The sequence below is a fragment of the Strix uralensis genome, chromosome 5 (genome assembly GCF_047716275.1).
Source record: "Strix uralensis isolate ZFMK-TIS-50842 chromosome 5, bStrUra1, whole genome shotgun sequence".
Taxonomy (NCBI): Eukaryota; Metazoa; Chordata; class Aves; order Strigiformes; family Strigidae; genus Strix; species Strix uralensis.
This window is the reverse complement of record NC_133976.1, coordinates 83,381,618-83,453,706: the sequence shown is the minus strand read 5'-3', so window position 1 is coordinate 83,453,706 and position 72,089 is coordinate 83,381,618. Positions and strand designations below refer to the sequence as shown.

Here is a 72,089-nt window from a genome sequence, read left to right as displayed (position 1 = left end):
TATTTTCTGTCATTCTGCATAAAATTTCTTTCATTCTGTGTGTCATCTACATTACTGGTGTATCTTTTACTAGTATCTCCTCTCACTAATATCTCCTTTTCCTTTCCCCACTTTGCTCTCTTCCTTCTAGCCAATTTGCAAACCTAATGCCATGGCAGAACCCATGAGTCTCTCAGTTTAGACATGACAGACACACAGGTACAGTCAGACAGAAGCCATAAAAGAAATGCTGGTTGTCTTTAGACAGAGGTGAACAACTTTGTATCCTCTTTCAGCTCTTCTAAGTAGCTTTAATCCTCTGCTGCAATTCACCACCTTTATTACAGCTCAAAACCTCTGCCCTCACTTGAAGGGGTCAGGAAGGCAGCATCCTGCTTTGCAAATGAGGTCATTACAGGCAAAGCTGGAAATTTAACCCTGTCACTGATACGACTGAGCTGACTCTTATCTGTGTTGTTTCTCAGGATACACCAAGTCTGTGTTTAGATGTTCTGTCTGCAACCACAGCTTTGACCCTTAAGCCGTGCTCTCCTTCCAGGCACAGATATGAAATCCAGGAGATAAAAAGTGGGATCCCCTCCCTGCGCCTTCCCCAGTGAAGGATGACATTTCTGTTCCCTGCAGAAGGTTTAAGCAGAGGATGGTTAGCTCATGGGTGTTGCTTGCTGTTCATTTAGCTGTTAGAAAACACATCTATGACAAAAAGAAACCTTTCATGGGAATGTTTTCATTCAATGAAAGCTCTGGAGAGACAGAACTCTTGGATACAGGAGGAAAACCCTGGTAAAAAGGGGTGTGAAAGAGCGTATTTTCCTTGACCAACCACATACATAACAAGTGGTTTATTTCTCAACACCTGCATTAGGCTGGGAAACTTCGGCCTGAGTCTCCCATCCCTCTTGTGTGTGAGCAAAGACCCTCTCCCCATCCAAAGGGTACTTTCTACCCCAGGGCAGGTCTTTCACAGTTTTCCCTGCTAGAGCATATCTAACCTGCATAAATACTTAAACACTTGCTGAGAGAGGAGAGTGTTTTGCAAGAGATTGATTTGACAGTGCTGTTGTTCAGGCGTTCACACAGGATGTGGGAAACTGAGGTTCAGGTCCCTGCCTCAATGAATATTTAATTATTTATGGAAAGTAGAGCAGCTGCAGTAGGAAGGAGTGAGAGACAGTAATGGCTCTGGGGTTGGGGCACTTACAGAGGATGCTGGAGAAGGCAGAGCAAGACCTCATCCCCAGGTCTTCCACATCCATGGTAACTGTCCCAGCCACTGCTGGCTCAATTGCTCTGGTACTTCAGGGGAAATCTTCAGAGCTTACTTCTGTCCCACTGCAAAGGTTTTGAACCCTCTGTGTAGCACAAATTACTTCAGTTCCAGCATTTGTCAACTTTTCAGACCTGTGTTTTTCAGTGGTAATATTCTTTAAAGTCTTACACTGTAAAAATGTTAAAAACACATAATAAAAGATCTGTCTTCCCTGTGACCTGTCAAGGAAGCAATCTGAATAATTTGCTGTATTTTCAGCCTGAATTCCAGGGCTTACTATCTGGGCTGAGTGCTTTTGTGGCTGAGAGAAAATAATAACAAAAAAAAAAAATTAATGGGTTTTATATTTGGTTCGGACAGTCATAAGGCTTGAGGTCAGGCTTGCAGGAGCAATTTCCGCAGACTAACACTCGCAAGCTGTGTCTTATAATGCCTTTAAGGATCACGAAAGGAGGTTGTAAAAATAAAATACCCACTGTGAAGAAACATGAATGTATATTCTCAGGCCTCACCACAGAGATGCAGGCTTTACACCTATAGGCACTATTCACAGAGTTCAGGAGGCCAGGCTCAGTATTCAACAACAAGTCTACATGCAGGTGAAGGAGTGGAGCATTGTGTGGCAAGGGGGATGAAACTTTACATTTCATGTCATCTCTGGACATCCATCCTAACCTTTTCACTCTCCCTCAAATTTAGTCACCCACTTTCTATACTTGTTTACATTACGTCAGAGAATTCCTTCCATTTATAGTGTCTCAAGACATGAAATCCAAAAGCTTCATCCTTACATATATTCACCCAACAATTCCAGGTCTTTTTTGCCTGGTCACTGTAGTCCTCCGTGTGGAATTTAAGCCTGCTAGATCTAATTTTGCTGTTCACATACTCACTCACCTCGAATATAGGTGTCTTTGTCTGCCTCACTTCAGTAAACATTGTTTTTCTTCAAAGCTTCCACCAGCAAAATGCCTTCAAACCATAAAATTGTCCTTAGAGCAAATAGATTGTACAAGCTCCCCCAGCTTCCCGCACTAACTTGGAGCTCACATTCATCTCTGTGATCCATCACCTCGCCGTCATCTTTCTCTCTGAACTCTCTCTTTAAACCCACTTGTTTTGTCTCTAGATCTCCTTGTCACCATCATCACAACAATATATCCACGTGCCCTGCTGTCTTATCTTCCTAGTTGCTGAAATCCCCTTTAACTACCTGGTAAAGAGTGTAAAACTGAATGTGTTGCATATCCATCAGGGACACTTGGGAGACAGGACTAATTACACTTTGAGTTAGGGAAGTGACATGAGTCAGGTATGAAGACCCATCACCCATGTAGTTCCCATCTGACCAGTGACTGTAGCAGAAGGGCAGCTCTGGCTCAAAGTATCTTCCCAGTGCTAAAGAAGGGCCAAGATCAGGTAGACTACTTGCTGGTAGAGTAGGTAGCAATGGCTCAGCTTTACTCATGCCCAGTCCACCCAGACAGCATGAAAGAGTGAGTGTAGACCTTCATCTGGATGTTCTCCTCCTCCAGCAAGCTAAGGCACCTGCATTATAAAACATACAGTTTTAAAATGGCAGAGGTTGAACAGAGGATATTGAACAAAACCCTTCCACAATTTCAGAGCTGAACCTTGTGGGTGGGTGAGGTACAGGAGATTCTGACTGTTTTGCTACACTTTCGTCTGCAGATAATTTGGTTACACCCAACCAGTAGCGTTCTTGGGCACAGATGCCAACTGAAATAGGAGGACCTACACCAGCACTTGTAAACGATCACATCCATCAACATGAGATGGCTGCATGCAAACCAGAGTGCTAGTTAGGACAGGTCAAGTTCACGTCTGGGCTCTTGCAGGGGTTTACTAGTGCAGGCGGTCACTTACCAGTGCCCAGGAATGCTCCCAGACACACGCGGGTTTTGTCAAATCCAGGAGGATCAAGGACATCGTTTGTCATCTTGCCTCAACTGAAAAAAGCTCTATCATGTGTGGAAGGGTAAGATATGCCCTCTTTTGCTGTTTTGTGAAAGGCCATTTAGAAATAAACATGTAGCAGAGGAGGTAAAATTTGATGCACAATCCATCACCCTGACCTTTGCAGGAAATAAAGCTCTGCTTCAGAGCTCATCAGCCATAACAACTCATGGCTTGATTTACTGCTGGGGTACCCTAATACTATGCTAATGTAACTCCATTGATTTCTGTAGATTTACAGTAATATTACATTAGAGTAACATGATAATAAACATAGCACTCAGTTTGATGAAGGGACTGTGTGACAGAAAGCTTGCCTGTGTTTTCCAGTTTTATCAGCTGCCCTAATAAAAGCTACTACTTTTCCATGCAGTCCTTGATGTCATCAGTCCAAGCATGGTGCTAGCTAAAAAAAATGTTAAATGACCTCTCTTACTGGCCTCTGAATCGAAAGGTATTTGTGAGTTACTGCTGGTACGTATTTTAAGGGAAAAATTAATAAGAAATTAAAATCAATTCAACAAATCCCCCTAAACAGCATAAGTGAAGGAAGATTTGTAAATGACCAGCCCAGTCCTCGGTGTATCTGCACCACTAGGGATGCTCTGCATGACAATGTTTGCCTGTATTTTTCCAGCTGGTTTGTAACTGCCCTGGAGAACAGTGGAAGCTGGCTGAAATTCTTGCACTGCCACTTATTTCTCTATTTGTTGGGCTTTTTTGTTTTGTTTTGTTTATGTACTGAACATAAAGGTTCTCCTTTGAGCTTCTCATTCTCTGACTTCTGTTAAATGCTGCAGAAGGGAAAACATTAACCCCTTGACAGCTGCTATACCGGCTTATCATAGAGCTACTTAAAACACATTAGAGTGAAAGACAGGCTATTGTGTAAAAAGCAGACACAGGACAGCTTGGAGTGAAAAAATGTAGTAACAACACCTTTGCAAAGCAGAGTTTAGTGTGAAACAGAAAAACACACACACAAGAATTTGACCGTATGACTGAGAATAAGAAGCACAAAGATTCATCCTGCTGGGAAAATAATAAATCCATGGGATATCCTCAGCTGGAAGAGCATATTCATTAAATTTCTGGCAGTGGACTCTCAGTGGGATAAAGAAATGGGTCTCATTTCTGACAGGACAAACGACAGTGCTGAGTGGCATAAATGCATAATTTCAAAGGGAAGAGGACTATAACTCTTTAATTGCTGACAACACAAGCAGAAAAATTTCCAGCAGGGGAAACCGCTGGCATCATTGGCAAGGGGGTACCTCGCAGTCTGGAGCTGAGCTACTTGCTCAATATACTCTCAAATTCTGACAAAATACATAAATAGCTGATTCTCAAAGTAATGTGAATTGTCCTGATTCCTGCAGCTTGCACTGCTGTCTGATTCTCAAATGGAAGGAAAGCACATCTAGCTGGTTCTTTATAGCTTACCATTTTTCCAGAAGCCTATTTGGGTCTGAACGTCTGGCATCTGAGACCTTCACTGATTAATTTCCACCACAAGGTCCTGTGTAAACCTTCTTTTGGAATGACACCTGTCAAAACAAAGCCATGAATTCAACCACTATCAAAAGAAGCTCATAACATACGGTTGTGCTGCAAATGCAGTCACATCAGCTGCTTGCAGGCAAAATGGGGGGTGGGGTGGGGGGTGTAGGGGGGGGGGTGTGGTGTGTATATATATTCACCCGTACATATGTACACACACATATATCTCCATTTCAAACTGACTTGATGCATGCAAAGACCATTGTAATCACAATCTGCTGTATTGTTTCTGTGGGCATGTCCCAGCATTTAAACTGGTCATCTATCTTTGCAACAAATCCCAGGATGAGTTAGTGGCTGTACTACGCACTGTGTATGGAGCACCATCTGGCTGGGCTACCCCCCCCAGCAGTGGAGGAGGGAAGAGGAAGACCCTGTCAGCTGCCAACATTAAATAACACCCTTCCTCACCTCCCTCACTCCATGGTATTATCCCTAATGCAATCTAGAGATGAAAGCTGTGCATTTTTTCAAAGGGAGTTTCAGGATTTTGGCAAAACTGGAATAGGACTAGGGCAAAATGGTTCCCCACAGAGCAGAAGAGCAGCTAATTTAATACTATGGGGCTAGAATAACAGTACCACCAAATTTCTAGGGAATATTGGGTAATTAGCAACACCATTTCCATGCAAGCTCAGAAGACCAAACAGGAAAATTATCTTCTAGAATTACTGAATGTCACTAAACAAGGCCAAAATTTGAGACTCCAGCAAGGGGACAGCTGTGGTTAGTGCAGCATAGTGAGGGCTGGAACCCTTCTGATATCCTTCTGGTACCAGAAACTGTTCCAATTCAGCTAATACGCTCACAGAAGCTCTGAATTACAGGTTAGATAGTGGTCATAAAATGGATCGAGAATGGACATTAATTCATTATTGAGGAAACAAAGTAGTATTTTCCTAACCCTGTCTCCATCAACTCAGGCTCTAACAGCTGGCAAGACTGGTGAGGTACAGGCAAGGCTACCCAATCCGGAGCAGGGTAGAAGTCAGGGAGCAACACAGGAGGCAGGGGTTCGGTGAGGGACTGTGGAGGTCAAAACGATATAACTTTACAGGAGAAGAGCATTACTTAGGTTCCCATCCTAGCTCCCAGTTAGCCTTAGGACCTGTTGCAAAGGACCTTGCCTCTTGCCTTTCATCAACGGAGATCAGATGCTGCCTGTGGAATATTTAGTTCCAGCAGAAGAAGATGGGTTAGTCCTCTAATACACACATGCACTCTTGCTGCACTCCCAAAGGTTTTTTGGTCTGCCAGACCATGGAGAAGAAGTAAATAACACACAGAGGCTGGCTTCCCATTGCAAGCACCCTCTGCAGAGAGCGTCAGACTCTCAGACCACAACAGCAGAGTGTTGCCAGTCCCTGGCAGACAAACATGATCCCCTCAACCAAGCTGGGTCCATTGCTCGCTGTTCTCCTGGGAGTAGCTCCAGCATTCATTATCAGCCACTCACATCAGCCCCCAAATCTAATCCTTCAAATTCCATACAAGATGTGGCAGAAGAAAGATGAGGAGTTGCCAGCCCGCAAAGTAAAACGAAGCCCATATCTCTGCCTTTGGGGGTCTATGACAAGGGTAGGAGCATGGGAACTGCCAGCAGAGCTACACTCACCCTTTTTTCTCAGGTTGAAAGGAAGGAGCTGCCTAGTGATGAGCATAGCAGAAGGCAATGCTTCCCATTTCTTATTCCTCCTGGGAGGCTGGGAGACAGGCAGGGATGAGTCTCAGGCGTGGGGAAACAGAAGGATTAGGGACAGGAGGCCTTCAGCTTCATAAGTGACTTGGATGACGAGATCAAGTGTACCCTGATGAAATTTCCTGATTATACAAAACTGAGTGAGGAAGTGGGCACTCCAGAAGGGAGAGCCACCTGCAGGAAGATCTGGATAGGCTGGAAGAGTGGGCTAACAAGAACCTTATGAAGTTCAACAAGGACAAGTGTAAGCTTTTGCACCTGGGAAAACATAATCCAGGAGTGCAGCACTGACTGGGACCTACCCAGATGGGGAGCAGCTCTGTGGAAAGAGACCTGGGGACCTGGTGGACAACAAGCTCAATATAAGTGACCAGTGTGCTAAAGCGGCAAAGAAAGCCAACTGCTGGGCTGCACCACCAAGGCATCACAAGCAAAGATAAAGAAGTCATTATCCCACTCTGCTCAGTGTTTGTCAGGCCACACCTGGAATACTGTGTTCTGTTTTGGTCCCAGTTATACAAAAAAAGTGTGGACAGGCTGAAGAGGGTCCACAGGAGGGCCGCAAAGATGATAAAGGGACTGGGCAGCCTGCCATGGGAGGAAAGGCTGAGAGAAGTGGGTTTGTTCAGCCTTGAGAAGAGAAGGCTTAGGGGAGACCTTATCACCATGTTCCAGTATTTAAGGGGTGGCTACAAAGAAGATGGACACTCTCTTTTTACAATGAGTCGTGTGGAAAAGACAAGGAGTAATGGGTACAAGTTACTCCTGGGGAGATTCTGATTGGATACAAGAGGAAAATTTGCCACAATGAGAACAATCAGCCACTGGAATAATCTCCCCAGGGAAGTGGTGGATTCCCCAACATTGAACAATTTTAAGATTCAACTGGACAGGCTGCTGGGCCATTTTGCCTAGATTGTGCTTTTTCCAAAAAAGGTTGGACCAGATGATCTTTGAGGTCCCTTCCACCCTGGTATTCTATGATTCTCTGATTCAGTGTAGGTGTGGGAAGCACAAGTGCTGTACAGCCGTGAATCCAGTGCTGACAGCTAGCACGGCAGGTCTGTCACGTTCATCACCATGCCTTTAATTACCTCACTACCAGCATCTTTTCTACAAAAGCTCTTTCACACCTTCTACAAATGTGTAACAGTAAACAAACTCCCACTATGAACAAGAAAACTCCACCAGTGTAAGAAACCTCAGACAGGTTTCTTAAGCTGAGGAAAAGTGCAAAAAGGTTGTGCTGGCTTGTTAAACTGTATGTGCATAAGGACTCTGTGACCTGCTCCCACCTTTTACTAGACTTATCTTGTCTTCCCATAGGTTTTTCACAAGTATCTTGCTAAGTATCAGTTTTATTCCCTTCAAAGTGAAACTTCTTCAACAGGATTTGCTCTACGATGGGTCAAAGTCATCCTTGTCATCCATGTTCTACTCGTGGTCTCTGCAAAACTGAATGGAAAATTAGATGGATTATGTTTGGGCATATGTTGAGATTTGGTGGGTGCAATAGCATATCCATAGGATGACCCGAATTCTATTGCTCCTTTGATTCATTTCCAGGCACCTAGAGTGAGACAGTTAAACATGTGAAAACAATTGGGATTTTAATCCAAGTTTTACACTGAAAATTTTCATCATTTAAAATTGTATCATTCTGAAAACAATAACATGCAATAAAGTACACAACCTGCCACCTGCCACTGAGCAAAAAACAGTCTACAAAAAACTGTATCTTTCCAGTAACTCAATGGTGGGAGCCCTTGCGCCCAATGCAAGCAGTATGCACTTTGGTTTGTCTCCTGTTCTTCGGGGTATTTCTGTCTTGAGTGTTAATGCTCAGTGGGAATTAGATCATGAAATGATCTGAAAGAAGTGTCAGACCATCGAGGTTGATACAATCACCAAAAAGTTGTATAGAAACTGTTGTCATAAGAAAGTACCTTGCAGCTGGAGTAGAAAACAAGAAAAAAGGTTTCTGAAAACTTCAAGAAAAGTCCTTTACTACATAGACAGCTCAGGCTGATGCTGAGTTGAGGAGGGATAAAGTGCTAGGTGAAGAAATGTACATGGAAACACCACTTGCACCAAAGGTTGTTGTATCACCTCTGCTCTGCACTGCAGAGAATATCTGCACTGGAGGCAGGACCACCATGGCAGGTCCACACACATCGCTCCTACCAGTTGTCTTTGTACTGGTAAATGAAGGTCTTTGGGGCTGTCTACATGAGCATCTCAGATCTACATAGCAGCAGAAGTCTCATGAGAAAGAAATAGTCATTGCTTTGTGAAAGCTGGTTGCAAATATAGTTTGCTAGTGCCTGGCACAATGGGTGCTGACAGAGGTACTCTTTGGAGCCAGTGCCTTGCTTTCTCCAACAAACTGTCAAGCTAAGGGCAAGATACATAAAATTGCTGCTTCTAAAAGGAGGATGTAAGCCTCCAGAAACAGAAAGCAGGGCCACCTTCCTGAAGATTTTGGCAATCCTCTCTGGGAGCAATCCTGATATAAAACCACTCACCAGTACAAAGAAAAAGAACTGCTTGTTTTACATTTGAAAAGACACCTTCATTTGTCAGAGGGAAGCAGAAAGGGTAGAAACTGTTGGAGAAAACATCTTTACTGCATTTAAGGACATTGAGAAAGACTGGAGCTTTGGCATCATTTTAGGTCTTGAAAAGCAGGTGTAAGGGAAAAAGGAGAGAACATTTGTTTCAGCTAGACATGGAGTGCAGAATAATTATCTATTTTTCAAGGACTAAAAAGAATCATTAAAAACAAGCAGAAAAAGGTAAAGAACAAAGACTTCTTTGACAGGCCCAAATACACAAGAAAATGGAGATAATAATGGATGGGTCATGAGGAGAGGAAAAGGAACTAACAAGCCTTATCTGGGTAGGGGCTAAGTCTGAGATGCTTCTGACAGCAACAACTCGATGACCTAACAGACACTCACCATCAAGTCAGGGAAGAGCTTGTTACCCAAAAGTGGATTTGTGCCCGGCGTCCAGTAAACCAGTCTTAACATGCTTAGGAGAGATATTATATTTATTCAGGCCTGGGTGCTTGGTGGACTTTTCCACAAACCAAGCACACTAACAGTAGGTTTTCATGCTCTTTTTATACATAAAAAACAGAGATTAGTACTTTTCCATAACATGCCTATTAGATACTGATTGATTAGTGATTAACATACAATTATAATACAGCTCACCTAATGCTCCTACTACTATACATGCTCTGAGGAAGGGTCTTAACCTGGGCAGGGGTCTTTTCGACCTGTGGGTGTGTTTTTAGTATTATAATGAAGGTAGTTCACTTTCGGGACACTCAAAAGTTAGTTTCATTGCCAAGTAAGTGAATAGTCACTTTGCCAAGTTGTCAAATAACTCATCCTCAGAACAATCCCAGACATTGTCTTTATGGTCCAGGACATTCTACCTATTTTCTAGGGTTTGGATATTGAAGCTTGTTTTTCTTGCTTGACCTCGTAATTGTTCCCATATGGTAACTATAGCTACTAGCATAATCATGAACCACGGCTACTAGCAGATGTGAAGTATACTATATCAATTTGGTGACTTCACTGTCCCTGTGCCTTCCCATGCCACACAGATGCAGGACAGGGTCAGGGAGTGGGAAGAGTTTTGCTCAGGGAACTGTCAGATGTCACCATGCTTGCCTCAGAGTAGATGTCTGCGGATGTTTTAGATCTGTCCCTGTCTGAGATGGATAAATAATGCTGTGTTTCAACTGGTTTAAGAGCAGGCAAGTCTCAGAACTCCTACCTAGCAAACAAAGATATGAGACCAAACTGAAAAAGTTCCTGTACAGCTAACCTATTGGGCATCATGCATGCACTTCTTTACAGTCCTCTCTGTCACTGCAGACTTGAAAAAAAAAGCAGGTAGATGACATGTAGCTTCATCTGGAGATACAACAGTATCTCCATGTATCATGGTCCTTTCCATCCTGTACCTTAAGTTTCATTGTGAAACCATTAGAGGATCACGTTAGCTTTTGCTAGGAAAACTGCAGCATTAGCATGCTACCTGATGAAGATACCTTCACTGAAACAATTATAATCATCACTTTTGTAACTGTAGAGAGGGACAAGCCATGTTTAATATGTCACCTGGCTGTGATTAAGTCCATGGGGACTGTAGTGTTTAACTGAGCCCTGTAACTGATGGCCTTGTCATCGTCTGTGGCACGGTTTAATCCTCTGGTGATTGCGTACTTGATTACAACAGCTGACCGTGACTCATTCCTGCCTTCAACACCTAAGGAAAAAAAAAATCTTGTTTTTGTTTTAACTAATGGTTCTTCCTTAGGCAGAGTCTAGCATAGACCAACAGGATGCACAAAACTTTTCACAGTGAAACTTACAGCAGGTTACCGAACAGAATGAGTCTTCTACTTCCATTTATTGCTTCATTCCCTTGATCTCTCTAGCACTAAATGGTCACAACTATGTCATGCAGGTCCAGATTAGAGCAGCCTTCCTGGGGAAGAAAAAGATAATGTCGGAATAGTGAGAAGACTTTGGTTTCTCAGAAGACTACGACGAGCTAAATGGGGGCAGCATTCCAGTTTGTACACACTGACGGGGGGATGGTGCCACTGCGATGCAGATGGTGAGCTGTGTAAACAAGAAGTTCCTGTTCTGCATCAGCCTGCTGATGTGCCACTTGTGAAAGGGCATCTGCAGGCTAATCATTACCAGTTTACCGACCATCCGGCTGTTTCCACCATTCTGTCAGCGCTGCTTGTATAACCAGGGAAAAGGCACCGCACCCCGCCAGCCTCCTCTGCTCCTTCAGACTCAGGGAAGCAGGAAACCTACATATTTATCACTCAGAAAGGCACTTTGGCAAGAGGGGAAAATATTACACATAGCCATAAAAATAATCATATCTCCTACCCAACAACAGCATTATTTCAATGTGTTGGATGGCTTAAACCAAATAAAGTTATGTTCAGGGATGAACCTCAACCTTCAGGGCTCTTTATTAGATATGTAAAGCTTGATCCAACAGGGCTCTCAAGCAGCTGTTTAAACATGCACGCAGTCTTAATGAAGACAACGATGCTCCTGATGTGCTTCAAGTGCTCTTTGCTGGATCCATACCTATACAACAACTTGGCTATATTGCCCTTAACCATGGAGGTATTTAATGGGCCACCTGCAGACACAGGTGCCGCACAGTGGAGGTTATCGCCAGTTCTGTCACCCACAGGAAGATGGGTGTGTGCTGTGGACCAGGTTCAAATAGCACTGGATTTTCATCAGCTTCAGTGGAACTAGTTCTACTCCCAGTATTAAGACCGGTGTCACAGAGTTGTCTCTCTTCCCAGAAGTTAAAATGAGCTTAGTTATTGTTCATAGATTATTCACATATTCAGCAGACAAAAATAACCCAGCAGGGAAAACCAGTGTAGTCCTCAAAATGGCCTACTTTACTACCATCACTAGTAGTAGACTTATGCTGTGCATATGGTAGCAATATACTTTTTGCTAGGTTATCATTCTCAGTGTAAAACCACAAACAGCCAACAGACATTCACAATGCAGAGTATATTTTTGCCCTAGTCTTTAAAGATGACTGCTATGGCTGGTTTTATTATATTACATGAAATTCCAGGTGCACATCTGACCAAAGTACCAACTAGTATTTTTTATGGGATGCCCAGCAGTGATGTTCCAAAACATCTTCCCCAGACTGCTACCAGTCTACGCAGCTCATTCTTCCTTCTCATTCTTCCTTCTCTTACCAATGAGAACAGGACCAGGCTTATATTTGCACAACCTCATTTGCAATCTCTGTTGAGAGGCTGAGCTCAAGATGAAGACCATGCCTGTGCCAGTGGCTATAATGCTTTAAGCTTGATCTGCAATCAGAGGAAATCCAGGCAGTGCAGGCTCCTGGAAGCTAGTGACCCAGCTGACCACCAGCCAAAGCCTGCTTCAGACAAGAAGCTCTCTCTTGACTCTACTGGCTATCAACAGCATCTCCATGGCTCAGTTTGGTTGCTTAATCATGGACATCTGATGCCATCTGAAATGGCTGAGGATGTGCCTGCTTTGGCTTTCAGCTACTGTTTCAGGAGAGTGCCATGTGCCATGCCTGTAAGTCTCCAGGCATGTCTGGGATACCCTAGGAAGTTCACTCCTTATTTATTTCAAACCTTCCTGCTCTAGAAGAGATGCTGTGTGTCAAGGATCAGAGGATTTCCTATGTCCTCACAAGAGAAAGGTACCCAGTGTGACACGTTTACCACTGATATTAACACAAGTAAGAGTGGCATTTGCTTTGAAAACAAAAATCCTATACCAAAGAGCCTCATTGCTTCTGAGAGGTATTAGCCAAGCTCTGGTTTTAAACCTTGTGAATTAACTAATTTCTTAAAAAAGAAGTCTAGTGGTCAGACAGTTCAAAAAGCAGTACATTCAAAGTGATTCATTCACAATATCCAAAGGAAGTCCATTTTAAATGTATTGATGAGACTATATCTTCCAGACCAGCAAGAGTCTGAGACATTCAGCAATCCAGAAACAGAACAGACTATGCAATTTATATATCTGATCTATGCAAGCTAACGTAACTAGGATTTTAAATAGCAATTTATTGATAATCACCTATTTGTGAGCACCGTAGAATCCCTTGAGGTTGTGGCACACTTCTTCAGGCACAAGCGGTCAGACAGTTAAGACAATCTGAGAGTAGAGAGGATGCAAACACAAGTATTCTTTCACATTATTTTTGCAAAGCAATATAAAAGACACTGAATTAACACTAAGAGCTTCACTTCGTTACACGTCGCAGTCATGTCCAATGTTCTGTTCCTGGATATACGCCTGAAAAAAAGCATTTTGATTTGCCGTACCTCGGTTTCTCCACTGGAAAATGGCCACTTTGATGCTACAAACAAGAAGAACTATGTGAATTAAGCTAATAATTTATTATCTCTAATTCTGCTTGCAGCCGGTGAGGTTTGTTGGCACGGCAGACTTGTGTGGGTCAGGCAGGCATTCTGTTTTCCTGCACAGTCCTGGAATGATAGTTTGCAGAGGTGGGTGCGTGGGTTTGCAATTATGGTGCTGTTGACTCTAATCCATCCAAAAGAAGACGGCATGATTTGTACATAGCTCTGAAAAGAGTCCTTGTCAGGCTTGCTACCATCTGGGCGGACAGTCATTCCTTGAACAGAGCCGACCACGTCAGCTGCAGGGAACACTAACCAGAATAAGCAAATTTTATGAGAATGAAGCACAAATGGGTGAGTTACTAGTTTCAGGACAAGGAGGTTGGCTATGTAACCTGAAAAGCTGCTGATGACATGCAAGGAGATAGCTGGACGTTCCACTGCCTGGTCAAGGTGAAGTCAGGTAGGAAGGTGGGCACCTTCTTACGTGAAACTAAAACCCAGGCAAAACTGATCTCTGCTTAGATTTGATTACAAGCATGAATCTCAGGTTAGGTTCATCAAAGTTCCCGGACATGAGCCGAGTATTGAATGAAATGACCGCTCAGATTTCCAGCAGTTCCAAGTTACGTTTAGAGTCAACCTAGGCTCTAAGGCTGAGTATCTGTGGTTGCAGAAAGGCAGGTTATGAACCTAAGTGGTTTTAATCAGAAACCAGTCCAAACTCAGGTCTGGAAAAGTGCTGCTTTCTGTTCTCTGTTTGGTTATATGAAGAACAAAATGGTGTCAAAATGAAAGAGGTTTTCAGTAGAACTGCTTAAAAGTGGAGACCTGCATGATTTTATTCTGCTTTTACACAGATTTTGGATAGGTGTTCAAGCTTTTGTTAGCATACACTGAAAACTGGAGGGGAATTCTGACTTCTTTTGCTTTGTAGTTAATTGTTATGTTGGCATTTGTTTAGCTGGTATCTACTTTCCAAATGTGGAAATGACATCAACATTTGCATTTTTTGTGCTTCTTTTAAGTCATTCTGCTTTTAAAGTCAGGCTCGCCTTCAAGACTAGAGCTTGAGATCCCTAATCCCATATGTATTTCAAATCTTTTTTTTTTTTTCTTTGATGGAGAAGATTTTACTTTTTATTTTCTCTGATTACAAGAAGAAAGACAGAATATACGTCATTTTAACAGACTCTTCCTAACCACATGTGCCTAGGCAGAGAAGGGCCTAGAAGGGACCACGTGCATCTAGCTCCATCAGGACTGAAGACACCATGAGTGCACGCATGGGAGGCAGTCTGCCAGGCATGCTTCATGCTGTGGCTTACCTGTTTATAGGTATGTAACAGATCTTATGTTGACATCTGTCTTTATGTTGACATCTATGACTCTAGTAACTGAATAAACAAATTGAGTCAGCAGTGGCCCCCTACAGAGATCAGCATGAATCCCACCTCTTCACTGTATCCTGCTGCATGACATGGCATTATCAGTGCAAGAGGGGGATGCTGACTGTGTCAGGGTACTACTGCTCTCTTTTCCTCTAATACCCATGCTCCAAGGCTCTTCCACCTTACACTGCTGAAGCTCCTCACACCTCCTCAGCATCCTGTAAGAGGAGGCATGGTGGCAGTGCCATTCCCGTCAGGGTGGCATGAAAATGGGGCTAATGTCTTTCCCCCTTGCTGCTGCAATGTCTACCCAGAGTTCTACAGACAATACGCTGTGCACGTGCTAAGCAGCTATGCAAGAGCCAAACCAGCACTGCAACTGATGGGCTTCAGAAAGCCCTTCTAAGCTCTGAAAGGCAGCCTCTAGGCTGATATAGTATCGTCAGAGGGAAATGCAATAGGATATTAATCAAATCCTTCTACACCTGCAACCTCAGAAGGCTTTTGGGGGAATGTATAAAACCCAATGCCAGCTGCTCATGGGTAGAGCTTGTCACCTTTCATGTAGATTGCAACAGAAGGTTTTACATTTGCTGCCCACATCTGGGGAACACAAGAACTCTGCACATCCTGCAGCGGTGCAGATTTCATGGGGCTCAACTGAATGAACTCAGCTGAGCTGTTCACATGTCTGATGTCAAACCATTCTTCTGCACGTCACTAGACTTGGCCTTCAGGAAACTGCTGTCTACTCAATCGAGATATACCTCATCAACATGGGCTGCTTCTCTGCTTTTCCTGACTGAACTGTGTAGAGCATCTGCTGCAGTGTGACATGGTCATTTGGCTGGAATACCACTTATTTATGCTTTTAGATCACTAGATGGCACTCGGGTCAATCTCTACAGCCAACCTCACCAGGACAAAGGCTTTAAAACATCACTACAAACTCTAAAGGGCTGGTTTTGATGTGAAGGATACAGGATGCTTCTGCTCTGGACCTCATCTGGACCTCCACCAACAAGCCAATCCTCAGATTGTTCTTGCTGTCCTTCCCATCTTGTTTAGTAGAAAAACACCTTCTCTTACCCCAGAGCTGTAGGAGTGAATATTGCCTGGCTCCACTCACCTCCTGGCTTGCATTTGAACAGAAATCCATTTGGTCCTTCCAAACAAGACAGCATGCATTTTTCTGAACTGTGGGAATGGCTCCAGCATCCTGTGCACCTCCCCAGAGAAGAGCAGCTCTCTGTAGGGTTGCTTTGTGGTTTCATACCACAGCTACTCTCCAAGTCAGGAGACTTACTGCAAAGTCAGAATGGGCAGGTAAAGAGAAAGAGTCCAGCTCAGGTTGTGCCATGTCCCAGCTCACCCTCTGCTCACCCGTGTGCTGCCCGTGCTGTAAAGCAGGACAACTGGGCAGGCAGCCCAGCATGTTGTGCCCACTCAGCCTCGCAATGTCATGCTTCATCCAGCTCTCAGTGGCAGTGATAATGCAGCCTGCAGCTTTTGGGCTATGACTAACTGTTCTTAAAGAATAGTCCTGCCCTGGCCTCTGCCCAGCCACATTCCAGCCCCCTGGCTGGCTGGTGTACCTGCTGGTGTACTAGCTCCATGTTGTCCATGCCTGCAATCCCATTTCCATACACACAGGATCAAGAAAGTCCTCCAGTGCCAGACCTGAGTGGACAGAGCCTCCCCATCAGCACCACTTCCACCTCCTCTGCAGATTTTTGCTGCTTCTTCCTGTCAGCAGAAGGTAAACTGTAGCACTGGAGTACAGTGGTGTCAATGGCAGGACAGGACAGAAGGCAAGGACATAAATTCCCCCCTAATGACCACAGCAGTCTGCAGCAGCCCAATTGCCTCCAGTATTTGAGGTCTTTGCCTCCTGGAAATAGTTGATAAAGAAGCATCGCTCGCTAGGCAAAACCTCTGACCATATAGGGACCTCTATTTTAGTTTCCATCATTTGTGAGGACAGCAGTACTGCTCTGGAAGGCAGTCTGCAGAAGGCTGTGTCCTGCACAACGGAGTCGACCCAGTGAGACCAACACCAGCTAGCCAGTCCTTTATCCTCAGCTAGCATCCCTTTGCTGTGCAGCCTGAGAGCCCTAGTAACCTAGGGGCTTTTCTTTCATGCCCACAAAGCCAGGGTTGGTTGTAATTCATGCAGTGCTCTTCCAGTTTCTTTCTCTGATTCCTGTTTTCTCTAGTGGCCTCTCTCTATCTCTAGGTTTGCTTTAGTAATGATAGAATAAGGTGTAAATTTTCTACCTTCTTTCAGAGCCATTCCTGACTTTCCATACTTTTTAATGCTTTTCTGGCCTTTCTGCTCTTACCCATACCCCTTCAACTCTAAATTATTTCCCCTTTTCTTATGGCTGCCTTTCTCAATTTTTTGTCTTTTCTAATTAATCTCCCTTGAACGCTGAGATACTAGTAAAATCAGAGGGAAAAAGGATTTTATGGGACCCACAAATTGCTTGAAAGCTAACAACCTTGTTAAAGCCGATTTAAGAGATGTTAGGTACGGACTTGCTCTGTGTGCAAACCTTGACTCAGCACATGTGCAAACAGGCTCCAAAAATAGATTGCACTTTCCCAATTCACATGTGATGCATGTGCCGTATTTCTGTGCTGTGCTTTCCAAAAATAGCATTCACACACGATTGGTTGGTCTAAATCTGTGAGTATTTAGCTGCACGCTTTTTCAACGCAGGCATCAAAGCACCAGGCTCCACAGCCTTTTCATAGAGGGATTTTTCTCATGGGCACCTCCCCCTCTATTCACAAAAATAAGGGTTATGTCCCCTTCCCCTGTGCAATTGCTTAACATCCCTGTGGCAAGTGCACAAACCCCTCACGTGGAGAGGTGACATTAGGTATCGGCTGAAGTGTATTTTTAGCTTCTTTCCGTGCTCTCTAGCAGCTGGAAGCAAAGAGGTAACCCATTACCTAGAAGCTAACCAATTCCCCTGAAACACCAGCAAGGGCTCTGCAGAGCAGTAACCCAGAAACTGCAGTCTGACAAGCAGAGGTTGTTTGCACAAAGATCTGAACAAAGAGCTTGGTTAGAAACTGAATTAAAGGCTTCTCTCCTGTACTTCAGGGGAGCAAGTGAATTTCTGGGTTATGTGCAGACATCTGCCAAAGAGAGACTGGAAACCAGGATTGAACGGGCAGAGCGCTGGGGTGGTCACAGGGATCATTTCTTTGTGGAATAAAGCAACTAGGGAGGTCTGGAGCAACAGCTATGCCAGTGCCACCTCTTAAAGATGGCCCTAAATCCATGCCCCAGTGCTAGAATGTTTGCATGGTCCAGCAGGAGACTGCCAATCTCCAGGGCATAACAGATCAAGGGATACCTCACAGGTTTCCACCCATGCTTCAAATCTATCCCTGATACACACCCACTATACTACAGACACAAGAATAGTACATAAGAAGAGTATAGACTCTGTGTAGAGACACGGCAAACTTGGTTTTAAGAGTCCTGGTGCTAAAGAAAAATGGCACAACCACATAGCAGCTTATAAAGTCACTATGCCCCTTTGAATGCACCCCAAAGTGTACAAGATTAATTTTGTCCCATGGAGCAATATGTCAGAGCAGGTGCTATCCTTCCTGTAACTATCATGTGCATTATCAGTAGTTCAGCAGGAACATGATAAACATCCATACCTTGTTTCAAACCCAGCTGGTTCTGCTGGATGATCCAGTACTGAGCGATCCCATATCAGCAGTCATTAATTGTGCAACCACAGCCTGAGGTGAAAAGGACAAACAGAGGTGATACATGGGTCATACCACTTAGCAGATACGGTCTTCAAATGCTGTAGTGATAAGAACAGATCAGCAGCAAAGTACCTTCATTATCTAAATCTGCCTCGAATGGGGAAGATAGCACTGATATGTCCTCCAAGTCTGAGGAAAGGAATTTAACTTGCAGGAAATCCAGTGGCTTAAAAACAGCCTGGGCCAACCTCATTTGGGGCCAATACTGCAAGGTGCCAAGTACTTACTGACAGCATACCACACCTCCCTTTCCCTTATCTAAATAGCCTGCTACTACTACTACTTCACTTATCAAGTGCTGCTTTATACTCATTGAACTCCAACAGATTTACTCCTAAGTACACCAGCATACAAATACACTGGCATGACTCAGAGCTGGTACCATTGGTGGGTTTTTTTCATGTAGCAGGAATGTTTAAAGATAAAAATTAGTGCACCTTTCTCTAGGGGCAGAGAAAGGAGTCAAGGAGCTGGCAGCTCAAATCCCATGACCTGCTGGTTTCTTTGCTGAGTCATCACAGGATCTGACCAAGGGTCCTTGACATCTGCTTCAGCACATGGTGGAGATGCTTAGCTCTTAAAAATAGACACTTTAGAGAAAGATTCTTGAGAGTTTACACCCTTCTCAGCCACCTTCACTGCAACGCCAACATCTAACACCTCCCATCCCAGCCCTTTGACTCCCATCAGACTTTGAGCCTCCTACAAACCACTGCTTCAGGAAAGCAGTGCTACAAACTGCTGATACTGATTCATGGAAACAGACCCTACAGCTCAGAGAGAGTTATACAGCAGGTATGTTTACTCCAGCGCTGGGATGCAAGGGGATTTCTCCACAAAGCTTGCACACCAACAGCACATTTTACCAGAAACTTACAGGGTGTGGATATGCATATTCGCTGGATTACATAACACAACATACATATGCATGAGTAAGGCTGGGTTAGTTCTGGAGGCTGGTGTCAGCAGTTTACGTTCTCTTTGCACCTGCGCATGGCCTCCTGGTGGTTGTCTTCAGGGGTCTGTTGGAGGAAGGCTCACAGTCTTTCTCACCTTGTACCTTTCCTCGGAGCATGTGCAAATTCTCTTAGCCAATTTCTTGAATAACAAGAGTTGTTCCAGCTGGTTTACCATCTCTATCTTATCTAAAAGCACCAGTATATTGGTTTCTACCATCCATATATAGCTATCTATTCACTACAAAGACTAAACTAGTTAGAACCCACCTGCTTTTGAAGGACATGTCTCTTATTTTTGCCGAACATAGCAATTCTTGGTAAGTTTCCACAGAAAACTGCTTTGTTTTGATGAACACAGTAGCCCTTGATAAGCCTCCACAGAACAGTCAGGGCAAGCAGGATTATTAAGCAATATTCAGAAATTGTTCTAAGTTGCTATAAGTAAATAAGGTGTAAAGCAGGTGATCATTTTCTTGTATCAATACCCAGTTTGCAATGGAAGTACAACAGCGACCTAGGACTGCTGACTGGGCATGGATCATGAAGGGTATTTAAAAGAATATGCCCAAAATGGAGGCTCTGCACCATTTCAGCCCTATTGCCCTATGAACAGAGCAGGTACATCTATTCATGAAACACCTCCTCTGTTCAGCAGTGCAGATAAAGCCAACAGCCCTGCTGAGCTGGCACAGACTGTGGAGTAAAGCAGCGCAGAAGAGTTGGTGTGTGACAGACAGGCTGTCTCCTCCGCTCCTCGGTCACCATGTAGCACTGGGATGTTTAGTATGCAGATGTGGGTGGGCATGTGAGCATGCTCTTGATTGCCATCCCCTCCAAGGAAAAACAGCCTAGTTTATGCATAGCTCTGAATAAATTCCCTGCTAACCTCACAGCCATCTGCTATGGCAGTTTTATCTTCAAAACCAGCCAACATGCTCGAACCAGAACCAGTGGCTTCTCAGAGTTCAGGGTATGGTGCAGAGGGATGGTGCCAAAATAATGAGCTCAGTTTTCTTTGGGTCTCCCAAATTGTTCTTTGCCCAGTGGGATTATAAGAAGAGTGTAAGGCATCTGCAATGAAATGCAAACCTAGGCAAAACTCTTCTGATTTGGTTACAAACACAAGTCTCGGGTTAGGTTCACAAAAGTTCACAGGTCTCCTGATAAATTTGAGATGGGCCTTTCATGAACCGAAACTGAATGCCAGGCAATTTAGAGCCTTCAAGCAATCCAGTGAAATCAAGTTATGAGTGAGGAGGGGGAAGGTTCAAACAAGAGCAGGTGAGTCTCCACATGGGAGAGCTGAGTTGTGGGACTCCTTGCTGTTGGGTGTTGTGAATGTTAATTTACAAGAGCTCAGCAGGCAGCTGGACAAATTCATGAAAGAGAAATCCCTTGAAGGCTTATAACTCAAATGAATACCATCAGCTTGTGAAGCTCCTGGGTGTTTCATAGTTCAGGGAAAGGATCAGAGCAAGGACTTTGCAAATAAGAAAGCCATTCTTATGTACTGTGCATTATTTCCTTTCCCAGCACCCATAGTGCATACCAGGGTTCAAATGTGCAAAAGTATTTATGATCTCAAATTCTACTGAAACGAGGAAGTTTAAGTTCCTAAATGTCCTTGCAATTCTGGAGAAGGGTGGCTCACCACCTCCCATGGAGACATTCTCCCAGTCTGCCCATGGTATTCACACAAGAATTTGATGGAGGAGGTGTTCTGCATGTGTCCATGGCCTGCAAAGTCGGTGCTCAAAGGCACAGCTCAAGGAACAACTGCACATGGGTTGAAGAGCAGATTTGTCCTCTTGGGCAATGTTGTCTGCAGCAGGCGGTATAGAGGAGACGTTGGCTTAGGCATCCTTTAAAGAGATTTAATATAGACACTGTCCCTCACATTTGTGAGGGGATCAGAGTATGACATGGGGAAATACTGTGTTAAACTGATGTGTGGGGGCTTATGAAGCCACCATAGCTCACTGGTAAATCTGAGACTAGCTTCCCTTGCAGACAAATGTTCCCCCACATCAACTAGTTTGACTGACATCGGTGGAGCAGTGCCAGCTTACACCAGCAGTACATCTGCTCCCACATCTTTACATAACTGTTCCTGACTTTTTCCTTTTTTTTTTTTTTCCCTCCCCACAGGTGAAAAGAAGCTGTGATTATCTCAGATTCATCTGCAAAATGCCACCAAAACTGATGATATCATGATGATTACTACCAATATTTGCTACTGTTCATATTTTAAGTCCTTCAAACTCTTCCTTACATTGCTTTCAGAGCTGGGCTGTTAACTCATTCCCAATATAAAAGGCAATAAAAAGCTTTATAAAAACATTAAACATGCTGCAAGACTTGGACCAAACCTGATTTACAGTCACTCTAGATGATCTAATAATGTACAGATCAGGTTCATGCAGCAGTGAGCAATTTGATGGTCAGACCAACGGTGTTTCAAAAAAGGGGAAAGTCATGAGGCAAGCAAAAGGATGCTCTGTAGAAATAAAGCACTTCACAGTGGGGCTGTATTTGCAAAAGCATTTTTCACATATAACAGTAATGTTTTTCTGCTTTAAAACAATACCTATTGCAAATGCTGGACACGTTTACTATAGGCATCATGCTAACACCACCCTTGAGAAAATAACAATGGTTTGGCAGCCTGTGAAGGCTTTTAAAAATAGACTGTGAAGCCCCTGAGAAAACAGCAAGATCTAAAAATAGGACTGGAGCTGAGGGAGGGAAAAAAAAAAAAGCTGAAAAAAGAAAGCATTCCTGATGCTAAAGCTCAGGGTCAGCTACAAAACATGGGGTTCCTTCAAGGACATGCAATGAATTCATTGCAGTGCTCTGCAGTGAATAAAAGCTTCCTCTCTGATTCCCTGCTGTGCTGCACTGGTCCCTCAGTAAGGGGAAAAGAGAGAAAAACAGACAGAATTTTAACAAATTCAAGCAGATGCAATCTGGGGATTCTCTCCCTTCCTACCCCTGCCCAGCCCTTGATAAAAGCATCTCACAGAACTGGCATGAATCTATCTTTGCTTCTCCCACGGTCCTCTCCCTCCACACACCCCCCGCCTCTGATCTCCAGTGCCAATGCTCCTTCACACAAAAAAGGATTTTATGAGCACATCCTTGCTGCACTGGCACAGACACAGACCTCAGGAGGCTGAGAAAATCATTGTAATAACCCAAATGATTTTAATCAAATGTCCCAGATTCTTGATTGTTTGTGATGCAGGGAGCTGGACATCCCATTTTCAATTTGCATGCCCAAGCATTAGGATAAGGAATGAGGCTTCTGCAGGATTTTATACGCCCCTTCTGGCCCACTACAATGGTAATTTTTGGTATCATTCTTTCATATTTGTGAAATGAAACTGGAGCCCTCCGGTGGCCAAAACCGCACAGTAGCCTCACTGGAGGCTGACCAGAGATGATCTCCCAAGTTAGCTGACCTACTTTACCTTGGCACCGGCCAACAAACAGTATGAGAAGAGCTTGACAGGTGAAGTTGGTGGGATATATTGGAGCAGGGAGCAGTCAGCACAGACAGATGTGCAGACTGTGGACTCCCACAGGTTAAAATCCTGGCACATCTGTCAAATCTGCAGTTTACCCACAGATTACCCCTGGCCAGATTTCATTCTCTTCACTAGTTGAGAACACCAAGGGAAAGGGGGAGCCATTTGAAATGGCCATGGCCACTTGTTAGAAATAACCTGATCCATCTCTCACTTAGAGAGGAGGGTAGGAGAACCTAACCTGACTTCTTGGCAACAGAAAGGCAAGCCACTGGTACAGGAGAGGTTAGACACCCCCCCGAAAAGCCACCCTGTCACCTCAGAGAGTAGTTGTGGGCCTCCAGGGAACTGACTTCCTTTAAAGTAGCCACAAAATTCAGCCAAATGAGGTTGTTGCTTTTGGCTTTTGGCAGCTGCTTTACAAACTCCTGCTCACTGAGGATGTTCTGTTTACTTGAGCACTTACCTAAATGTACTTGTCCTTTCTCAAATACAGTGCAATATTTACCAAGGCATGGACTCAGCAGAAGCTGAGCCTCACTTCTGTGCCACTCCGAGTCATGGTGTCTCCTAATGGTGTCTCCTGAAGGTGTGACAGCAGTTCCTTTATGGGATTATGTTATTCCTGTGACCCTCCTTGCCAGATGCTGTCCAATGCAAAAGAAAGCAGGTTTGATTGTCTAGGGTTTCCTTCCTTTTTGAGGAATTCCCTCAAGATTCCTGAATTTTGATTGCCATAGTTTTGATTTTTTTGCCCAGCACTGCAAGAAAACCGAGTTACCTCTGGAGCCATGGAAGGGAAGTGCCACGCAGTCTCCCGACCTCCCATGATCATCAGTGTCCTCCTCACAGGGTGTGCAGACTCTGAGCAGCAGATCCAGGCTGCTCTGGGGTTCTCCAGCTGAAGGATGTCACGGCAGAGTCCTCCCTCACAGACTGCTCCTCTGCAGGGCTACATAAACCTCGACCCTGCCCCAGCTCTCATTGCTCCTGGGAGAAGCACTGCAGAGGAACGGGAAGCTTCACCAAATCCGGAGCAAGTGTTCTCATAGGAAACACCAGTTCTTTTCTTCCTCTGTACTACCTAACCCTGCAGACTGTGGGCAAGGACTGGGTGACTTCACCTCCCGGGCCCATTGAGTGCCATTTACCTTCCTCTCCTCTTAAGACTTATTGCCTCCAACATAACTTCATTTCAGCAAAAATATCCCAAACTCTTAAAGCTGAAAACCAGTTAGGCATTTCACTGGTCACTCGTTTCACCTTGCAGCAGAGTGATCCTTCTTCAGCAGATCCACAGGCACCTGCGATTCCCCATAGAGATCCAGTCCCCCATTTCCCTGCCCATTAATAGGTGCCGAGAGTGAAGGATCGTTCCATTCTGCAGAGCTTCCAGCCACGAGGTTGATATTCTCAGCAAGCACAGTGGACTGTCACCCTTGGACACCAGAGAGAAGATGAACCTTTCAGCCCACGTTAGGCCTTCTCTCATGGGTCTTTAAAATCAAGGTGAATGCATAGATGCAGAAAACGAACATAAAACATGTGAGCTGAATTATTTCTCAGAAACCTCACTATACTTAAAAATGGCATGTAATCCGGGGAAAACAATGGAAAATAATGAAAAAAACCTATAGAAATGCAGTTTTGCTGAGTTATGAAGCCTGGTATGTTTTTTTGCAGATGAAATCCCAAGCCATAAGAAGGTTGGTAAGAAGAGTCACTTGTCCATACTTCGCTTCTCTCCCACCACAGGTATCACAGTCCTCAGATATTTTCCTCATGCTGCAAAAACTGAGTGCTAATGTTAGGTGCCCTGCAAAAGTCCACAGCCCTAAGGACTCTAGAAACAGTGAGTAAAAGAAAGGGTTTTTTCCCCACAACAGCCATAGTCACAAATGGCATTACAGTTATCCCTTCTACTCTGGGAGGGCTAACTTACCACAAAGACTCCTGGACGAAGAAAATAAATGATCATTCGCTCTGTCACAAGAAATCAGCAGAATGAAAGGGGAGTCCGCATTTAGAAGAACTCAAGGAAGCATTTGGCAAAGTTTTTAAGACAAAAGAGATCAAACAGGTGGGGAAGAAGAGAAAAAGGTGGAAGAAATTTTGAAGATTACAAAGGTATAGCTGGAGAAACTTCTGGTGGCTGAAAAAGCACCACAATTGGTTAGAAAAAAATGTTCAGATGTGCTATATCCTTCTTTGAGCTCAAGAAGGCAGTGAGGAGAAATTAACATAATTTAACCAAAAAAGCAATTAAAGTGTCTTCATATACCTTAAAACAAACTGTCTCACTGCAAACTGGAGTTACGCCTGTAGGGCAGTATTTACTACAATCTAAGACAATAAATCACTGTTTTAAAAAGAACAGCTTGTTCACCATGCGTGGAGCCAAAGTCAGTCCAGTTTAATGACTTGCAGTACACGAGCTCTAGAGACTTCTGGCTGCATTATTCAACATTGATATACAGCCCTTGGAAGAGCAGAAACAAGTCCTCATGCCAGCAGCATACAGATGATATTCAAGTGGGCAGGTGTGATGACACTGAGAAACAGATAAATAATCACTCAGGAAATCCATGTGAGCAGGACCAAGGGAAAAGGAGTGTCTGCCTGACCTTGGTTGGGAAGGAAGGTCATGTTAACTTATTATCCATCCCAAAGCACAGCCTTTTGGTGTGGAATCCTTAAGCTGCAGCCCTGACCAGCCCCTGTGAAAGAAGTTATCTCCAGTCTCTAGAGGAAATTGTTTGGAGACTTTTTTTCTGGTGCACGTCCCGTTCACACCACTGCAGTCTTTAAAGGGAAGGCACTGACTGAAAAGACAACCCCAGAATGAATCCTGGGCATAAGTCCTGCATGTGTTGGATGAGACCACTGGAGAGTAACTTTACAAAGCCAAAGCTCTGCTATGGGTCTTAAGAGGAGATGTTTCATGTGCCCTTAAAAAAAATCTTTGATTAGTAGCAAAGAACTTCGCATTGCTCTAATTGTCTGATTAACAACCTTTGTCAGCTTATCCACCCCCAAAAGATGCAGTTTAGACAATAACAGGATAACGACCCTCATCACAGTCCTCCTGGTAGAACTGAGACAAACCCAGCAGGGAATGTTACTAGAGGTTAGAGGAATTTGTTTCCCACATCCACCCCAATACAAGGATTTGTGGTGAGACTGCCAGATTCAGCAGCAACATTGCTGGTGCATTTGGTGTAGCCTAGTTAGGCCAAGGTAAGAAAATGCTTTGATCCCTACTTAACATGACTTTTGGAGTAAAATGGTGGCAATTTCTTGTTGATTCTTTGAGAACTTCATCACTTCATTAAACTCTTTTCTGTCTGAAAGGTTTGCTTTTTCTGGAGGAGTGAAACAATCCTTGGATCACCACATGAGGCCCCTATTGCTATTAGACATCCCCAGCTCACCTCAGAAGTTACCTTTTCAGTGAGTTTTGTGGGCTTTTTCTGCTCCCTCTGACTCTACAAGCAATGTCAACTGGAATCAAGTCCACTTATCTGGCTTGCACCAGATCCCAGCTATCCAGCTAGCAGAAAATCCAGAAATGACCCACCAGTCCCTTCTCTAGGCCTCTGGATATGTCCTTCTTCCTCCTATACCACCTTAGCTTTTCCAGCCTCTTACAATATGATGTGGCTGCTCCATCAGTGAGACATCAGTCCTACCTCACAGGAACCAGCCACTTTCTAACACTGAAAAAGCTACAGCTTTTAGATACAGGGAGCTCATCAGCTCAGTTTGCTGTCACTCACTGCTTCAGTTTGTATGACCGTGATTCTATTAACTGAACTGCTACTGTAACCTGAAGGAAATATTTCAGATGTGCCTAAATATCTATTCCCTCTATTCCTTCCAAATACCTTTCCTTCTCCTAGCAAGTGATTTCCAAGGAAGCTGAGGTTAAGGAGCTGTTTGGGTATCCCCTAGTGGCACTAAATAGAATTTCAGCCACTAAAAGCAATCTCTGTAACAGCTCTCACCTTTTTCTGTGTTGGCACACATCCTTCCCCGACTATTCATTATCTGCTTTGCTGTGGTCTCTAGCATCCCCAGCCATAGGCCACGGGACCAAATTCTAACTAACTTCATTTGTGGCAGCCACAGGAAAAGAAAAATAATCTCTTGACACCAGATATATTAAGTCATGAAGGGTCTGGTTATTCTGTGCTCCCTTGCTGAATATGTGCCTGAGCGATGCTAGTGTTTGTGGCTTTTAGCAGGAATGTTTGTCTTCAAACAGCTATGTGACCGTGGGACCAAAAACTTGTCAAATACCATAACAAAGGTATCTGCTGCCACTGCCCTAGAGAAAAGATGTATGTCCACCACAGTGGCTGATGTCAGAGCAGGGCTTTGGTCCATGGAGCCATCCTCCACAGCTAAAAGGAGTAAAGATTTCAGTGTCAAAGAAGCAGAAGAGTACCTGCTGCAAAATCTCTAGGCTACAGATCTGTCTATAAGATTTTAACATATTTAATAATGAAAAAGAGTTGACAGTATTGCAGTACTGTAGTTATTTCATGTTAATACATTCCACCATGATTAATAGCAATAATAATTTAAAAATTTGAAAGTGCAATAAGATAGAATATTTCTGGTTTGAAAAAAGGATTTTATATTTTTCCAGAGAAACTTTAAATGCCACTGCTCTGCCATGAGAAGGAGCTCGATGACAAATCTTGCTGGCACAGTTCTCAGCCCTCTGCAGTGGCCCCAGCTCTGTCCACTTCATACATGGGGAACACTCCTGTATTTCCTTGTCCACAGAGAGCTTCCTTTCAGTCATACAGAAGCATGTGCTTTAGTGTTAGCTCTATAATTACCCAAGTTCCAGCAGCCGAGTGGAAAAGGATAACCTTTCTTTAGCTTTTTTGCATCATCCTATAACCTTTAAATTAGAACAGTGCCCCTGCTATCAAATTCAATGGGAGATTTCATATAATTTTTCATGAGACTCATTATCTGGAGAATACATCTGCCATCAATTTTAAAGCCAGAAAGGGTTGCTATGATCATGTAATGTAGCATAATTAGAAAAGGGAAAGGGAACAGTAGAAGCTCAACCTACTGGCAAAGCAGCCCTGTATTGCAACTAGCTCTTCTCCCACTGTCACCCTTGAATCTTTCCCATCCTCTAAATCCACAAGTTACCCTGCAAGGATAACCTCAGCAGGCAGACACCTCACACATCCATCAGCAATGGCTTGACACCCCACACAAGTGAGGCAAAGGATCTGCCTTTTATCACTGACATGTAGTTAGTAAAGGAGAAGTGAATACAGGCAAAGCCTAAAGTCACCACCACTGTCATGTCAACTTATTTGTCCCACTTAGGAAATTTTAGTACAGCTGTGCCCCATAAAGACGAACGCATGGGCAGCTCCATAGACACTGCCTAATTCATGAACAGCAGCAAAAAAACCAAGAACAGCTACTTAGACTGGGCTAAAAAAAGGGAGGCAGGGAGGGAGGCAGGGAGGGAGACGGGGAGGGAGGGAGATCTAGAGAGTGTCCTAGAGGCAGAGTCTGTAGGGATAAATATTTACACACCTGTAGTAGCACCGCAGAGGAAAAGAAGAAAAGAAAAATGAAGAAGAAAAAAAAAATTAAAATCAGGCATTCAAACTTTCTCCAGCTCATCTCTGAATGGATCCTGCGCCCTCTCCTGGAGGCTGTGACCATCCCAGCCAAACCAGGTCGGAGAGAAGGGGAACTAGAGGTGGGAAATGGAAAAGATCAGAGCTGGGAAAATGCAGAGACCGTTTAGAAGGGAGAAAGTTCAAAGGATATAATGTAATATCAGGGTTATACATGAGAGAAAAATGAATCACCATGCAACAGCTGGTGTGGGTGAGCTTGCTCCCTACAGGGTGTCTAGAGGGGAAGGGATGGAGGGATGTGGGGCTATCCTAGCTCACTCTACAGCAGTTAGGAGAGTAAGCTCCTAAATTTGGATGCTACAGTGGAGCAGGCAAGCAGGAGGGGGTTTAAGAACTGCAGATTTACTAAAAACTTGAGCAGAAGTCTCTGGCATCAAGCAGAATTGTGCCCGTCTCTTCTCCAAAGACAAGTCAAGTCTGTACCGATGAAGGATGCTGCCAGCACAGCTGCTAGCCCCTGGGGAAGGTTCCTCAGCATCAGGTACGGGTCTGTGATGCTCACCTCACTGCGGCCACTTTTGCCAAGAAGTTTCATGGATTCCTCTGATGTCCCAACAACAGCGTGGTACAGCAGATGTTAGGCAAGCTATTCACTCCCTTGCAAAGTTCTACAGGCCTCTGACTTCAAGGAGGGTCAGAGAAAGAGCAGATAAGCAATGCAAAAGAGCAGCTCACTCAGACGTATGAAGGACACTCTCTCAGAAGCCAGGAATTGCTTGGGAAATATCTAATGCTACAGGTATGCTGTGAGTTGATCTTGGCTAGATACAAGGTGCCCACCAAAGCGGCTCTATCACTCCCCTCCTCAGCTGGACAGGGGAGAGGAAAAATATAACAAAAGGCTCGTGCGTCGAGATAAGGACAGGGAAAGATCATTCACCAGTTATCATCACAGCCAAAACAGACTCAGCTTGGGAAAAATTAATTTGATTTATTTCCAATCAAATCAGAACAGGGTAAAGAGAAATAAACCCAAATCTTAAAAACACTTTCCCCCCACCCCTCCCTTCTTCCCAGGCTTAACTTCACTCCCAACTTTCTCTACCTCCTCCCCCTCCCAGAGCAATGTAGGGGGACAGAGAATGGGGATTGCAGTCACTTTATCACACATTGTCTCTGCCGCTCCTTCCTCATCACATTCTTCCTCTGCTCCCGTGGGATCTCTCCCACAGAAGACAGTCCTCCATGAACTTCTCCAACATGAGACCTTCCCACAGACTGTAGCTCTTCATGAACTGCTCCAGCGTGGGTCCCCCGTGGGGTCAGAAGCGCTGCCAGCAAACCTGCTCCAGCGTGGGCTCCTCTCTCCACAGGTTCACAGATCCCCCCCCAGGAGCCTGCTCCAGCGCAGGTTTCCCAGGGGGTCACAGCCTCCTTTGGGCATCCAACTGCTCCAGCGTGGGGTCCCCCCCGGGCTGCAGGTGGAGATCTGCTCACCCGTTAACCTCCATGGACCGCAGGGGCACAGCTGCCTCACCATCATCTTGTCATGGATGGAGTCATGCACTTCACTCACAAGAGAGCAGCAACAATATATTTTATTGATATAAGGCAGTGAGTTAACAAGGTTCAATGGTAAATGCGACAGTGGTTTAACAAGATTTGATGGCAAGGTCCACTTGAGTATTTACTGCATAGAGGACAGGGTCAGACAAAACTGTCAGGGAGACCCTCCCATTGAGCCATGAGGTTCAGAAAGGACCCCCTTGGATTCTAAACTCCTTCTCAGAGAGCAGTCTAGGTGCGGCTGGATCCATACTTAGTCTCAGGCTTGGTCAACAGTTTATGTCTGAAGGATTATATGTGCACAATCAATCCATTATATCACTTGGCTAAGATTTCAAAGTTTTAGCGAGTTTATTCCCACATTGCTCTCAAGGGACACTGTTTCCCTGGCCGGGGCATGCAGAGGTCCAGTGTCTCCCAGTGCATGTTCTGGCTTGCTGCTGGGAGAAAGGGAGTTCTGTAAGTTAGCAGGAAAGGTAAGCCCCACTGTCACAGTGAGGAGACCAGGCACCACTCCAGAAGTAACTCCAGAGGAAGGTACAGGGGCTGAATCATAGTAGGACTACATGGTACCAAGCAGTTCCTCGCAGGGCAGCAGAGAGTTGGGCCCCACGTTAAACACACTGCTGTGTATTTGCACCTCAGCCACTTGGTGGTGCCTCCAATCTGGAATTGCAGTGTTCCCAGCTTGGTCACCATCAAGAGTGCATGGTATGAACGAAAGTCCTAGATGCTTTCTTCTCTCCTTATGTGATGCCCAGGTTTGATTCCCATATGGAGATATAAAGCAGCAGAAGAACTATATTGGGTGTACAGAGTAATCAGAAGATAGAAAGTGAGCAGCTGCAGGAGATAACCAGTACTTGGTTGATTTGGAGGAAGCTACAACTACACATCACTATATAGTGAAGCAGTTTAGGAAAGGAATTGACTTCCTGAGACACAGTATTTCCTTAACAACTTTCTCAGATCATCACTAAACCTCTCCCAGCCCAGGGATGCCCCTATGCTACCTTCAGCCCCTGCTTGACAAAGATACATACACACTGAGCCTCCACAGACACCTCCCAAACAACATTCAGGTGCAAATTTAAAGGCATATTTTGCTCTACTGAACACTTACGCTTGGAATCTCACTATCCCTAACGTGCTTCCTACAAACCACTGAGGAAGGGGTCCTGCTGTTCTTCACCCTCATAATTGCATGCCAATAGAAAAAGATCAAGTGATCATAGCAAAACAAGTCTTATTTGCTTCTCCCACAGGACTGGCTGAACTTGCTGACCTTATGGACTGGGCTCACAGTCCACTCCAGGCTTGCTGTCTACAAGTGTGGTGACATGATACATCTTCAGCTATTACAAAGTGGCTTGAAATGGTAATTTTCTGGTTGGCATCAAAACATACTGTAAAGGGTGAGTTCTTCAATTAATAAACAAGGAAATTATTCCCCTATGACTATGCAAATTGCTGCTCAGGAAATGGCCTGGGCTAATAGGAGCTATTAATGTGCACAAAATCAATACACAGGCAGATTGTCTTCTCCATTCAGAGGCAAACACACCAGTCACACAGGCTCAGATTGATCTGGGGATGGAATATGATTTCTTCCCTCTTAAAATAGCAAGAGTGTGCTATACAGACCTTATATTACCTGATGGTGTCACCAAGAACATCATCAGTTCAGTTCTTTGGAATTAATGAAGAAAATGGTAATTAATGAAGAAAAATTTGGTCAAGTCACAAAGACAAATAGATGTAGAGCTCCCATTTGTCTCTGGTGAGCAATTTTCATCTCCCTTCTTCATGAACTTCAGACTGTTGTGTCTACTGACTTGCTAGTTTCCCAGAAATGGATGTCTGCTGCCTACAATAAATTTGAAAAGTAAGGATGAACTCTACACAGTGCAGCTAGTGTCCATCAAGCTATTGTTCAAGACTCTTTGAGGGTCTGTGGACAAGTTTTAAGGAGTCCATAAAGGTCACTAAGAAAGAATAGATGGTTGTCAGTAAGCTGGTATTTACTGTACTGCTATTCGCATCTCCACCAACAATATTTAGAAGACTTGCAAATCAAAAAAGATTGGAAAACAGTTATCTAACTCCATGAGAGCTTGGGAAAGGTCAGATCTAGATGTCTTCAAAGGGTCAAAGCTATATAACCCCTTTTAATATAATTTACTATTGAAGCTGCTCTGATTTTGGTCTAGATAGGTTTTCTGTTTCTGCCAATTTTCTGCATGAATATTAGCAAGTCTGAAGCATGACCACAAGCAGACACCTAAAGAAAAATAAGAACAGTACAAACATATATGACCATTCTCCATCTTTTAACCATTTCTAGCTCTCGGGGTCTACTGAACCTGATGCGTTTTTTTTATTTAGTAATCTGCAATCAATCTCTTTCACTAGCGCTTATCAAGTCTCCACTTATTCCCATGTAAATGTCTTGCCTCCTCACCATCCTTTGGCAATGAGCTCCCTAGTTCTGCTTCTCTTTGCATGAAGTACCACCACTTCTTTGTGTTTTGAACCTGGGTCCCAGCAGCCTCATTTGATTAATCCAAGTCTAGTTACCCCAGAAGAAACAGGTAACACTTAATCCCTACTCAAACTCTCCATCCCATTCATAATTAGACTTCTGTCATTCTTTCCCTACCACCCAGAGTCCCTTTCCTAGGTGGAAGAGTGCCAGCCCACTCAGTCACTCCTCAAACAGAGCTGTTTCTTACATTAATGATCCTCCTTGCCTTCTCCAAACATTTTCCAGTTATAGTCTGAAGATGGGGTATCAGGACTACAGATGGTACTCAAGCTCCTTAGCAGAGCCTTTTATTTAATTTGCTATTTAGTCTGCTACTGAGCAGTGAGATGATTTTAGATGGAGATATCTATCATAACTACATAGCCTCATTCCTGATCAGCAAGGATTAACTCATTGACTATCACTGTGAAGCTAGGATTATTTTTCCCCATACCCATCACTACATTTACCTACACAGAATTTTATCTGCCTTTTCTTGCACTGTTAGTCTTGTAAGGTCCTTCTGCAACTCATTACAGTCAGTCTTTTTCCTTGCTGCCCTGAAGAGCTTCATATCATCAGTAAAGTTGATCACCTACCTCCCTGTTCACTGCCTCTGCCAGATCATTTATGAAAGTGTGGAACAGCACAAGTCTTAGGACAGACCCCATCCAATAATGGCTTCTCTCCATTCTATCAGTCGACCAGAAACTCCCTGCACTGTTTCCCATTTTTAACCATGCCAGGATCTTCTCTCTTATCCCATGGCTGTACAGTTCCCTGTAAACCCTTCTGGAAATCTAACCTAAACAAATAGACTCATATTATCATTGTGCTCGTTTGTCCCTTCAAAGAAACTAGTTTTCTAAGGCAAAACCTTTCTTAACAGAAACCATGTTGACTTTTCCCAAGGACATTTTTTGTATTTATCAGGCATTCATTGATTCAATTCTTTGTTATATTGTCTATTAATTTGCCTACTACAAATGTCAAATTTACCAGACCACAGTTCCTTATACACCCATGTGGAAACTGTTTTAAAGAATGGCACCATGCTTGCTACTCTCCTGACTTCAGGCATGAATGGAAGTTTAAGTGAATTATACAGTGCCATAAGTAATTCCACTATTTCTCTTGAAAGTCATGAGTGAATACCACTTAGTTCTGGTGATTTGTCAGCATTCATTCTTATGTCTGCAACTCAATTTCTGCCACAGTTATTTAATAGGAGAGATATTAGTCTGTCTTTTATTTCATTTCTTCTAATTCAATGACTCTCCAAATTGTATTCTCTACTGGGATCACTAATTCACTTCTAGGAAAATCATGACAATAAGCCAGCGTCCTGGTTTCAGCTGAAATAAGGTTACTTTTCTTCCTAGTAGCTGGTGTGGTACTGTGTTTTGGTACTGAGTTTTGGATTTAGGATGAGAATAATATTGATAACACACTGATGTCTTAGTTGTTGCAAAGCAGTGTTTATACTAAGTCAAGGACTTCTCAGCTTCCCATACTGCCCTGCCAGTGGAGACTGGGGGTGCACAAGAAGTTGGGAGGGGACACAGCCAGGTCAGCTGACCCAAACGGGCCAAAAGGGCATTCCATACAATATGACGTCATTCCCAGTCTATAAACTGGGGTGAGTTGGATGGGGATTGCCATGGCTCAGGGATTGACTGGGCATTGGTCAATGGGTGGTGAACAATTGTACTGTGCATCAGTTGTTTTGTATATTCTTTTATTATTTTCCCTTCCTTTTCTCTCCTATTAAACTGTCTTTATCTCAGCCCATGAGTTTTACTTTTTATTGCTGATTCTTTTCTCCATCCCACTGGGGGGCAGGGCAGAGTGAGTGAGTGGCTGTGTGGTGCTTTATTGCCAGCTGGGGTTAAACCACAGCAGCCAATTACAATAGGAAATATAAATACTGTACTCAAAATTAATAAATTTATATTCCTCACTGCTCCTTCTTCTTCCTGCTGTTTCTTTTTTAGCTATATTACCCATGAATGCAGTTATGATCTCACACTCCATAGGCTCTATGAGCCTTTATGGCAGATGTAGCTCAAATGATCAGTTAGCCTTGCACAACTTCTGCCTTCCTCAATCCTTCCTCCAAAAACAACCTCCTGAACTTACCCTAAACCTGACTGGATCAAAAAACTCTTTGGCTTACCCATCATACAGCAGTTACACTGCAGTAGGTCACACTAAGAGGGTGCCACAGAACTTCCCGTCATGTTTGAGGAAATGTAGGAAGACAGGTTTCTGGGGCTCACAGACCCAGTCCTGGAGTAGCTGTATCTTTTACCAGGACTCTGTGAATCCCAGATTTCAGAAGGATGCCATGTAATAACGTGTTTTCGCTCAATATCATTGAAAATAAAAATGTGTCCTTCTCTTCCGTTCTTTCTGTGCAACTAGACCACTAGCCTTGATTTCTGGCTGCTTCCCTCATCAGAGCAGCAAAGGGCAGATTGTGTCCATGAGCCACACTGTGTGTCACGCTGTTCTGTTAAAAGAAGACAGCTTGTCCTAATAGATGATGATGTAGAATTAGGGATGGTGCTAGTATGCAGGAATAAAATGACTGAGGGTCTCATAGGCATGAATGTGAAGTGTGAAGGAAATTGTGATCGTTGATAATACAGCATCACCACGCATCAGTGCAGTATGGTTCTATGCAAAATTATGTGTTTCTATGGGGTGATATTTTTATTCTGTAAGTATTTACAAGAGTGGAGGTCAGGGCTAAGCTTACAGCCTGACTAGAAATGCTTTTGTCTCTATCATCCATTTACAGTTCTGATGAGTGACCACCTACATGCAGCCTGAGAAAGACAAGATGACCACTCCTCCCTTGGCAGTACTTCAGATCTTTGTTGCCTGCTGGATAAAATGTACATTTTCATAGAAAAAACATTTTTTTTTTTCTAGGACCATTTTGTATTTTACTTAATAAACAGAAGAGGGGGAGTGGTGTTGGTGATGGGGAGATAAGGGGGTTTACATCACTGGACATTGACTAGATCTGAACTGTAACTCGAACCTGATTAATTATAATTGACTTTTTTGGGGCTGAACAGAAGATGATTTATCTGATACTATTGCCTATAACACACCTGGACATAATGCATTCACCTGTAAAATGCTTTGGCAGTTTTGAGCAATCTCATTTCTACATGTTGCTGCAGGTTTTGACCACAGCTGATGCAGGGTTGGCAGTGATAGTGCCTGTAACAATGGGAACCAAAACACGTTTTGGTTCCTCAATGGCATTTGTGGCATTCACTCTAATGTAGAGCTTTTTCAGACAGCAACTTTCCTCTTTCCTCCAAAAGAGGAGTCAAGAATCATTTGGACTGAAAGAAGAAGGGAAAGAGATGAAGTAAGTAGGAAAGTGGGGTCAGGCTGAGACTGTGGTTTGAAATAAGGCAGCTGAGAGAACAAAGGCTTTGTAAGACAAACAAAAGATGAGTGTGAACTCAAATTTGAAAGTGAGAGTCCATGGCTCAAGGAACTAGAAAGACAGCCAAGGACCTTATATAATGGTGGTGAGGCTGTGATTAGACAGTCAGGTGTTTGGATGAGTGACAGGGAGCGGATGAGCACATATACTCACTAGTAACAGTGCTGTCACAGTGTCAAGCTAGAAGAAAATAAATGCTGTGTGTGAACCATTGTCCTTGCTTCATTCAGCAAGATACAGACCACTGCATCTAGTGAGGGAAACAGGGTCTGGCATTTTCCTTGACTGCTGTCTCATCACCCTCTTTCAGGGTAATTGCAGGAAGACAGAATGCCTCCTTGGATAAATTCCATGTACGTGGACTTTTGTGGCTGCCAAGTCAAGGAACAAGCAAAAGATGTGAGGAGTAATTTGGAGATTACCGTTGCACGTTCCCAGATGGGGTGAGCTTGATGGAGCAAGCTAGCTCTCCTGGGAGGTGGCAACACTTAGAGAAGTGCCTGAGTCAGCTCCATTTTGCCTAGGTTTCAAACAAGACCCAGAATCTGGGAGATGCAAAAGCACCTCAGAGGTACCTTCAAAAATATCTTTTCTTGGGCAAGGGGGAATGGAGCCAGACATTGTATAGAAATGGAGAAAGTCCGTTAAAATGTATCCATCCTTTGGTATCTGTAGGGCTGAGGCAAGAAGGGGAGGGACAGAGGCAGCAGCAGTAGGTGTGATGAGACAACCCCCACCCCCCCACCCCCAGCACTGATCTCTAGCCGTGAGATCACTTCAATCACATCAGAGGGACCACCCGTGCAGGACTAGGAGGAGGAGGACATGCCAAGTTACAGAATCACAGAATCACAGAGTCATCTAAGTTGGAAAAGACCGTGAAGATCATCCAGTCCAACCATTAACCTCACACTGACCGTTCTCAACTCCACCAGATCCCTCACTGCTGTGTCAACCCAACTCTTAAACCCCTCCAGGGATGGGGACTCCACCACTGCCCTGGGCAGCCCATTCCAACGCCTAACAACCCATTCTGTAAAGAAATACTTCCTAATATCCAGTCTAAACCTTCCCTGGTGCAACCTGAGGCCATTACCTCTTGCTCTATCCCTTGTTACTTCCTTAAAGAGCTTGTAGCCATCTAGTGGCACACTCCAGTCATGGGAGACATCCCACCATGTTTCTGTAATAGCCACTACATCATAATTTTCCTGTTTCATCATGGCTTCAAGCTCCTCCTGTTTGTTACCTATGCTGTGTGCATTGGTATAGATGCACTTCATATGGGCTGATATCCCCAGCTCCTTTTCACATTTAGAGGTCCTAAGTCCAGCCTGACCTTTCACAGGTGTTACCACAGTTAATGATCCATCAATATCCCTTGCATATTTGTTGAGCTGCATGTGCTCCATCCCTTGCCTCCACTGAGATGGTAGGGTGAGGGTTATTGCTGGCACAACAGCCCACAAACACTGGTATCTACCCTGGGGCTTATGTCTGGGAGTTCCAGTTTTGTCACCTTCCCCCTTCAAATCTAGTATAAAGCTCTCTCAATGAGTCCAGCTAAGTCCTGTCCCAAGACCCTTTTCCCCCTCTGGGACAGGTGTATCCCATCTGATGCCGAAAGGTCTGGCATCCTGTATACTAACCCATGATTGAAAAATCCGAAGCCCTGCCAGTAACACCAGTCTCGGAAACACAAGTTTATCTGTTGGGTTCTCCTGTATTCTTCTTCATCCATCCCTGCAACTGAAGGGATGGAGGAGAACACAATTTGTGCCCCCGACCCCTTAACCAGTTTCCCCAAAGCCCTGAAATCTCTCTTCATGGATTTAGGACTTCTCCTGGTAATATCGTTGGTACCTACCTGAAAAAAAAATAGAGCAGGTAGTAGTCCTTGGGTCTCACTAGAGTGGGGAGTTCTGCCATGAAGTCCTTCACCCGGGCCCCAGGGAGGCAGCAGACTTCCCTATGAAGCGGGTCTGGTCTGCATATTGGGCCTTCGACACCCCTCAGAATGGAGTCACCCACTACAATGACTCTTCTGGGGTTCTATTTAGAATTGGTTTTAACACCTGGTCTAGAGCGACCCAGCCTTGGTGGACCTTGATCTTCCTCCTTGTTTGACTCATTTTCGTTGACCTTCTCTACTTCATTCAAAAGTTTCAGGGCCCTGTATCTATTGTGAAGGGGCACCATGGAAGGTGAGGGAGGTCAGGAGGGGATTTTCCTGCCTCCCTGAGCAGGGACCTGTTTCCAGTCTCCCCCATCTCTTAGGTCCCCTCCTTCTGCCTGGTAGCAAGAGGGTGAGGGATCGCCTGACTCTTTTGGAGCCTCCATTTGCTCCTTTTGCTTCAGGGGTGCCAAGGTGATACTCCACCCATCAATGTCCCTTTCACACTCCCTAATACTTCTTAATCTTTCAACCTCTTCTTTGAGCTCAGCCACCAGGCTGAGCAGGTCATCCAGCTGATCACAGCACATATGGGTGTTGTCACTGCTGCTCTCCGACAGGATTGACAGGCTCAGGCACTCCCTGCAGCCCGGGACCTGGACCGCTGCATGTTTGCATGGTAGCTCCGTCTGGGTCACCACATTCTTTCTGGTGGTGGTTTTGACCCGAGTGGGGACCATCGCTCAGTCTACTCGTGGAGGACAATAAAATAACAACTAGCTTATAAGTTCTAGAGCCAGGAGAGGGACTATGCCCTGTCCGCTCGCCCTGCCTGTGCGAACTGCCGCGCAAATTGACACACCTCACCCTTCCGACGCATTTGCCCGTCGCTCACGCTCCCTGGGGGACGCTCTTGTCTGTGAGGGGCATGGGGCATCGTCACTCCAGTCTGCACCCATGCTGAGTCCCCGCTGCCGTCGTTCGCAGCTCACTCTTCCCGCTCAGGGGGAGGCGACTTGAGGCATTCCCACTTCCCTGGGCTTCTGCCTTCTCAGCTTGCGCTTTTGCTGTGGGTTTTTTGATGCTTTCAGAAGGGTCCCCCGCCGCTATTCTCCTCTTCAGAGCCCCTCTCCTCGCTTCCTTCCCTGTGGCAGGCATTCAGTGCAGCACTGTAATAATCACCTCTGAGGAGGATATGGTGCACTTCTGCAAGTGGCTGTGAACTGTCCTAAGCTGTATTAATTCCACATCTAATATTTCATAGGAACATAAAGTCCAAGAGTGCAACCAGTCTTTTTGAGATAAAAAACACACCACACTTTAAAAAATATTGATTTTATTCATATGTCTAGCCTATTTAACAGTGGATCACACTGATAGGAACAATCACAAATATCTAGTTACATGGTTTCATCAAGTTCTGGCCTGTGCAATGTTGGGTTTGAGTCAAGCACTATTATGGCATCACCAATAAGGACAATGATTGCTGTTCAAAGCTCAGTTGAGTCCCATCTCCTTGGTCAACTTTCAAGCCCATAATGTCTTCTCCTGCTGCGTGCGTAGGATTCTCTGCAAAGAATTTATATTCTCAAAGTCTGAATCCAGCAAACAGCCTGAAGCACATCTATAAGTTCTGTCTAGCTCATATACTTTATTTGAAAGGCTTCAGGTTTTCAGTGCAACTAACAAAAAACCCCTACCAGCCACAATTTCTCAGAAATGTTGGACCAGACTTGTATAAATCAGCCTAGCTCCAATAAGGGAGCTGGAATTACTTATCTCACCAGATGATCTGGTCTGAAAATCCCAACTGTCTTCCTTGAAATAACGCATCAGAGCAAGGTTTCACAGCCAAAGCAAAGCAATCCTGTAACTAACATCCCTGCTGTTTGTGCTGGCACACAGTATGGTCTAAAGTCTCTGACCTGCACGTCATGTATTTGAAGGGTACCCATAGACTTCTGCAGCATATTCACACCTTTCTAATGGCAGCCTGCACTTAGGTTGACTCTGAAGATAACCGCCCTTGCAATAGGGGTCCATGGCAGCTCTGACTACCCATGGTCAGCCACATGGCCTTGCCACATGGATCAGAACACACAGTGACTCAGAGAAGTCCCACACTGCAAGCTGGCTTGAACTAAGACAGAGTAGGTGTTTTTATTTTTTTGTGCTCGAACAATATGAATGTGGAGTGACTGTTGCCTCCTAAGAACTGTGGGCTCACATCCATGCTCAGGACTACTGAGCAGACCTACTCCAAAAGCACCTTTGGAGCTGGTACCTCAAAGTTTCTTTAAGCCCAGTCCTATAAACCTGTTTGAGTCACAGGTAGACAGGAAGTCACAGCTCATCAGAGGATCAGACCCTATGCCAGCAGCCATGAAGAAGTATTACAGTCCTAGGCTAGGTGCTGGGAGTTGCCAAATCAGAGTGAGCTGCCTTCTACCCCTTTTCCCTCACACATTGACTGTGAGGACCGCCAAACAGGCTAACAGTCGCTCATGAAAACGTAGAGGGTGTTATTGACAAAGGGTTTTTTATTGCTAGGGAAGCTGGATGCCCAGCATCCATCAGAGTACCTTCTGAAAATCCCTGTCATCATGCTCAGGGTATCCTTCACTCCACTCCTCCTCTCAGTCTCTCCCCTCCCAGAATCAATCCTCTCTACCCACCCCCCCGCTCTCTTATGCAGAGAGCTGGCAACACACTCAAGGTGGACCCACCTTTGGTTATGGACATTCGGCTGCATGACTGACCTTTGCTGCTACCAAAGGGAGGGGATTCCAGGCCAGAGCATCCCTCTCTGCCCGTCACTTTTCAGCGCTAATTGGATTTTCTACCAGTTTCAGCACGGCACAGCACAGCGTGGGCTTGTGGAGCTTGAAGAGCAACAGATGTTTTTACCACAATGGTGCAATGGGAGAAGACTTCAGAGCATTTTCTGGGAATGCTGCATACAATTATATTACATTTTCAGAACTGTCTGGCTATTGTGTCTTCTAAATCACATGAAAGACTACAAAGAGTGCTATTTCAGTGAAACACTCTACAGCCACTGAAACTAAGTCACTACCTCCTTAGAGCAGGCAATGGACTCACATGTTCACAAGAACTGACTGTACATATGCTAAGGCAAGACACTTCATAGGTAAATGAGAAATACCTCTAGTTTGGGCCCATCCCTTAGATATCAGATATTTCGCATGAACAGGATGATTACTACTTGTAGAGCTATGTGAACCGTCTACCATTTATCTGGGTTATAAAAACACAGTTTTGAATAGCACGGTAATCCAAGACCAAAAGACAGGCAGACAAATGGAGAGACCTTGGCCACCTGTTTGATTCTCTAGAGAAGACTATTTGCTCTTCTAAGGGCTGACCTTATGCATTTGCCAGGACTGGATCCTCCACTTGAAAAAAAGTTTAAAATAAGTTTCAACAACAGAGTCTTTTGGAGGTGCCCTGTGTCGATTTTCAGCTTCCCACAGGACTCAGTGCTTGTCTGGGGCTTTTGATGAGCAGCTCATAAATTGCTGCTAGTTAGCCACTGGCAACTGAATCCCGCTTTATTTAGTTTTCCCACAAATGAGACACATTTGATTCTTATATGGGATTCTCCCTGCCCCCTCCCTCCAACCCCTGTTCACATCTAGTTCTAGTTTCATGGAACTAAGAGTGTTAACCCCTTTAAAAACAACAGCAGCAAGAAAACCACAAAGTAAAATAAATCAATTTTCTGTCCATAAATGTTGTATTCCCCACACACAGGGAAACTTCACCAACTCTACGGTAAGAAGATGCAACTTCTTGCAGCATCCTGACATGACAGCCTTGCAGCATCCAGAATCCAGCCTAGCAAGAAAAAAAAGTGTTACGTGTTAAAAAATTGCCCAATACAAATGTGTTGTTTTGCATGAATCACAGTTAAGACATGTCAACCTAAGGGTTCATTTCTTAACAAGAATGTTTGAGGGGACTGAATTTGAGATACCTTGTCACTATAACTGCAGCTGGCTACCATGGAAAGTGCTATGTTTCTTTCCTTACCTTGATGCCTAGTATGATTTGATTTGTAGGGAATTTTTCCTTACAGCTACTGGGAATCATGCACATTTCTTCTTGCACAAGATGAAATATGCATATTAAAAGGTTGCAAAGTTTGGTAGGACGCACTGCAGTGCTGTGCTGGTCCAAGGACAGAGACCCAAGGTTTGACCTTTACTGTAACTGGGACTTTGTTAATTCCCATAGCCACTTTCTTGGTGTCTAATTTTGAGGCCTTTTAAGACAGATCTGTATTAACAATTTGGCTTACAAGCCTCTTCCTCCATGCCAGGGTCAGAAAAATCTATCAGAGAAAGAGCAGGAATTTTTTTTTTTTTTTAAATCAGATATTAAATTATTTATTGAAGCAACGAATGGGAAATGTGTTGGGTCTAAAAGGACTTTTCTTCATTTAGAGACATTGTCACACTTTGATACAGTCCATTCTAGCTGCATCTGGGTCTATCTGTGCTGGTGATACATGAAACCTAAAGGGCTATTTGTAAGTTATTAAAAATATCTGCAGTCCTCCACAACAAAAGAGACAGAAGGGGAATACAGAAGTGACTGGAATAAATGTGGCATTACCTAAATTGATCAAAGTCTGTTACAATCTGAACAGTCATGTAACAGGTCCTCAACTCAAACAATACTTACGTTTCTTTTCCCTCTGTATGTCAACGGTGCAAAACCTCAATTCTGCTAGTCTAACATCCCCCTAGAAGTTACCTACTGCATTTTTCTTTACACAGGATGCCTTATGTGTTCTGTATTGGCTTATATGATACTGTATTGTTGTGCCATATGTTCTTATGGCTTATATGATATTGTATTGGTTTTGCGTGGCAAGATTTTGGTAGCAGGTGGGCTGTGAGGTTTCTGTGAGAAGCTGCTGGAAGCTTCCCCCGTGTCCAATGAAGCCAATGCCAGCCAGCTCCAAGTCAGACCCACCACTGGCCAAGGCCGAGCCCATCAGCGAGGGTGGTAGAGCCTCTGGGATAACATTTAAGAAGGGGGAGAAAAACCCCTGTACAGCTGAAGAGAGGAGTGAAAATATCTGAGAGAAATAACTCTGCAGGCACCAGGGTCAGTGAAGGAGGGGGAGGGGATGCTCCAGTGCCAGAGCAGAGATTCCCCTGCAGCCTGTGGTGAAGACCATGGTGAGGCAGCTGTGCCCCTGCGGTCCATGGAGGTCCTTGGGGAAGCAGATCTCCACCTGCAGCCCGGGGGGGACCCCACGCTGGAGCAGGAGGATGCCCAAAGGAGGCTGTGACCACGTGGGAAGCCCACACTGAAGCAGGCTCCTGGCAGGATCTGTGGCCCCGTGGAGAGAGGAACCCATGCTGGAGCAGGCTCCTGGCAGGACTTGTGACCCCACAGGGGACCCACGCTGGAGCAGTTCATGAAGAACTGCAGCCCATGAGAAGACTCACGTTGGAGAAGTTTGTGGAGGACTGTCTCCTGTGGGAGGGACCCCACGCTGGAGCAGGGAAAGAGTGTGAGGAGTCCTGCCCCTGAGGAGGAAGGAGTGGCAGAGACAATGCGTGATGACCTGATCACAACCCCCATCCCCTGTCCCCTTGCGCTGCTCAGGGAGGGAGAGGAGGTTGAAAAAATTGGGAGTGAAGTTAAGCCTGGGAAGAAAGGAGGGGTGGGGGAAGGTGTTTAAAATTTGTTTTTATTTCTCATTATCCTACTCTGACCTGATTTGTAATAAATTAAACTAATTTCCCCAAGTCAAGTCTGTTTTGCCCATGACGGTAACTGCTGAATGATCTCCCTGCCCTTATCTTGACCCATGAGCCTTCTGTTATATTTTCTCTTCCCTTTCCAGCTGAGGAGGAGTGTGGTAAAGTGGCTTTGGTGGGCACCTGGTGTCCAGTCAGGATCAACCCACCACAGATACATGGTTAGGATGTGATATTAAATTAATAATTTTAGGACTCCTGAGTCCTAAACAAAACTCTGAGGTCCAGACTTAATTTAATTGTGTGAGTAGTTGACAGGACTAGTCATGAGCTTAAAGAAATTAAGCACGTGCCTGCTTAAATGCAAGGAATTTACACTGTTTATATTTTTACAGTATTTTCTACAAAGACAATTCCATTTCCCACTCAGTACAGGAGTGTGAAAGCAGCTTATTCCACCATGACGACCATACACTTTCTAGTCCTCGTGCTCCTGCAACTTCTGCTACTGCTTGACAATGACTCAAGTAGCCAGAAAAAGAAGAGCAAGAACAGGCTATAAAAAGAGCGTACCAGTGAGAAAGCCCTGGGCCAGAAGGTTGGTTGCAATATTGCCAAAGGCCACAGGAGGAGAAAGAAAGAAGTAGGAAAAACATCAGAGACTGGAAGAGCCTACAAAGTGAACCAGATTTATCAAGAACTCTGTCTAGATTCAGAAAGGAGAAGATGGCAGTGGTACATGAAATACATAAGCATGCATGCTTATGGAAATATAAAAATATATAAACACATTCACACTCACACAGAAGGTACATATTTAAGCAATGACTATAGAGATAGAGATGTATAAAATATTACAAGTAAGAATTTGTAGAATGTATTCGCTCTTCAAAAAGTTTTCTAAGAAAAATCCAGCTCTACCAACCAAATGTACAGCCTGCTTGCTCTGAGATCACCAAAACTGTGAAAAATCTCTGATTTGCAGGCTAAATCTGTGCTGATCTTCAAAGCAAGATTTCCTCACTGAATTTTCTTTCATATAAGCTTTCTTCTGCAGATTTATATGTTGGAGAGGGAAGTTTTCAATTGAGGGATTACAGAGAGTGAACAACAAGCCAGTAGAGATACAAAGGCTAGCTCATAGTTTTCCAAAAATTCAGAGCAAGAATAGCTGGATACAAGTAATTGCTTGGAGTTTGATAAGTCAGAGACACCATCAAACAATTCACAGGCAGAGACAGATGTCTGCAACAGCTGCGTTCATTGAAACTATGACAAATCATTGGATTTTCCTGCAGAGTGAGCAATCACAGTCGGGTTTGTTGGTCTGATTCTACTCTTAGTTTTATACTGATGTATCTGATGTGGCTCTTCCCCAAAGTCAGTAGAGATGTTCCACTGGAAAGAGTAGAGGATGAGAGTCTACATATTCAATATTTGATATCTAGGATCTCCTTTTATCCACCATGTACATTAATAATCCAACAAATGCTTAGAAATTATAAAATATACTTCCTTACGGCTTGTTTCCTGATCTACAGGGAGAAAATCACTGTTCCTTTATGGTTTGTAAATTCGTTTAGTAAAGCTCCTTAGCAGCAAACAAGATCCTTCTTGCACTGGAAGTATTGCATGGTTAAGGTATGTAATGTTATCTGCCTGTCCAAAGTAAGGATTATGCAAAATTTAAAATCAATAGCCATAGAAATTATCACAGTAAATAAAGAGAGACATGACAGAAACAGCTTTTTGAGTTTAGCATTAAAAATTTTCTTGAAGTATTTGCAAATCCCAAAGCACAAATCTAAATTTTTCTGGATCACCTTTCATCAAATGTTCTGTAAACAAAGTAACTGCAGGGATCAAACACTAGAGCATTAAGCAGATATCTGAAGACAGCTCAGCAAATATAACTGATTACCACAGAGTCATTCAACATTGAAAATATTGTGAAAAACCCAAACAGTATGGCCAAACTGTAATTTTTAATCTTTCAAATAAGCAAGGGATTAGTTAGTAAAATACAGCAGTGAAGGACTGACATGAAACCAGGGGCCAGATCCAAGTTTATAATAGTGTTTGAAAGCACCATTAAAATAATGGTTACTATCACTCACACAGAGAATGCGATAGGAAAGATTTTGACTGGGTTAGAAGACGGACTAAAGAGGATTTTTCTATGCCTATAATTCTATAAATGTAAAAGTAATAAAGTATGTAAAAGAAACTGACATGAAGTAAGGCGACTGTTGAAGCATAAGATAAATGAAATACTAAAGTGCTCCTTGCCAGCCTATGATTTACTCTTTACTCAGTTATTGCTTACTTACTTTTAAATACTACTTTAACATAAAGTACAAAACTAAACCAAGAATTTCCAAAGTGGCCAGTGATGTTGGATGCTCAGCTTGACACTCTAAAGGAACTGAATTTCAAAAAGCAGAATGCAGGTCTTGTGCAAGCATCCAGAACAAAAACTAGTATATTGCTGCCATTTTTTAAAAGGTGGTCCTTATACATGTGTAGAGGGATGCAAAGGATTAATTTGGGGGACCCATTTCCCTATCCCTTATTGCCCTTAATTTTGACAGTCTGATACTGATACCTAAATTCACAGTAAATAGGTCCTAACTTCTCAGTGAGGCTTTCTCAAAGTAGTGACAGGGAAAAAAGGACCATGCTCTGGAATGGGATGTAAACTCACATGTGCAATTTTTCAACTCCATTTCAGACACCTCCTATATCTGTGATTTGGAAAGATGCAATAATCTTCTTTAAAAAAAATCTGCTGCCTCCTGCTACCATGCAAGATCCTTGAACCCTTCTCAGTGATGATAGATGCAATCCCATTCAAACTCTATGTGCAAGTAAGAGGGAGATCTACACACAGAAACAGCTACTAGCAAGTTAACTGAGAATAAAGCTTTGAGTGTCTCTGTCATAGCTGAAAAAACTGGGGATAGCAAAAATGTAGGGAAAGTTACTTCAAGTGGATGTAACTCCATTGAAGCAATTTTTACTTGCTTCCATTATGATAAAAGAGACACACGTGGCAGTCAGGCTATTATACCGTGCAAGGAAAAGTGAGAGGTGATTAAACAAACCAGATCCAATGTATTTATAGCACCCATCTTAAAACAGAAGCAAAAAAGAGCAGCAAAATCATGAAGCGAACAACTCAGCTTCTAATAAGAGGATAAAGCTATGAATTCCTTCCAGTGTTTTGCTACAGCAAAGGAAAATGGATGCAGTGGACATATAAAATCAGTTGATGTCACAGTTCAACTGGAAAGATGCATCATCACTGCCTCACATGAGATCAGTAGTTTTAGTTTGACTAAGTGAATCAAAATATTCAGGGAAATCCCCAATACTCCATCATCCTTCCTCAAATTAAAACCCCAGTTTAACCCCACACAGTGCTGGCCATATGCAGCTCTCACTTCTCTCCCTAGGAGCCATCTGGAACTCCCTTGAGGAATCTCAACTTCCAAGCTAATGTTCTGTTTAATTTCATCATTAACAGTTAAAAGGACATTGTTGGATTTAACGTCCTTTATGACATTGTGCAAAGACTATAATGACTTGCTCCAGAAAATGGGTCACGTGGCCAAGTCCCACATCCATTCCCTTACGTGCCTAAATCCAATGTATCAAGGCTAAGTGCTTGTCCTCAGTTGCCACCAGACTCTGCAGACACACAAACCATAGAAAACACTGAATTTCTCCACATGCCTATGGCAAATGACAGTGCCACAGAGGCTGTCTTAAGCTTCAGGCCTCCCCAGCACATAGTACCAGCCCATACCTCACTACATGTATTGCTTAAAGCCTTAAGGAAAAGGTCCAGATCTGAGCATGCCGACAGGCCATGCTCCACACCTAGTGTGCTGACCACCGCTGCTTTCTCTCCCATCACACCAGAAGGTGTGATAAAACAACTCAGGGGTGAGGGTATCCATCCAGGATACCAGACACCTCATTTCTGTGCTCTCCTCTACTGCAGCTGCTTCCAAAGAGAGCCCCAGGCATTAGCAATTTAGCCACTGGGTGCTCCCAGAGTTGCGTGTTTACGTGGTGTTTGCAAAGTGTTATTTCATGATCCACTGGTAGAATGAGAAAACAAGGCAGAACCACCAGGTTGCTGGTGGAAAGAGTCTCACCCAGGAAAGAAGGAAGGAGCAAAGAGCAGGAGGTCTCATTCCCTGCTCCTAGGAGTGCTCTGGAGCCATACTTCCCCTTCTGCATCATTAATCCTATGTCCCATGAAGCTTCAGCAGCAAGGAGAGCATCGTGCTGCACCCCTAAACCAGCCTCCTCTGTTGCCTGGTGGCCAGGGGACCCTCCTTAGCAGCGTGGGTCCTGCTCATTGCACAAAAAGCAGCTGGCCTCTCTCGCATGTGCCAGTCCATGCTCAGCTTAATAAAAAAGGCTGTATCTCTGTTGTCAGGGGAGGTTTCTGCCCTGTAAGTCCTGCTTCTACGCAGACGGGGTGTAGAGCTTTGTGGATGTTGTGGAGGGTTCATGACACGTCCCAGCAGTGGCTACCTAGGTAGCTCTCCAACAGCAAAGAAAACCTCTTAAATACTTTAAATACCGGGGCAGGCAACTCTCCTCATGCAGATGGAGCCTTCGTGGCCGAACTCACCTCTGCCACAAGCTGCCAACACCCCTTCGCAGTGCAGGTCGCACATCCAAGTGTTCCCTTGTCAAATACCTCCATGGCCCACAGGATGGCACTGTGCCACCCCACAAACTCGTCACTGGCTTTTGGTGGCGTTTCCTGACAGCAACAGTCAGAATAAGGCAGACTTTTTCACATCACAGGTTTTTCCCTTTGAATTTTCAGGCTTTCCAGAATTCGGCATATTTCTGCAGATTCTCCCATGCCGGCACACCAGCTGATCCTCTGTGTCTTTGCTCAGAAAGATCACCATCTGCTTTCTGTGGGCATTTTGCTTGAATAAACAACAGTAAGCTTAACCCCCAAAAGGGTTAGCCTAGTAGCTACACAGCAACCTCCAGAACAACTGCTTCTTTTTGCTGCTGAGAAATTCTATTTGGTAAGCCTGGAACTAATAACAGCTATTGCTTACACACGCTTTCTGTGTTCAAAGCACTGTACAAAACCAAACTCAGTTAACAATCTTGCTAATTCCCACATCATTTGCATTCTACTTAAGATCACTGCAAAAGTTTGGATTTTCTGTAGCCTATAGCTACCCAGCATGGACTGGAGGGGGCTCAAGCCTTTACGGGCACATGTATGGGCACACTTGGCCCATATGCTCCAGCTGAATTGATACAGCATCCACACAGTTTTGCAATCCTCTCCCATTTATGGGTCAAAGATGGAGCCAAACCACAGGACCCAGGGTTTAGATTTTTCCCTAGACTCACAAAGCATCCCTTCAAGAAAAATAATCTGGGAAAACTGCAGAGTCAACGACTTTAAAATTCAACAAGATATACTTGTTCTTGTTAAATTTTTTGAAAAGGATCACCAAGGTCAATTATTTCAGCTTAAAGTATCTGAGAAGATGAAGTAACGTGAGTTTTACTCAACTTCAGTCTAACCTTTCCTGCCAGCTTTGACTTCAGTTGCTACCCTTGTTAAAGCCTTATCTGTTTTATCTTCATTGCTGTTTTAAATGCTTTTTTGCAGTATGGATATATCCAGGGAGCCATAACACAAAATCACAATAAAATATTAGAGCTGGGTCTACAGCAGAGGCAAAGACAACAGTTGCTAAGGACAACAGGCTACTGGGGACAGCAAAACAACCATGGTCCTGCTGTCTGCTCTGCTTATACAGAATCACAGAATTGTCTAGGTTGGAAAGGACCTTGAAGATCATCTAGTCCAACCGTTAGCCTAGCACTGACAGATCCCAACTACACCATATACCCAAGCCCAGGAAAGCCAGGATTGCAGCTGCTGATGAGAAGTGTGGAAATGGGCTTGGGGACAAGGAAACTGCTGCCACGGTTGTGGCAGTGGTAAAAGTCATCTCCACTCCTTACCTCTCCCCTCCTCCCAAGGGTCTTCAGGGCCCCTCTGGCTCAGCTCTCCTTCTCTCTCTCTTTGTTCCTCCCCAAGGCTTAACTGTGGCCCCACATATGCAGCAATATTTAATTTTGCATTCGCAGTTGAGACACATCAGGCTGGCACAGTAAAACATTAATAAACTGAAAGCAACTGCATTAATTTATAGGAAAGTTGCCATGCTTTGATGAAGTCATAGAGTTAAAAGAAAGCACTGTGAGGGAAGGCATTGCTTTGGTAGACTCCACACATGGAGGTGGTGTGGTGCAGGTCATACACTCAGGGGATCACCAGAGCAACAGTCATCTAGAGACAAGGAGCGTGATCAAAACCAGCAATGGAAATGCAAGCAGCAAGTTCATTTACAGCTGGCCTGTCCCTAAGAAGTGGATGATCTGGGTTCAAAGGATCTTTTGCTCCTGTAGCTCTTTCACTGTCAAGTACTAATCCAGCTTAGAGCAAGAGGCAGGATTTTCAAATCTGCTTGTTCTTGGTCCAAATTTGTTTCACTAAAATCACTAGAAAAAAATTCCAATAGCCATGCTACATTTAGGCTTTAACAGGCATTTTTTTCAAATGCTATCTTGTACCTAACTTCTGGGAGTGAAATTTATAGTATCTTCTGAGTGCTTGGCTAAGTATTTACACTCCCACTATAGTTGCCTGAAGACCCAGTATTCAGGTTTACGATTACTGATGGAAAGCATGGAAAGGGATGTAGGGGCACAGGGAAAAACTAACAGAGGCAATGTCACTGAAGCAAGTAAAGAAGGTCAATATCCCATTTATCCTGTTTCCAGCTGTGAAAATAATGATGCCCTTTATGGAAGTTACAACCATATGAAATCAGAAACAGGCTTACAGAGAAGCTGACTAAAGGTCCCACAGTAACCAGCTGCCCCAGATGCAAACCTTAGTCCCACTTTCCAGCCCTGCCTCACACTATCTGCTTGTGATTTTCTGTAGGAAAAAGGGCCATTTGCATTATCCGGAGAAAAATGAATTTACCAATGAATACATTGATTATTCCTATATATCCTTATCACTGATAAATACCCAATGGCATGCCAAGGAGAGAAAGACTTTATTTCCCTTCTACAGTTGGGGAAATTGAGGCACGGGAAAAATGAAACATCAGATCCATACAAGATCCAGACCTAGAATGTGCCCGTAAGCATCAGTCAGTCTGTCCACAGATGGGTATGGCTCTGTGGCAAATCTGACAGTCAAAACTCAAAATCATTCAAATATGAACTTTAGTTATGCTTCGAGATACGGAATTTTCAAGATAAGAGGTCTCATTTCCTACCCATATGGAAAATCAACCAACTGAAAAACTAAAGACTTCTAAAACACCCTGTACCACCCTGCCTAGTTGGCATCAGGAGAAAAATGTGCTGATGTATGAATACCAGCTGAGAATTTGGCTGCACTTGCCTGAAACCAACTCTCTGCATCAGTAGGGGTGTTAAAATATTTCGGCCATCAAGAAAACTCTTGATGCGTCATGGTGGGCACAAAGACATGACAATGGCCCCTCTCCAAAAATTTAAGTGATTCAGGCACCTAAATACACTATAGGACAGGAAGGAATTTGCAAGAGGATTCATCTGGGCCTTTTCGCCTATGCTTGCTTCTGAATCACCAAACTATGACTAAATATAAACCATGAGGAGCCATAATTGCTATTCTATGTATCGTCATATTCCTCTGAAAGACCATAAAGGAACAAAAACTAGAAAAGCATTTAGGAGGATTAGTTCTTAACAATGCCAGTGAAAATCTATAAAGAATTATCTTGCCAGATTCAAAGTGCAGATTTGACTGCTCAGTACCAGTGAGCTGCTAGCATCCAAACCACCTTCGTGCTTGGAGAGCAAATAGAAATCTGTGAGACATGGTGAACTCCTCCAATCCACTGCGTATTTTCTTCTGCTGCTTTAATACCTTGGTCCCTGATAGCAATTCAAGGGGTGAAAAAGGAAAAACCTGCATAAATTTACTTCTTTTGGACTAGCTGTGAAAAGTTGATGTCAGCCTCTTATCTCCATGGCGCATTCAACGGGCTTTCAATTTACCTTGCAGTAAGTCAGCTCTGGGCTTTGTCAGATAGAAATATTTTGCACGCCTTTAATTATAAGGCAGCCTGCAAGGGAACAGGGAGTCACGAATAAGGGGGTTGCACTGAATATTTTGTGTCTGAGCCTGAAAAACAGAAATCAGATCAGCATGGCCAAAGCATTGGCCCAGAGCCAACACAGAGCTAGGTAACAGCAGGACTTGTTAGCATTTGGATATTCCATGAGTCTCATGCACAGGGCCAAATGTTTTTCTGTGTCTGTTTGATCTTCACTGTCCATATGTTCATTACTACTGTTTTGACAGTACTACAGCACAGTGTCCTTAGGGAGTAGGGGTCCGCAACTGTGCCTGACATATATAGGTATTAGGTAAGAGATGAAGCATGCTCAGAAAGATCTCCCTGTCTAAATGGTTGAGGGAAAAGAAGCAACTAAATGGCATAATACTATCCCATTTTATTGTGGAGGCACTGAGATATGGGAGACATCCGAAGGCCGTGTGGCAATACTGGGGACTGTCCCCTTGACTCCAAGTCCTTTGTTTAATTACAAGACCTTCCTTATTAAGTCATCTCTTAACTAATGAAAAACGTTACACAACCTTTTGATGCATCTTACTAATAAGCAGAAATGCCAGGGCCAGAAGTACCAGCAAGTGGGTTTTTTTCTATGTAGGTTACATGATTGGGGGATGGGGGATGGAGATGGAGGAGAAAGCTGCATCAGTCTCCAAAACCCATCACAGCTATATCGCAGCTGCAGCTGGCTTGATCAATATATATTCAGACATCTTCTATGGAAATGTTGATTAATGGTTACTGTGCAAAGAAAAGCTCACTACTCATCTTGTCTGAAATCCACTTAGCTAAGTGTTAATGGCAGTTCACAAATCTGCACAGTGTTTTTTAAAGAGCCAACAAGAAAAAGTAAGTAAGGAGGTGAGCTACAGCACACTGCAGATAGCACCTTCTACTTCCATTCTTACCAATACACCCAGAAAATTATCAGTAATCATTTTTTCGGGTTTTTTTATGTTGCTTTTTTTTTTTTTTTCCATTATATAATCTATGAGTAAAAAAAGATCCTAAAAGATTACCTGTTGAGTGGAAACAGGGGGAGCTCAGAATTCATACTGATATGTTCTAGCAAGTCAGACTGCATTGTAAAAGCAGTCTGGACTCCCTAAATAACTTTTACCTGTGCAGGTATTCCAGTTGTAGGAAAGAACAACTGGTCTCAGCAATAGCCAAAGCACTGGAACATCCCTTCTGTCGCTTCTAATACATGCTGTAGTACCCCTACCATTTGGTCTGTCACTTAAACTCTTTTGGAGCATCTGAATATCACCTAACTGAATTCGAAGAAGTATTGGTGCTGACACTGGAGCGACACTGGTAGTAATCAGGAACAACCAACAGCTACCACTACATTGCCTGGAAAAAAGTTTCTTAAAAATAAACTCTCCTAAACCAAGGACAATCCCCTCCCTTCAAAAAAAACCCCAAAAACCCACCAAAACAACTTCATGTTGTATCTTTCATTACAGATCAAAGTAAAAAAGACATAAATGCAAAATTCTGTATTTTACATTGTTTACACACATTTCCTTAAAAAAAATTAAAACCCAAAAATGTTCAGAACATTAAGAAAATGATCACGCACATTACAAAATTTTCCAAACATGCATTTTCTAAAGAGTACCACAATGAGCTGAAATGAAACTCCTCCTACAGATATTGCTGATTTTGAGGAAGAGGCATCTTTTGATGGAAATATGTCCTACAGAAATTTTTGCAATCCACTGTGGAAAACTGTAATATATCCTCACATAACAGACTAATGGATAAGCAATAGTGAATACCCCCCAAAATGTTTCTGAAAGTCACTGTGCTATCTCCAAGGACAGACTACAAAGCTCAATTGCTTTGTGGGTATTATTTCGTAAGCATGAAAGCCCGTAGTCTCCAGTACTAAAAGGAACGTACCTGACAGCACTATTTCTGATACATTAAAGTATGAGCATAATTCAGAGCTTGAGAAATATACAAGATAGTTGCGGCACTTACCTAAAGAAAATTTACAGTGATAAAGTAGATATTCTAAGCTTGGCCATCTGACACCAAACTGAACCAATAGGTAAACATCTTCTCTGTACCTTTCTATTTTACGTACTGATGATGAAGTGGGATTCAAACACAAAGCACATCTGTTCCTCCATCACTGACCATGGAGCTTGTGCATAGACCTCCCTACTGTTTAATGACAGCACTACCCTTAAAAATATAAACCCATTATGAGAATGCAGGTCTTGACCAAAGAAGGTTTAAAACTGAAGTATGGAAAAGGTAAATAGGGTCAGAACTTGGTCACAACTTAAGAGCACGTTAGTGTTTCACACAGTGGATAGGGTGCTCTTGAGCTGTTTATTTTGCAATGCAAAGCCAAAACAAAGAATATGTGTAAATACTATTTATGCATAAATAAATCAGACTGGCTTGAAGAGTCACAATAAACACACCTCCCATGCTTCTTACATATCCTCATGAATCTATACAATTGTAGGATTTGCTCCTGCTCTTTAAATGTACTCCCTGTCAAAGTCAACACCTCCTTGCTAAAAAACATGGTTGCCCAGGGCCAAGAACATGAAGGTTTGCTCTGTAGTGCTAAAGAAGGAGTCATGGGTTCTGCTCATTTAGACTCATGCTTTCCCACGACTCTCCACAGATAACTGTGCCTTATTCCGTTCCTACTATAAAATCAAAATGTAATAATGCTCTCTCACCACTGGAAAGTTCTTCAGGCTCCAAAGAGGTATATTCAATTTTAGCCTTTAACCATATAAGCCCTTTGACCAGCTTTTTGCTCTGTGTTTGTATGGTGATTGCTGCAGTAGGATCTTCACCATTAATATGTTACACACCTCAAGACCAATGCTCTGTACACACGGCAGTGCACATGCTATAACAACAGTAAATTAAGAAGCACATAAACATAAGTTGGTTTCAACAGTGAACTGAGCTCAGAAACAGACGTGACACTGTGTTCATGGTTCAAATGAAACTCATTGGCTCACTCTATATTTGTTATAATTCCTTCCTGTTTTGGCTTACTGCCATAACTCAAGGAATTATGCCAAGCACTTGAGACAAGCACTTAAAACAACTTACGGACAACCGAATTTGTGTGCACCATCCTGCTAATATCATTGATAAAGCTCGAGTGGTCTCCTTATCCACATGCTTTCATAATGTGCACGTTTTTTTCACAAAATTTTCTTTACTTTGTGCTTTTTTTTCTACTTAGAAGAGAAAAAGCAGAGCTATTTCAAAGTTAAAGAGCAGAACTAGCTAGCCAAAATATAGATAGAAATCACAAGACGATGATTTTCCTCACAGAAGTGAACAAAGAGCAGCAACAAGCTAGAAGGGTCAAGGACAAAGTATAAGGATGGATTCTTCTTGACACTTTTGTGACATGGAGCTGAATATATGCTTGAAGTTCCCACCTTGGTCACCGTCTATTCTATCTGCTGAGCTTAAGGGGATAATCTGTGACTTTTCCATAGGATGAAATGAACTGAAAGAGCTAAGAGAGGAAACGTGAAGCTTTATTCTGTCTCTGTCAGAACAGTGCCTGGAATAGGAAATTATTCTGCTAACCTCTTCAGGGCAGTGGCCATTGTTATCAACAGCTCTGACCTTCCGTTCAACAAAAGTTGTTGAAGATCATTCATCGCTGTTGCTTTCTGCATCCAAATCAGGTAACCTGGCTGAGCTGCAGCAGATCTGGCTCAAGACTTTTTTCAAAATTAGGGACAATGCGCTGTTCCAATGATTCTGGGGAGCTCGTGGTAGTAAGGAATTACCAGAGACCGCAGGAAGGAGGAAGGTCAGCATAGAGCTGGAGAGCTCAGGAGAGGGAGAAAAGACCAGACAAGGTCAGCAGAGGTTCCAGGTTGAGGGGAAGAGCAGTGAACAGAGATTGGTGATTTTTTAAAGGGCATGAACCTCCCCTCTGTTTCCAGACTAGCTCCTAGAGTGATCTGACACCCCCTGCCCCATCCTACCCCACTCCTAGGACTTCTTTCTCTTCCCCCAGTCCCATAGAGAAAAAACATCTCCCAAGAGTCACAGTTCCTCCCCTAGTTCTCCCTCCTACCCACACACCCCAAGTATTAAATAACAAAATCACCAATTGTTTTGTAGCTAAATGGGTGCAGTATGGCAAATGAGCTGGACGACAAAAGAAATGAGGGAATTTCTCATCTGTCCAGCATCTCAAATACATCCCAGGTGTAGGAGAGGATTCTAGTAGACAAAGTCACTGAACTCAGGCTATTTCCATTACATGTAACTAATTCCACATTACCCCTTTCATAAATTTAATAAAGTCCATCTGAAAAAAAAAAAAAAGAGTTTGTTTTTGCCTTCATTTTTCCTATTCAACCTGGAATGAGCTTTTATTTATCCTTCTTTGTCTGTTATATTAGAAATCACCTTCTTCTTTCCAGGGTAAATTTATTCACAGCTAGTTTATGCTCTATTCTTCAAACACCAACATTGCCTTTTAACTTAAATAGCTCCTACCTCTTTTGGCTACTCTGCCCCCAGTATTTTTGTAACTATAGATCTTGTCAATCTTTTGCTGGCCTAGAAAAGTCAGGCTCTTCCAGCTTCCTCCGGCAAAGCAGTTTCCATTCACCTGATCATTCTTGCTGTTCTTCCGTGCATCCTTCCTGACCAAATTTAGGTACCACAAATGCACACAGCATTCCAGATGAGCCCTTACAGAATTAACATTTCCCAGGTGGTACTGAACGTGCTCCTTCTGAGACTTTCAAAGACTTGCACCTGCAATTTTCATGGCTGCATTACTCTGTTGGCTCAGTGACACTGGCACTCTGGCTGATCTTAGGACCCCCAATCTTTCTTTTTGTTTGTCTTCCCCAACTGATAAGCTTGCCACCAAAATCCCTGTCACACCTATAACTTCTGTGCATATCTTTCCATTTCTTTAAGTCAATTATTCAGTCATCTAGTTCTGTATCTTAATCCACAGTCTTGATGACACTTAGGTTGCTTCATTGCTAAATTTCATAGTCTCAGCTCTACTGCTAATATTTTAAACAATCCCAGGACTAATCCTTGAGTAACTCCTTTAAGAACCTCCCTCCTGTCTCACACTTCTGATTTACTCTGTTCTTTACTGACTCTGTTTCTTCTATTCACTGTCATCTGCCCCATCTCGAGTGGTATTTTTCCACACAACACACTAATGGCTTTCTGTCCAATTTCAGGGAAGGCATGACTGAGATCAGCAGAGTTAGAGCAGGAAAGTAGCCCAATTTAGTGTTTTAGTATTCCCTGAAAATGGAGACTCTGAAGCCAGCAGATGTATAGCCAACCTGTATAGCAACGATTTTCACATAGCCATAACAGCAAAAAACAGTAGGAGGGGTAGAGTTTGTCTCCATGTCTACCTCTGCTACCCTTCTGTTGTTATATTGCTTAAGACTTGCAATTACATTTCTTTAGCTTAAAAATCTCTGTCTCCTTGTAAAACATATCCAAGCAAGAGGAAGCTGCTGGAAATTGGAACGGGAAAGTGGTCAGGAATCTAGGACCAGCAACTGCTCCATTCAACATGGGCCATCTGGTGACTACACGTGCCCCACATCAGCCTGACTTCTGCTCCAGCCAGGCACGTGGGTGTGATGGCAAGGACACAGAAGAGCTGAGCATAGCACAGCAGACAGGCGCTCGCCTTCCCCTTATGGTATGTTAATGGTGCACCTTCCTGAGAGGGCTGTGGCAGACAAGCAAACAAAAAGACAGTGGTCCAATTCTGCTTTCATCGGGGATAAATTTGGAGTCACTTCACTGACGTCAGTGGAGTTATCCCAGAATTGCACCAGTGTAAAAGAGGGCAGCATCTGCTTCCTGAAAATGGATGCCATCAAGCTAATTGAAAACAACAGATGCATCAACGAGCAGCAAGAGGAGACAGTAATGTTCCAGTTTTCTTGTAAAATACCATTTCATTTCTCTCCAGAGAATGTAAGAGAATAAACCAATATGAATTCTAAAAGCCAAATCTTCTGTTGGTGTAAAATTGCGTACAACCTTTTAGGTGAATGGAACCAATGTGTATCTACAACACCTAAAGAGATCTATTCAACACACCTGCACTTACAGCCCTCTTCTTTGAGCCTGATTCATCTCTCACAGTTACTTAAATTATTAGTCCCACCATTCATAGCCTTAAGGATACATTTATCTAACCTCAGGTAGAGAGCAGAATTGCGACCCCAGTTTTCTTTAAACAACCACTGGCTACAATAAATTACTAACTTTGAAATTTAAAAATAAATTTGGTGATTAAAATGGTACATTTATGACTTATAGCACTTTTTGACTAAGGGCTTCCAAACCTTTACACCACTGAATCTTTATATCCATTCAGTGAAAGTGAAGCTAAAGAAGGACTTACTGAACTTTAGTGATATTTTTTATGAAGACAAGAGGTTTCCCATGAGTCTTGTCTCTAATGAATAGACAACGTGGCTTCAGTATTTTAGGGTGACCATGGAAATTAATGAGCACTTTCTCTCCTGTAAATCTTTTCCTTTCTTTCACTAAGAAAAAGTTGTACACAGGAAAGTTCAATCTATTGCTTCAGCCCCTCTTAATCTGCAATACAGACAACATGGATATTTCCTGCGGTGAGTGTTTACCAATGAATGTTTATGCTTTAGGAACATAAAACCCACACTGATCACAGTTATGTGTTTCCCAAAGTGTAAAATTATGCTATAAAATCCAAGCTCTTGTGCCAGCCAACAAGCCCCAGACAGACTTCCCTGGAGCAAGTGAAAACCCAGTCAGTTAGGCAAGGCATATAGAATTGACATGTGCTAACAACATAAGATACTCTGAAAATCAAGGTTACTGCAGTCCCAGTCTGCTTTCCCCCAAAAACATTATTCTGGGTTTATCTCCCTGACTGGGGTCTTGCCTTACTTAGGACCTGACCCCGCACAAGAAGAGCTCCTTCGCGTAATTGGTGGGCAATTTCATCACCAGCTGTCTTTGGTGGCAGCTAAGGACACTCAGCATTCACTGGTTCATTTTATCAGAAGATTAAGTCTTTTCATCCTGCAAGCACTTGCTCCCCTCCTTAACTTTATGTGTAAAGCAAATGGCTGTAAGTCAGGGATTCGACTGTGAGCTTGCTGATAATATGGCTACAAATGTCTTCAGAACAGGATTTGTCTAGAGTGTGAGCTCCAAAGAGCAAAGATGAAGAGCTCAGACTGCGCTTTCTATTACAGCAATGTAAATAGAACTATCTTGTGCTTACAAGGCTGCAGCTGAGGGCAGAATCTTGTTTAGTCTTAAACTTTTCTATGAATTTTTTCTGCACATTTCCACCGTTGAGAAAAACAAAGAAACAAAATGATGCTGCTCTCATTTTTGTCAATATAAACTTAAAGAGAAGCTTAAATTTGCTGAGTTTGGTAGACTTACCTGGACTTAAATCAGATGAGAGCTTTTGGGAAAGCTGTGGTTAACTCCTGCTGTAATCTGCAGATCATTCCCTGATGTAAACAGGACCTCAAGAAAAGAACAAACAAAAATAAGCATTTTAACAAATAGTGCATATGTTTTGACTTGATGCAGAAGACTGAAGCTGGAGCCCAGTATAAACCAAGGTAGTTGTACTAAATGGAGTTTTGCCAACTTGAATCAGCAGATGGTGAGGATCTGGCTCATACTATATTTTTGTAGTTTATAATTATCTTTCTTTCTTCACCTAGAACCAGATTCTCCCTTTAGGCTGCAAATCTTAATTAGGAAATCCTTCCTCATTAATTGCAAGAAACTCTTAGTCATTAATTTCACAGAAGAAAAAGAAACCTTACCTACTTCTGCTACAGCAGCAGACACTGAACTCTTTGTTCCTTTGCTTTTAGGGTTGATGCTGTTCTTTCCGTCACGGTATGGAAGACACTTCAGTCCTTACCCTGTCTCTTGCTGCCCTGAATTTCCTTTATACTCATTCTTCTTTATCTCCATAGGGATCTCTGTATGCTGAACAAGAGGGCCTAGGAGAGAACACCAAGTCCAGTCACCTTCACCCCCACAGCTGCTGTAGCAGTGAATTTTTATCCACGAAAGCTGGATCAAAAGGAACAGGGCCGGAACAGAAAATTGCTTAGAAATCCCAGATTGCAACATTTTCCAAACAGGAGCAGAACAGGAATTTCATCTTGGAGGTAAATGCAAGAATCCACCAGTAAGGTAGACTTTGAAATATCGCGGAACAGGTCTTTGTGCCTTTCACACTTACAGTCTTTTCTGTCGTTGATGAGTTGTGGATAAAAAAAGGTGTCCTCAGTAAAATTCTTCCTTTCCTTTCTTCCCCAACTCCAACAAGATGATTTATGCCCTGTCCTGCTTTGGTGCAAAACATACTGTGGGAAAACTGTCTGGGGAAGTGATTGTCACAGGACAGCCAAGGGTTCAGGAAGGAGCAATAGTCTCTTCCGCAGCAAAACTATTTCCTAGTGAAATTGTTGAAAGAGAAGGTTCTGTTTTTTTTAATGTGATGCTTTAGCTTGTATTCCTTGTCACTGGGCACCTAGATGACTCTCATTCACAGGCCAGTTGTCCCTCAGCTCCTTGACTGAGCACTCAGATTGTCCTTCACACACTCCCCACCTTCCTGTGTGCAAGGATATACAGATAAAATCCCTTCCCACCTCCTGCTTTGCACTCTCTGCTTTCAGATTGAGATTACTGTCTGTCTGGAGTTGGACCGGACAGTTGTACATGATATAAGGTGATGAGAACATCTTCAGTAAGCAAAGAAAACAACTGTAAAGATTAGATATTAATATCCGAGAACTGAAAATATTCAGCAAGTGCTTTTGCTTGTAGCCAATGTCACAGGGCAGAGAGAAACAGTCTGGGAGGTTGTTATGGAAACAAGTCCCTGGAGGTGCCTACTTTGCTTCTTGAGGATGCGCTCTGCCTTCATAAGGAAATAGCTAGACAGACAGACAGATTTGTATTTTGAACATCCAGGAGTGAGTGCTAAGAGCCAAGAACCTGAGGTAAGATTTTTCAAAGCATCTCTGTGATTTGGCGACGTGAGTCCTCTGTAAAGTCAATGGCACGGGTGCCACTACGTCACTTCAGTCACTTGAAAAAATTCCAAAGGCTCCTTAATAAAAACGTCGAATTCCAGAAGTTCTATAATACCAAGTATTATTGTTGACTCTGGGGCTTCACTGCCTTGCTTCTCAGGAGATGCTCAGAGAGGAATTTACATGCCTAAATCTAAGTCCCTATGTTACAGCTTCCAAGCTTTTGTTAGCTTTTTATATTTCTCTTAGCTCGAACACAGAAAACCCAGGGAGCAAACACCACTCCTGTTTTACACATTTTCATTTGCACTTTCTGTTCGGAACTGAAAAATGTGGCTTGCAAAAACTGCACAAAGCTGTCTGTTTGCAACAAAGTTCCTTCACACCAGTGTTTTGTGTATGTATGCGTGCACGTGTCTGTGTGCAGACAACACTCCAGCTAGAAACTCACTGCTGAACTTCACCTGAGAGCAGGAAATCTCTTTACAAGAGCATCTTTACAAGACTCGCTGGGATTATGCTACCAGTAATTTGTCTCACATCTTTTCTTCCTTTTGCTGGAGTCTCCATGCCCAGCCGTCTGTCATGCTGGTTGGGAGAACAACCTGTTCTGAGCAGGGGAGGCTCCTGCCTGGCAGGGGCAATGGGGTCAGGCCCAAGGGAAGAAACAAGCACGGGAATTTTCTGACGTAGGCTCAGTGTGCCTCATGCCTCCTCCTGAACTTGTGCTTAACCTGAGTTTTTTTATATCTTACTTTGGGGAAACTTTTATCAGCTGATACAGTCAGGCATAAAATAACCCCAAACATGGGCATTCTGCTAGGAGACAGCAGCAGCTTTGAAACATTCCTCTTAAATAACAGGTTCTCTTGCTAGTTTCTAGTACATCTGCTAGAGCAACACAAAATTTGAAGAAGAGTCACTCTTTTGCCCTCACAGAAAAGATTTCATTATAGGGACCCTGAAACACAACCAAGAACAACAACATCTTTTTACTGAATTAACTCAATGACCAAGACAACTTTTTTACACAAAATCAACAGAGATGCCACTGTGCTGATCCTTCCTCCATCCCATTTATTCACCAGGATTACTTACCCACCGGCTCGTTACATGCTTCTGGGGATGTAGAACGGCTCCCAAGGCCCAGCCCTTCACACACGTTTGCCTCAGTCCCGATGAACCAAAGAGGAATTAGGTGCCTATGTCTCCAGGCAAACTCCTCTCACCTATAGAGCCCACACCACATCACACTTGTGTCTCTCAGACTGACCCGCAGTAACCGAGACAAGTGGCGTTTTGCTACCGATTTCAGCGAGAGAGAGAACAGAGGTTTTAATATAATGGTTGTGCGCTGACCCCGAGGGAGATCCCTGCACATTAAAAACCTTTGAGAAGACAACGGGACTCTGGAGAAATGAAGCAGTTAGGATTTACACAAACAACTTCTACCATATGACCAGGGCCCAGATGAGGAGAGGCCACAATAAAAGCACTCAAGGCACGGAGCCAGATCTCAGGACAATGAAAAGCAAGCAGGGTAACGAAGATGCAAACAGATCCCATCTCACAACCAGTTCTACAGCCAGTTCTGACTATATTAAAGTATATGCCTTTAGAGTTCTTAGCCTTATTGTTGAAAAGCATAATATATACATATACATAAAATGTATTCTATATATTTTGCATCTTGATATTATGCCTGGTTTATGTATTACATGTGTCACATGCAATATGTAGTACATTCTAATATGCATATCATACAGTATGATGCAAGGCATTAATGACTGCCTTTGCTTCCATACACATGCACGCACGTGAATGCAGAATATACACTTAGATTTAAAACAAGAAAGACTTTTCCTTGCAGGAAAATTTGCCAGTAGAATCCAAAAGCATCCACTTCTCCTTCTCACCCACTGGCAGCATTTGAAACATTTTAAAGTTAGATGTAAGGCAGAGCTGATTAATAAAATGAAATGATCTGGGAAGCAAAATGTGCGTCTTAAGATGCAAACCTCTGGTCCCTTGGCAAAAGCATCTCTTCAAGGCTAGCTGTTTCTCCCCTCATTTGAAGGGTCTGGGGTATGCTGTTGGGTTTGTGCAGATGGCTTAGGGAAGTTTGTATCCGTGCCAGTCTAAATCTCCAATGTTGACACACTTACCCCGGGGCAATTTACGCCTGTGACCTGCTAAATCAGTGCAATCTTCAGACAGCACAAGTGCAGCCGCCTGTGGTCAGGGTTTTTCAGCAATGTCAACAAAATACCAGCATGCAAACTTCCCTCAGCTATACAAACGCTTCAATAAAAACGCAGTGGAGTCAATTGCTCTCACATGCCTGAATACAGAGCTGGGTATCTGAAGCATAAAGTACATCTCATTAAACGCTTTGTGTGGAGATAAACTGCGGAGATAACAAATGAATTTACTCAAATGTGCCTTGCATCAGAAGGCACTTAGCACTATGATGATTAAGTTGGTACTATAAAAGCCAATTGACATCAGGGCACTGGCATAAATAAGGCTGAAATAAGCTCAAAACACAGAGAATCTCCACCAAGCCTGTTGATTTCTATAAGCCTGTTTTTGATAAATGGTATATGGTCACAAGTAGCGAAGAGCTTTAAGATCTATGCACCTTTTCCTGAAACACGAACCAAGAGGATCTTTAGCATGCCAAGGGTTGCAAAGAAGGCAAGCATCTGCTTGCTGACTTTCCCCTACAGCTGCAGAACTCACTGTGATGCTGGCTACAGCGTTTCCATTATTCAAAGGCAATGGCATGGCAGGCGTGACTGATCCCACAGCCAAGGGCACTGCGCTGGCACAGGAACTGAGGGCACAGCTTAAGCCAGATGTTTGTAGCCCCTTTAACTGTTTACTCCCTGCTGAATCCTTCAGCTGAAGTAGTGGCAAGGGCTTCTCTGCTAGTGGAGTAGAAAGGCAAGGTTTCAGCGCAAATATTGGATTAAAGCAGTCTTCAAAAAGAGAAAGAAATTCACGAGGGAGTGGGGGATGACAGCTAGCGCTCCACGGAATAAAGCAAGAACATTTCTGGCTGCACACGGTAATGAGAAACAGCAAATCAGGACAGAAGAGCCCATTATCACAATCATTCTGTTTACGGTATCACAATTCACAGTCTGGCATTTAAATGCTGAATAGATCCAGCTGCTAGTAGGAAGACGGCTGTGCAGCAGCTTGCAGATCCGTGTCTGGACCCAGGATAACAAATCTGATCACACCTCTGTCAGCATTTTCTTCTCTTTATAACCCTGGTTGTTGGGAGGAATGAAGTTGGAATATTTCATGGACTCCAGGTCTTCTGCTTCCAGGAATTCAGATTTGCTGAGAGACTGATTACTGTCCCCCTTCTTGGGCTCGGAGAAGGGTGACTGCTGCTGGCCACAGGTGACGTGGGTGTACTGGCACTGCTCTTCATGGTCAGTCTCTCGGTGGTAGAAGTAGTTGAAGTTGGACACGATGACAGGGACGGGCAGAGCGATGGTGAGCACACCCGCGATGGCACACAAGGAGCCCACAATCTTGCCACCAATTGTCATGGGATACATGTCCCCATAGCCCACGGTGGTCATGGACACCACCGCCCACCAAAAAGCATCAGGGATGCTGGTGAACAGGGAGTCGGGGTCATCAGTCTCTGCAAAGTAGACAGCACTGGAGAAGAGGATCACCCCGATGAAGAGGAAGAAGATGAGGAGGCCCAGCTCCCTCATGCTGGCCTGGAGAGTCTTCCCCAAGATCTGCAGCCCCTTGGAGTGCCTGGAGAGCTTGAAGATCCTGAACACCCTGACCAGGCGGATGACTCTGAGGATGGCCAGGGACATGGCTTGCTGCTGGCCCCCGTTGTTGCTGCTGCTGCCGGGCTGCTGCTTCTGCTGCTGCTGCTGGGCCAGCTCGGTGCCCAGGGTGATGAAGTAGGGGATGATGGCCACGATGTCAATGATGTTCATGATGTTGCGGGAGAACTCGGGCTTGCTGGGGCAGGCGAAAAAGCGGACGAGGAGCTCAAAGGAGAACCAGATGATGCACAGGGTCTCGATGAGGAAGAAGGGGTCAGTGAAGAAGGGGCCGGCGCCGGCAGCGGGGCGCAGGGGCGGTGGAGTCCCGCTCGGTGGCGGCGGCGGCGGCAGCAGCAGCGCCTCGTCACCGGGCAGTGCCGCCTCCCCAAAGCCGGGCTGGGCGCCCTTGGGCTCCTGGCGAAACTCGGGCAGGGTCTCCAGGCAGAAGATGACGATGGAGATGAGGATGACCAGCACGGAGACGATGGCGATGGCCCGGGCCGGCCCGGAGCTCTCGGGATACTCAAAGAGCAGCCAGACCTGGCGCTGGAAGTGGTGCTGGGGCAGGGGCTTCTCCTCCTCTTGAATGAAGCCCTCGTCCTCCCGGAAGGTCTCGATGGCCTCCTGGCCCAGCTGGTAGAAGCGGATCTCCTCCAGGAAGATGTCGAGGGGCACATGGACCGGCCGGCGGAGCCGCCCCCCGGACTGGTAGTAGTAGAGGATGGCGTCGAAGCTGGGCCGGTTGCGGTCGAAGAAGTACTCGTTGCGGAGCGGGTCGAAGTACCGCACCCGGCGGCTGGGGTCCCCCAGCAGCGTGTCGGGGAAGATGGAGAGGGTCCGCAGCTGCGTCTCGAACCGCAGCCCCGAGATGTTGATCACCAGCCGCTCGCTGCTGCAGCAGCTCCCGCCGCTCCGCTCCTCGCCCGGCGCCTCCACCTCCGCCTCGCCCGCCCGCGGGGCCGCCAGCGCCAGCGGCTCCTCCGCCCGCATCCCGCCCGCTCTGCCCCGGGGCCGCCGCCGCCCCCCCCCACCGCCCCCCCCGGCGCCTTCAGCGCCCGCCGCCCGCCGCCATCCGCCTGCCGCCGCCCCCCGCCCCGCCTGTTGCGCCTCGGTGCTGCCGCGCTCGCCCGCCGGCTCCGCGGGGCTCCCGGCGCGGCGCGGCTCCTCCCCCGGGCCCGGCCCCCCCGGTCCCGGTCCAGGCGGGCTCTGCCCCCCCCGCCGCGCACACACAGACAGACAGACAGACAGACAGACGGGCGGGGAGGCGGCGGGGAGGGGGGGGTGTACGAGCACACACACACACGCGGACGGTTACGCGGGGGGAGAGGGAGCGAGGCACACGCGGATCCCCCCCGGACGCGCGCGGAGACACGCACCCGTGAGCGGAGGCACGCGGAGAGCCGCGGAGGCAGAGACACGCAGCTCCCGGCAGCGCCGGCACGGCCACGCTCGGATCCAGCGCGATGCGCGCACCCACGCAGCGAGACACACGCACGCACCCGGGGACGTGCGCGGAGGCTGGTGCTCGCCCCTCCACCTCCTTCACCCCCCTCATCCTCCTTCATCCCCCCCCCACCCCCCGCCCTCTCCAGGGGCGTCTGGCTTCTTTTATTTTGGTGGGGGGACACACACACACACGACACCCCCGAGGCGGCAGCTCTCCGGCCAGGCGCTTCGCAAGACCTTGCCCAAGGGGTGGCACCGCTCCCCCCTCCCTTCTTTCCCCCACCCCTCCACCGTGAAAACCTGCCCCAGCCCCATCAGCCAAAAACCCTGCCGGGGACTGTCAAAGCACCACCCGGCTCCGGTCAGTGCCCAGAGCTGAGCCGCGGGACCCCGGAGCCCCCCGGTGTCGCCGTCCCTGCCGCAGGCTGTAGTTGACCTTGAGCCAGTCGCTCCATGCCTGTGGCTCGCGGGCCTCCATTTATTAATGTCATTGCCATGATGCAAGCACGGCAGTGGCATCGGACCGGCCACAGATGGAGACAACCTGTCAGACAGTGAAGAGGGCAAACGGGGAAAGACACAGGTAAATACAGCTGCTCTCCTCTCATTTGGGGTGGATGGAATTCGCCCCTCCTCTCAGGTACCAAGCAGCTTGCTCATTTTTTTGTTTACCGCCACACAGTCAGCACTTAGTCTCCCTGGGAGCCAAAACTGCATTTCACAGGCAATCAGACTACCAGCTCTTTTGGCTTTAGAAACCTGTGGCTTGCTCCATCCATGTCACGCTTGGCATCTGCAAGCGTAGAGAAACTCGTGACGGTGTACTTTCTCCCTCTGAAAATGGGGCTAACAGGTGAGGCTGTTTCCATCCTTCCCCGGACGAAAGTCTGTCTTTCCCTTGAAAGCCCTTTGTCGGTGCTAAATATTATTAACCAGGCTTTTATCATCGTAGTATCTGATGCCTTTGCTGGCTGCGAGCCATATGCTTAGCCTACACTCTCTTAGCAGCACAGATCTAGAAGAAAACACTCCCCTCTTTACCCCTCCTCCCAATTCCTCTCTAACTAGCTGGCAATATTCAGTTACTTCAGGCTCTGGACATTTTGACCGGCTGACTATGGCTGCCTTGTTTGGCTCTGTCCTCAGGAAGGAGGTGAATATGTTTTAAATGTCACTTAATCCTTTTTCCTTTCTCACTCATTAGCATTGAAGACGGCTGTTGTAAAAGGAAGCATGTTTTTGCATTGATATGAATATGGCTGTCGCACAAAGAAGAATATTTTTCTTTCATGTTATACATAATTAGGGTATGGCAACAGGATGAAAAATACTTTGCTGGAAAATATACCTTTTCTTTCAAAAAAATGAATCAGTGTTTACATTTGCAATAGTAAAATGCTTCTTGCTGAGATTCCTTTTTCAATTATTACAATGAATTATTCATTCACATGATTATTTGAATCATAATTATGATTTATTCATTCACGTGATTAACTATTGAGAAATCCTTTAAAAACAGCTTTTTGGAGGGATGGAAAAGCTCCCAAGGTTTATAAGAGGATACAGGGCATGTCTACGTTGCAATCACTGCTGTGATTGAGCTCATCCTGTACTGGCTTTAAACGAGCAAGCTTCAGGCAGCATAGCAGAGACAGCGTGGAGCTCCGCCACGGTTTGCAGGGCCATTTTCCAGCCCACGCAGACATTTCATGCTGCCACAGCTCTGGTCTTCACGTTACCTGAGCTAGCAGTGTTACAGACAGCTGGGGTGGCTCCACACGAGCTGCAGTCCCATCCAGCCACGTCTACCCGCTCTGCTCTCCTCCTACCACAGTCCACCCCTGAGTAGGCACCCAGGCTGCTATGCACCACCTGTGCTTGCTCCTGGAAGCCTTAAGAAGTCACTGTATTTCCCTCTTGTGTACTTACGCTGCACCTCAGACTCAGTATTAAAGCCATAAGCCTTTGCAACGTGCAACTAAACTCTTTTTAGCACACAGCCTGTTCCCAAACTGATCTGCACCACATTGCCTGTGCAGCCACACCCCTCACTGCTATATTAAGAGGCGATGCCAGCTGCCACCGTTCAGCCTCCATGCAGATCTTGCTGGGCCAGCATCTTGCAACGCTACACAATTTGCAAAGCTGGAGAAGAACGGCAAGGAAGATCCAGAGATGTCAAGGAGAGGCAAGAGGCGAACCCTGATGCAACCCTCCAGAAAGCCACACAGCAGCACCATAACACTCTCTGCGGGGTGATTTGGCTGCTAGGTCTGAAGCCAACACCACAAGTACAGGGCCTCCTAAAGGTGCCACTAACTGTGTTCACACCTCCGAGCTCAGGTGTGGCATGTTGCTATGGTTCATGACCACATTCTTCCCCAGGCTATGTCAGTCACTAATGTCGTGGTGCACAAAAACCCTGTCAAAGATACATGGGAAAATTTGTTTCTTTCTCCATCACAGCAGGACACCTGACTCTGGGCTTTCATCCTACTCCAGAAGCTGGACATTGCCCCCCCCCACCCTGCCCCGAGCCTGGCCCTTACAGGTACCTGTCAATCTGCAGCACAGCAGTTCATCTTCAACAAGCCAAACGGTCCCTTGAATGTCTTATGCACCCCTGAACGTGGGTCGGCATTTTGGGTAATGCTGCCACCCTTTGGATTCCCTTTAGCTCTCTTTCGCTGGATTTGATGTGCTCAGCACTGCAGCTGCCACAAAATTATGGGTATGTAACATTTTCTCAGGAAAACCAAACTCAGACATCCTCAAGGCAAGGACTCCAAAACTAAGATACCCCAAGTGGCTATTTAGATTTGCATCTAGCGCATGCGGAAATTCTTATCCACTTCCTGCCTTTTTGGGTTTCCCAGTCACACCATCTTCTCCTGAACTTTCCAATTCTCTCATCCATGGCTCCTGTGCTACCCCTGTCTCCTGCTTCCCACATTCAGGTACTCCTCCCAGTTACGGAGCATCTCCTCCTCCTGACCCTACTAGTTTCTTCACTTACTTGAAGAAGAGTGGCCCCTGGTATGAAAGTCAGCATACTTTTCATATCCCTTTTCCAAAAACCTTACTGGGACTAGATCCTGCCCAGTAAGCCCTGAAGATGGTGTCTGACTGCCTGGCTCACTGGAAGGAGACACTGGGCAACCAGGAGAACAGCTAGAGATGCTTTGCTCATGTGACATCTTGTAATACTCACCCATATCAACTGAAGAGACCAGAAGAAAAACAAACAGTCCTTCATACCTGCAGTAACTTTAGTGAACTATCAACCTCTGAAATCATGTATCAACACCTTAACATGCAGCCTAGGAGGCACAACCTAACCTCCCACAGGCTGGAGGCCCTGAGGTAGAATTCATCTCCCAGGAGCCAAAATATTCCACACGTAAAACAAATCCCGGTGGTCTAAAAAGAGCAATAGCCAGGGAAATCAAAAAAAATGTAATAGCTGGCAGCACATCCACATTTGAAATGGTCATTTACATTTATGCACAGTACCAACTACAGCCAGCTTCATACCTCCCTACTTACTCATAAATCTATAAATGAAAGTGCTAAACAGGAGAGGGGAGCAAAATTAGCTTATGCCCTGAAGCTGTTAGCCATACCACTTAGAAACAGAAGTTCTCCTGTTTTGTTCTCTTACCAGGAACTAACCTATCTGTTTATTAGCATGCTTCCAGGCATCAGAGCAGCCAACTGATATGGTATCAAATGTTAATGGCCAAATTCTTTAGAGCCTTCAGTCTCTTTATCCTAGTCCGAGTGAAGGCGTAGGTCTGAAATGTTACTCTCATCATCTGGCAGAATGCTAGACACACTTGTGCTAGGAAAGAGGAGTCACTTCACTGAATATGGGAAATGAAACATTGGCTTTCATATTCATGCTAACTACACTGTAAGAGGGAAGAAAATATACTAAGAAATCTGAATTTGTGTAACTGCAGATCTCAAAGCATCAGATGGCAACAGGGTGAGAAGGGTTCAGGCCTCCAACAATACCCACATTTCCATCACGCTGCAGTTTCCACCTTTGCCATCATGGGCAGTGATAAGACTTCCCAGTTTTCCCATTAGAAGCAACCCTGACTATTTTCTGGTAGGAAAGCATCCATCCCAGTTCTCTGGGCTGCTGTTTCCTTTCATTCTTCTGTATAAAGTTCCCTCCTTTCACCTTTAATTACACATTTGAAGAAAAGCCAGCAAACTCAGCAGAGATGTTATAGAGATATAACATCAGCCATAGCACAAGGAATTCACATGTGCACGCACACACAATGGTCACACCTGCACACCTGAATAAACTGTCTCCCTGTACCACGAAGATTACAGCTGTAATTTTATAACAAAGCAGTGTATGCTTTCCAATGCTTTCACATTTACAAAATACTACACAGTCTGCCTCTACGCTACACTTTGGATAGGATGCTTGTGCCACCATTAACCGATGGAGGAAGACTTACACTTCCATGATAAGCTGAAGATGAGAGTTTCATTCACTATATCACCCAGGACTATTCCTGGAGCACTATCTTTTCTGTGCATTGAATGAGGACAGGTTCTGTTCTTGTACTTGCAAAAATAGACCACTGTGTGACTAAAAATTGTGTCACGATACTGGAATAAAGAGAGAAGGGGAAGGCAAAGCAGGTTGTACCAGAAGCTTTCACGCAAGCATTTCCTAGCTTCCAAGGACTTACTTCTGTAAACCTAAAGTGCCTTTAATGCTGCGTTTGTCTTGGGCTTTCAGAAAACTAAAACTGAAAATAAATTCCCCAAACTTTTATCCTGCAGATGAGTAACTTTTAAACTTCTTTTAAACCTCTATTTCCAAATCCCTTAAGTATTTTCCACATAAACCTGTTTTTTCTTAGATGCCTTTCATAGAGACCCCTTAGAAGTATTTCAGGGACTCCAGGGTTCTATTTACCACAGAACGAAAAACATGCTGGCCTGCCAGATGGTCACAATTTTTAGACTCACAACACAACCCTATGCTATGTGAGCAAATGAATGCGTGGGGCAGAAGATAATAACATTGTGCAGACCCATCACCAGCAGAAGATGGTGGGCTTCGCAACTATTTGCTAGGCAGCTTCGAATCACCGAGGTGTACAAACACTGTGTCCAACTGCAGGTTCTGCAGTATCAGACACAACTCCTTTGAGATGTCTGTCCACCCTTCAGCTGGAGTTTGTCCTCTTTTAGTTCTGTTCAACCCCTTTTGCTCCTGCACTCTGTCATTCAGTTTCCATTCCTTAATTTATTTCTGTCCTACAGTCCCTGAGCTGGTCCCAGATGTTTATCCTGCCATCCAGTACCTTGTCTCCTGCCCATGTCCCATCCTCCTGTTCCCATCTTCTATAGTCTCCCAGCCCTTTCAGTTGACTGTTCTACCCTTCCTCATCTTTCACCCCCCTTCTGCTCCTAATCCTTCTATCTAAGTTTGGCTCAGTTTCCCAAACATTTCTAGAGAGTCCCCCTCCATGCAAGAGAAGGGCATTATTTCCAAAACAACAAGCAATTCTTTAAAATCCTGCTGTGGCATTTAGTACATCTCCATTTGTGTGCAAGTGATATTTACAGCCCTCCTTCTTCTTCCAAACGCATAGTGAGG

The 72,089-nt window shown here is 44.4% G+C and overlaps 1 protein-coding gene across 1 annotated transcript; it reads right to left on the bottom strand.

Annotated features, from left to right (window-relative positions):
* Window positions 1-39,508: 39,508 nt before the first annotated feature.
* Window positions 39,509-66,001, bottom strand: KCNA6 (potassium voltage-gated channel subfamily A member 6). The gene is made up of 3 exons (XM_074872037.1): window positions 59,979-66,001; window positions 59,584-59,670; window positions 39,509-42,047 (listed from the first exon to the last, which is right to left on the bottom strand). The coding sequence occupies exon 1, from the start codon at window positions 65,999-66,001 to the stop codon at window positions 64,448-64,450; it is 1,554 nt and encodes a 517-aa protein (XP_074728138.1). The 3' UTR covers window positions 39,509-42,047; window positions 59,584-59,670; window positions 59,979-64,447.
* Between the last annotated feature and the right edge of the window lie 6,088 nt (window positions 66,002-72,089).

Bases quoted from the DNA above. Each gene is read 5' to 3' on its own strand.
- KCNA6 (XM_074872037.1), bottom strand. From the start codon at position 66,001: ATGCGGGCGGAGGAGCCGCTGGCGCTGGCGGCCCCGCGGGCGGGCGAG.